Source organism: Mauremys mutica, chromosome 1, assembly GCF_020497125.1.
Source record: "Mauremys mutica isolate MM-2020 ecotype Southern chromosome 1, ASM2049712v1, whole genome shotgun sequence".
Taxonomy (NCBI): Eukaryota; Metazoa; Chordata; order Testudines; family Geoemydidae; genus Mauremys; species Mauremys mutica.
In genome coordinates this window covers 350,930,786-350,990,317 of record NC_059072.1, presented here as the reverse complement: position 1 = coordinate 350,990,317, position 59,532 = coordinate 350,930,786, and the positions used below count along the sequence as shown (strand labels likewise).

Genomic DNA, 59,532 nt, shown 5'->3' with positions numbered 1-59,532 from the left:
TCTGTTTTATTCAGAGATTTCCAAAGCATCTCCCATAGAAACTGTACCTTTAACGCCTGATACAGAGGAAATGGAGGCACAGCGAAACTAAACTTGCCCACGGTCACACAGCTGGTGAGTGGCAGAGCAGGGAACTGAACTCAGATCTTCAACTCCCAGGGTGGGGTCCTTGTTGCCGCCTTTGAAAGCAACAGTACATAAATCAGAACAAGAGTTGTCTAGTTTCTCAGTTGTCAAATCTATTTTTCCTCCTTACAGTAAAGGTAGAAGTTTGCTGTATGCTTCAAGGTTGTTAGAAAAAACTAATCCCTTCTGGTAAGTGTTGAGTTAGCTGCCTCGCCTATCTCAATCATACGCCACACGCCCCATTTATAATTCAAGCAAATATCATGGAGATCATGATCCGAGCTAGCTGTGCAGTCAGAGAGCCTCTTGCTGCCCACCCCTAACCACACCTTGCTCTTAGACCTGATGGCAGAATCCTCTCTTTTCTCTCTCTCTCTCTCAATACAAGTGTAATCATTAAAATCAATCAGCTGAAAACCCCAGGCTTTTGTTACCACAAAAGCAGACACTTCGAGGGAGCTCTGTCTTGGGGCTATTCTGAAAACTGAAGCTAATGGAGAGTGCAGCAAGTCATCTTCCGATGGGACGTGCATACCAGGAGCACGGCTGGTGCTCCACACATAGATGAACACAATTTGTTGGGGAAGAGTGTGACGCAGTAGGGAGCGGGGCGGACTGACCTGGGAATGTCGTCTAGTTTTACTGGGATTGTCTGCATGGGGGCTGGGATAGCAGGGGGTGACTTTACTTGAGGGACCATACCTGAGCCTGTAACCTGAGTCGGGAGGGGGATGGGGCCAGGTGACACCTTTGCCCAGGAAACCAGACAAAGGTTGTAGGAGGAGCCAGGGGAAGGCTGGGGGAGTTTCAGTTTGGAGCTGGCTGGGAAAATGGAGGGGAGGCCAGACAGACATCCTGGCCTTCCCTGGCCCCTCAAGATGAACCTGACAGAGGGGGTACTGTTGTCTGAACCTGCAAGACCTGTCTTGCACTGTGTTCCTGTCATCTAAATAAACCTTCTGTTCTACTGGCTGGCTGAGAGTCATGGTGAATTGCAGGAAGCCAGGGGGCTAGGGCCTTGTCTCCCCCAACTCTGTGACAAAGAGTCAACATGGCTTTTGTAATGGGAAATCATGCCTCACCAATCTGTTAGAACTCTTTGAGGGGGTCAACAAGCATGTGGACAAGGGTGATCCACTGGATATAGTGTACTTGGAATTTCAGAAAGCTTTTGACAAGGTTCGTCACCAAAGGCTCTTAAGCAGGGCCAGCTCCAGGCACCAGCTTAGCAAGCAGGTGCTCGGGGTGGCCACTCTGGAGAGGGAGTGGCACGTCCAGGTATTTGGCGGCAATTCGGCGGATGGTCCCTTGCTCCTGCTTGGAGCGAAGGACCTCCCGCTGAATTGCCGCAGATCGCAATCTTTTTTTTTTTGGCTGCTTGGGGCGGCAAAACCCCTGGAGCCAGCCCTGCACTTAAGCAAAGTAAGAAGTCATGAGATAATACGGAAGGTCCTCTCATGGATCACCGTCTGGTTAAAAGACAGGAAACAAAGGGTAGGAATAAATGGTCAGTTTTCAGAATGGAGAGGTAAATAGTGATGTTCCCCAAGGGTCTGTACTGGCACTAGTCCTATTCAACATATTCATAAATGATCTGGAAAAGGGGGTAAATAGTGACTTGGCAAAGGTTGCAGATGATACAAAATTCCTTAAGATAGTTAAGTCCAATGCAGACTACAAAGGGATCCCACAAAATTGGGAGACTGGGCACCAAAATGACAGATGAAATTTGGTGTAGATAAATGCAAAGTAATGCACACTGGAAAACATAATCCCAACTATACCTACAAAATGATGGGGTTTAAATTAGCTGTTACCACTCAGGAAACAGATCTGGAAGTCATTGTGGACAGTTCTCTGAAAACATCCACTGTATGTACAGCAGCAGTCAAAACAGCTAACAGAATGTTAGGAACCATTAGGAACGGGATGGATAAGACAAAAATATCATAATGCCTTTATATAAATCCACTGGTACGCCCACATCATGAATACTGCGTGCAGTTCTCAGACTCATAGACTTTAAGGTCAGAAGGGACCATTGTGATCGTCTAGTCCAGGGGTCTGCAACCTTTCAGACGCGGCGTCCCGAGTCTTCATTTATTCACTCTCATTTAAGGTTTTGCGTGCCAGTAATACATTTTAATATTTTTAGAAGGTCTCTTTCTATAAGGCTATAATATATAACTAAACTATTGTTGAATGTAAAGTAAATAAGGTTTTTAAAAGCAGCAAAGAATCCTGTGGCACCTTATAGACTAACAGATGTTTTGCAGCATGAGCTTTCGTGGGTGAATGCCCACTTCATCGGATGCATTCACCCACGAAAGCTCATGCTGCAAAACGTCTGTTAGTCTATAAGGTGCCACAGGATTCTTTGCTGCTTTTACAGAACCAGACTAACACGGCTACCTCTCTAAGGTTTTTAAAATGTTTAAGAAGCTTCATTTAACATTAAATTAAAATGCAGAGCCCCCCGGACTGGTGGCTAGGACCTGGGCCGTGTGACTGCCATTGAAAAACAGCTCGTGTGCCGCCTTCGGCACTCGTGCCATAGATTGCCTACCCCTGATCTAGTCTGACCTCCTGCACATTGCAGGTCACAGAACCTCACCCACTCTCTCCTGTAATAGACCCACAACTTCTGACTGAGTTACTGAAATCCACAAATGATGATTTAAAGACTTCACGTTACAGAGAATCCACCATTTACACTAGTTTAAACCTGCAAGTGGCCTGTGCCCTATGCTGCAGAGGAAGGCAAAAAAAAAAAAAAAAACAAATCAGGATCTCTGCCAATGTGACCTGGGGGAAAATTCATTCCTGACCCCAAATATGGTGATCAGTTAGACTCTGAGCAGGTGGGGAAGACCCAGGAACCAGACACCTGGGAAAGAATTCTTTGTAGTAACTCAGAGCCCTCCCCATCTAGTGTCCCACCGCCGTCCGTTTTTACTGATGTCTGTCCCTATTTACCAGGGGAGTTTCTTCGCTCCAGCTGCTTGAAGTACTCAGCTGATCAGATTCATCACCCCCAAAGCAACAGAGCTCCTCGCCTCTGCCCAGCAGACACCAACACCCTCCGCTGTTGTGTGTTCCTCATTTTGTATTATTGTCTCCCTGCATTTGCCTTGCTCTGAAAGAAGAGCTGGCTGGATTTTCATCTTCCAAAGCTGCACTGCTGGAGAAGAGTTTTGCATGGGTCCTTCAGCTATGTACAGTCTGCAAATACAAGAGCCCTTGACAGTGCAAACAATGGACCTGCCTGTGCTTGTCCCTTCTATAATACAGAAAAGAAAACCTAAAACAATCCTCATTTACAGTTGTGCATGGAGCGTTGTATGGGGAGAAAGAAAAGTCTCTCTCCGTAGCCATGTCTGAACTGTTTGTGCGTGAAAGCTCCAGAGACCAAGTCCCTTCCTAGAAGCAGATGCACAGCTGAGTACTTCAAGCAGCTGGAGCGAAGAAACTCCCCTGGTAAATAGGGGACGGACATCAGTAAAAAGTCAGATCAGGGTCCTAAAGACAGCCTATTTCAAGGATGGCAAGAGGGAGGTAAGATTGCGAAACCCTGAGTGACTGGCCGGTTTTTGTTTATTTATTTGTTGAGGGCTTTGATTTTAGAGTCTCTGTCTACTCCCAGAGAATGTTCTTCCACTCACGCTTCCTGAAATGGGCTGGCCTTGCTGGTCACAAGATTACCAACCTCTGTACGTTGCACAACTTGCTGTACTGTAAGACGATGAAATGCAGGCAAAAGACTTTGCTCTCTGCTTTTCCCACTTGAGGAAAGTCCTGTGCCGTTTGAATCACACAGTTGGTCCAAGATGAAGGTTGAATTTGCTCCTCTCTCTATTCCTTTAGAGAGAAGGCTTCAGACTGCTTCAGTAGTTCATTGGGTCTTCAGTTTCCTGGGACTAGGTAAGATTTATTTTAATGTCTCTCTAGAGAAAAGTACCTTACAGAGGAAGAAAAAGCCTGCGACCCACATTGCAGAGGGGGAAACTGAGGCCAGAAATTACCATTTCACACTCATACAATGGCAGAGCTGGGAATAGAATCCAAGTCCACCAACTCCTATCGCCTGGCCACTGCCCATGCTGCCTCCTTAGAGTGTGAGCTGCAATATATTTGTGCAGAGAGAAGCTGCGGCTGTCCCCCTGCCGCCTGCATCTATCCCTTACCGGATGCTAAACATTCTGTCGGTTAGGAACAGGGCCGGCTCCAGGCACCAGCTTATCAAGCAGGTGCTTGGGGCGGCAACTCCGGAGCGGGGCGGCACTTTCAGGTATTCGGCGGCAATTCGGCGGAGGGTCCCTCACTCCCGCTCGGAGCGAAGGACCTCCCGCTGAATTGCCGCAGATCGCGATCGAGTCTTTTTTTTTTTTTGGCTGCTTGGGGTGGCAAAACCCCTGGAGCCGGCCCTGGTTAGGAAGGCAGGATAGCATATCTCAGAACACGTTTAATAATAACCAAGAGGTGTGCAAAGTGAAGTCCTTTCTTTGGACACAAACGATGCTGCTCTTAATTTGGATACTGTGCCCAGATACGGATGTGTTAGGAAAAGTATCTTGCAGCCTGTAAATTGCATTTGCAGCTGCACTCTGCCTCGTTTCTGTTATTACTACCCAAACAGCATAGTCCCAGCATTTACTTAGAAGTACCTTTCTGTGGCTTTCCCTTATTTAGGGATTTATTTAAAGAAATCCCTGCAAGCTAAGAACAGAGACTTGGTCTAGTCTGAATCTCCGAGCCACTCCGCCCAGTCACACTCCCACTTCTTACTCAGAGGCTAGCTGGCCTCTGAATGCGTTAACCTTTCACCTCCTTAGGCTTGCCTTTTTGCTTGTCTAATTACACACATGCTCGCTGTTACTCATAAAAACGCAACCCCAATGACCACAATGTCTGGACTCGAGTTAGTCTTAGGAGCATCTACAAAAATGCATTATGGCCAAAGGATGTAGAAGGTGGTCTGCCCGCACTGAGCAGCAGAGTTCTTTGTTTAGATAAACAACAACAACAAAAAAGGCAGTTTCCGGGGAAACCCAGCTTGGGCAAGGAACTCATTAGAAAGTTCAGAAGCCCAGAAAACCTATTATCGTGCACTAGCAGATTAAATTAAATAATAATGGAAACGAGTGGGAGAGACTTGCCGTTTTATTAAGGCAATATTGTCCAACGGACAGAACAGGGCTGTGGGAGTCAGGAGATGTGGAGCTAGATTCTCAGCCGGTGTAAGGTAGTTCTGCTGCTTTATACCAGTTCAAGACCTGGCCCCTAGGTTCAGCCACAAGAACAGGAATAAACTGGACCACTCGCCCACTGGCCAAGCCATTTAGCCTCTCTGTATCTCAGTGACAACAGGAAGTGTCTAACTTATTGTGGCAGATGTAATGTAACTGTGCCCTGGACAGAGAGGCACAGCAGAGGTTCTTTGGACAGGGAACTGGGGTCTTGCATAGGGTGACCAGATGTCCCTATTTTATAGGGACAGTCCTAATATTTGGGGCATTTTCTTCTATAGGCGCTTATTACCCCCCACCCCCATCCCGATTTTTCACACTTGCTGTCTGGTCACCCTAGTCTCGCAGGGAATCCAGACCTGCAAGGAAAGCAAAGGCTGAGGTTTGGTTTTGTTGATAACCCTCTGGCGTGGCTAAGTTTGGACTCAATGCTATCTGACCCATAGCATTGGCCCCTTTATATTGTGCACCATGGGCCCCTAAAGCTGCCCTAAGTGGACAATTAATCCTTCCCCTTTCCCCTCCAGCTCTGAGGAATGCTTCGGTGGTGCAGAGCTGACATGGCCAGCCCTACACCACCCCAGGATGTGGGGGGTTTCAGTGCATGTCAGAGCGTGGCTGGGCGACTGTGCCTGCTCTAATTTGCCAAGTGCTGGTTTCATGTCTATTGTAGCCTGGGGAATCCAGGAATGCAAGGGTGGTGTGCGGTTCCCTTTCCCCACTCCGGGTTCTGCACAGAATACAGCTCCACTGGACCCAGTGGGTCTAGGTTCTGTTCAGAGAAGTTCCTCTCCCCCATTTGCAACCTTCCTCCAACTGAGCTAAATAGCTCAATGTTTGTAAAGCACTTGGAGCTCCCCCTGTAAGAAGTGGTATCTTTGAGGGTTTTAACAGCACACTGGCAGCCAAGTTGCACTTTAAGTGCAAGTGGAGTTCTCTAATCAGTGACAGGAACACGTTTTGCTCTTACTTGACGCTGGTGTAAATCAAGAGTGACTCTGCTGAAACCAATCGAGTTATGGTGGTTTACACCCAAGTGAACAGAATAAGCCCCCTTGACTTCCAAGGAGTTACTTCTGGATCACACGGTTGTAAGGACAGATCTGGTCAAAACTCAGAGTTTCAATTCTGTGAGAAACGCTGAAGTTTGTTATTGTTCCAAATTCAAATTTCCAGCGGGCAAGAGGGCAGAGAATCAAATAGTTGGGGAAAAAAAGTTGGTTTGGGGTCAAACAAAAACGTTTTCTTTAGATTTTCACTTCATAACTCTTATTATATATATAAATATGCATGCATAAATATACACACACCCACACACACATGCATCCATACAAAAACCAACGTGTTCCAAAAAAGTGTCAGAAGGGAACCTTTTTAACATGGCTGAAATGCCGACAGTTTCACACCCTCCCATTCTCCCCAAACAGAACTTTGTTGACATCAGAACTTTCCGCAGGAACATGCCAGTTTTGACAAGCCAGCATTTTCCGGTGGAAAAATATTCAGCCAGAAATTTTTTGACGAGTTCTATATAAGGACATTAACCCATAAGGTGATGTGTGCCCCCAGCCAAGAAGGCTTAGTACCACCCAAATTCACAAGATCAGGCTCTAAATGAGCAGAGTTTGGTCCTTGGCTGCTAATCTCTGCCCTAGAAAGGTTCAAGGTTCGGCCCTGAGATAAGGGCTCTCCAAGGTACAGTCAATCTGTGCCAGGCATTTGCACAGACCTTTAGCTGGAGAGGCAGAAATCAGCCATTCAGCTTTACCTCCTCTGGTAGCTGTTGCTATGGTTATGCAAATGAACCAATGCGAGGAGAATGGGGCGGCTGGGAAGTACGAGAACCATTCTTTCTCAAGCGGGGTGCTGGATAGCTCAGCACATGAATGGCACAGCCAGATCCCAGGGGCTGGGCCAGCGCTGGGGGCAGAGTCTGCTGCAGTTTCTTTTTCAACCGGCAGACATGATCTGCATCTCCACGAGGCTGAGGCTGGATCCTGGAAAAAGAGAAAGAGAGAGAGGGGTGCACATGAGAGAGAGTGAGAGTCAGAGTGATGAACACTGATGTCCTGCTTGCTCCAGAAGCAGAGAAAGCTTGGAGTGAAGCGTGTGAAATAACAGTTTGCACCTCTCCCATCAGAAGCTTACAGCCTCAAGGGTTGCCCTAGTATGTGCCTCATCTGCCTGGAGTTTTGCAGGGCTCCATAATCAGCAGAACCCAGCTCCATTCTCATCTACCCCTCTGCCCCTTTCAGCCTGCCTCTGCTCCACTCCCAGTGCCATGGCAGTGGCAGTTCTGCGTCTGGGCACAGGGGCATCTGCATCATGCGGATCCCCCAATGCGTCCTGGCACTTGCCCTTTGACGCAAAACTTGAGGAAAGTGGTAAATGATGAAGAGGAAAGGGCACTGATGCAGAGCGATCTGCGTCGCTTGGTAAACTGGCACAAGCAAATAATATTTATTTTAATACAGCTAAATGTAAGTGTATACAAAGTCTGTGGGCCATACTTACACAATGGGGGACTCCATCCTGGAATGAAAAAGATTTGGGGGCCCTGGTGGATAATCGGCTGAACATGAGCTCCCACTGTGATGCTGTAACCAAAAGAGCTAATGTGATCCTGGGATCCAGAAACAGGGGAATCTTGAGTAGGTGTAGAGAGACACTATATTTGTATTTGGCACTGGTGCGACTGCTGCTGGAACACTGTGTCAATTCTGGTGCCCACAATTCACGAAGGATGTCGACAAATTGGAGAAGGTGTAGGGAAGATGCTTAAAAAGAGTTAGAAAATGTGCCTTAGAGTGATGGATCTCCTTGAGCCTATCTGTTTTGCTTAACAAAGAGAAGGTTAGGAGGTGACTTGAGTACACCCTATAGATACCTACCAGGAGAACAAATATTTCATAATGGGCTCTTCAATCTGGCACCTTAGAAATGCTTACGATAATTAGCATGTGACGTGCCATCTGGTGTGTTGGTGCATCACCCCCTACTGGATGGGATTAGAGCTACTAAATGTTGTCTTAGGCCCTATGTTGCTGAGAGATTTTCCTTTAGTTCATGCAGTAGTGCCAGGGAGTCAGCCCCAGCAGACACCAATGTCACTTTCAGAATTTGAAGAGCCTCCAGTCACAGGCCACCGTTCTTTCAAGTTAAAGACTAAATGGACAGATACTAAAATTTCAGGAGCCGTTGGCCTCTGGGCGGCTAGTTTTTCTGGGACATGAGCCCTCCTTTGACATCGACATAAGAGTCTCTCACCTTTGTTGTTTTCACGCCTCAAAGAGGTTGTTTAAAGCCATAAAAAGCCATTGTTGATGTTTCAAGAGGTTCCAAAGAAACCAGCTGAATTCTGAGGGAATCCAAGATGGCGTCCATGGGGTTCATTGGTTCCGCAGGGCGGCATCTTCTTCCCACTGACTCCCATGGGGCCACCACACTTCTCAGCCAATGACACCATTCATCATGTAAATTCTAGTTTGTTAGGCCCAGATCCTCAAATGTATTTAGGCTCCGAACTTCCATGAGGCCTTAATAACCAGCCTGCTAGTGAAGGCAGGGGGCTGGACTCAATGACCGTTCAAGGTCCCTTCCAGTTCTAGGAGATTGGTATATCTCCAATTATTAATTTATATTAATCAAGGAGCAGAGAGGGAATGAGGGCAGAGTGGGATTGGGGGCAGAGCAGGGCAGGGGGGTGCTCCCTCCCCACCACCACAAACATTCCATCACGTCCCCCCTCAGGGGCACATCCCACAGTTGGGACACCACTGCACTATGTGTGCACACCTCAACTGCTAGGAGAGAGCCTCATCCTCCCTGATTGAACTAACCTTGTTACCGTATTGTTCCGAGTATAGGCCGCTCCTGATTATAAGCCGCACCCTTAAAGTTTGGTGCTATTTTTAAAAAAATAAATTTTTAACTTTTTTTAACAAAGAAAATATACACATTAGTAGAACAGTAAAACAGTATTTTATTTAATGAATAGGAAGACATGTACTCCCCCCCGCTTTACCGCTCTGGCCGTGCTGCTGGTTTGTTTGTTTTTTTACACCTGCTTTCCCGCTTCAGCTGCACCGTTTTTGTTCCCCGCCGCCGCCTTACTGCTCCTGCTGCACCAAGTTTTTTTGTTGTTGTTTCTCCCCCCCCTTTGCAGTTTCAGCCGCGCAGTTTTTCGTGCCCCCCCTCACCCCCCTGCTCTAGCCGCACTGTTTTTTTCCCCCTGCTTTGCCGCTCTGGGATTTAAAAGGCTCTGGGCTCCCCGCCGTGGCGGGCAGCCCAGAGCCCTCTGAGTCCCCGCCGCGGCTGGGATTTAAAAGGCTCTGGGCTCCCCACCGCGGCGGGCAGCCCAGAGCGCTCTGATTCCCGGCCGCGGCTGAGATTTAAAGCGCTCTGGGCTCCTCACCGCGGCGGGCAGCCCAGAGCCCTCTGATTCCCGGCCGCGGCTGGGATTGAAAGCGCTCTGGGCTCCCCGCCGTGGCGGGCAGCCCAGAGCGCTCTGATTCCCGGCCACGGCTGGGATTGAAAGCGCTCTGGGCTCCCCACCGTGGCGGGCAGCCCAGAGCGCTCTGATTCCCCACCGCGGCTGGGATTGAAAGCGCTCTGGGCTCCCCGCCGCGGCGGGGAGCCCAGAGCGCTCTGATTCCCGGCCGCGGCTGGGATTTGAAGTATTTTTTTTTTTTTTTCAAGTTCCTGATTATAGGCCGCACCCCTAATTTAAAGACTTAAATTAGGGGGAAAAAGTGCGGCCTATACTCGGGACAATATGGTATCTCTAATGTGATTCTTGCCTGCATATGTATACCTGCCTCTGGAAATTTCCACTACATGCATCCCACGAAGTGGGTATTCACCCACGAAAGCTCATGCTCCAATACGTCTGTTAGTCTATAAGGTGCCACAGGACTCTTTGTCGCTTTTTACAGATCCAGACTAACATGACTACCCCTCTGATACTTTAATATGAGTACCATTCATGGAATATCACAGCAAAGACAACAAGGGATTGGCTTTTTACACTTCCCAAGCCGCCCCACCCCATCCCCCCACTCTTTTGCCCAGGACTCTGCCCCACTGCTCCAAACCCACCCCCCAGCCTTCACCCTGCCTCCCCCAGTTCCAGTCTATGCATCCGATGAAGTGGGCTGTAGCCCATGAAAGCTTATGTTCAAATAAATTGGTTAGTCTCTACGTGCCACAAGTGCTCCTGTTCTTTTTGTTGGCTGAGGGTAGCTTAAATAAGCTATTTTACACTCAGCGCCACCTAGTGGGTGAAAAGTTTTATACAGCTTAGTGTTTCTTTACAACTGTCCTCCCTTCTTGTCCTCTGGAACCCCCCCATCCACTCCCCTCCCCACTCCTCCTCTGGACCCCCTTCCACTCCCCTCCCCCACTCCTCTGTCCCCCTCTTCACAAACCTCCTTCCCACTCCCCTCCCCACTCCTCCTTTGGACTCCCTTCCACTCCCCTCTCCCACTCCTCTCTCCCCCTTCTCTTGACCCCCCTTCCACTCCTCTCCCCCACTCCTCTCTCCCCCTCCTCTCAAACCTCCTTCCCACTCCTGCTCAGGAACCCCCCCCTTCCACTCCTCCTCTGGACCCCCTTCCACTCCCCTCCCCCCCTCCACTCTCCCCCTCCTCTCAAACCCCCCTTCCACTCCCCTCCCCCACTCCACTCTCCCCCTCCTCTCACACCCCCCTTCCACTCCCCTCCCCCACTCCACTCTCCCCCTCCTCTCAAACCCCCCTTCCACTCCCCTCCCCCACTCCACTCTCCCCCTCCTCTCAAACCCCCCTTCCACTCCTCTCCCCCACTCCTCTCTCCCCCTCCTCTCAAACCTCCTACCCACTACTGCTCAGGAACCCCCCATTCCACTCCTCCTCTGGACACCCTTCCACTCCCCTCCCCCACTCCACTCTCCCCCTCCTCTCAAACCCCCCTTCCACTCCCCTCCCCCACTCCACTCTCCCCCTCCTCTCAAACCCCCCTTCCACTCCCCTCCCCCACTCCACTCTCCCCCTCTTCTCAACCCCCCTCCCCACTCCTCCTCTGGACCCCCTTCCACTCCTCTCTCCCCCTCCTCTCAAACCTCCTCCCCACTTCTGCTCTGGAACCCCCCTTCCACTACCCATACCACCTCCCCTCCTATGGACCTCCCTTCTACTCTCCTCCCCTCCCCACTCCTCTCTCCCCCTCCTCTTGAACCCCCTTCCTCTCCCCTCACCACCCTCCCTCCCCCTTTCAAACCTCCCTTCCACTCCCCTTCCCACCCCTCCCTCCCCCTCCTCTCAAACCCCCTTCCACTCCCCTTGCCCCCTCCTCTTGAACTCCCTACCCACTCCCCTCCCCACTCCTGCTCACCGCCCCTCCTTCCCCCTCCTCTTCGACCCCATTTCCCACTCCCCTCACCATCCCTCCTCTCGAACTCCCCCTTCCACTCCCCTCGCCGCCCCTCCCTCCCAGTCCTCTGCAACCCAGGACTCTGCCCTGCAAAAGGTGATGGCTAGAGGCCTGAGATCTGACTGAGGTGACCTCAAGAAGGCAACAATGGGGGTCAGAGGTGCAACTGCCTTGGAAGCCACGATATTTCTGAGTAAGTTCTTTCACCTCTTGACCCCAGCCAAGCCTGGGTTGCCCATTGACTGCCCTGTTTTTATCTCAGCACAGTGCTGCATAGTTTTCTTCATCGGCCTCTTCTTCACTCGCTTTTGGCTGGTCAGTGTCCTGTATGCAACGTGGTGGCTTCTGGACTGGGACACGCCAAGCAAAGGTGGGCGACGGAGTCACTGCATCAGGAACAGCGTCATCTGGAGACACATGAGGAACTATTTCCCCGTCACCGTAAGTGCAACCAAAGGTAGGGTCTAATCCAGTTCCCACTGGAGTCTGTGGGAAGGAACTCCCGTTTTGTTCTATGAGCATTGGATCAGGCGCTTACGGCCAGAAGAGGGGCCAAGGGATCCTAGCACTGGACCTAATAAGTCAGCACTAGATTTTACTGCTTTGTCTTTCACAGCCTGGAGGGAAGGTTGGGCTAGAGATTAGAGCAGAAGGTAGAAGACCTATTGCTTGACCTTGTAACGGTTGTTTAGCCCAGCATTACGGACCTAAATAAATCTGGCTTTAGACGCCTACCTCTTCAGTTTCACTACACCTCAGGAGGTAGGGAAATAGTCTCCCCATTTTCCATCCAGGTGTGTTTAGATTCTTGTCCTGCACCCTCTGTGGTATCTGAGCACTTTTAAGGAAGCTGAAGAACCAGTGACACTAAGTGAAGTTACACAGCAAGTCAGGAACTGAGATTGGACTTGAACTCAAGAGTTCCTGGCTCCTAGGTCCCGTGCTTAGAGCAATATACAGATAAGTAGCCGGCTGGAAATTAACTGGCTTTAAGACGAGACTTTAGCCCGCAGCTTCAGGGCCGGGTGAACATTTTAAATCCTACCTGGCGTTTTGTTTTGCTGTCGGCCGTATAGCACCCTGAGTGCACGTGGCACACCGTGCATGTGCAGAACCCATTAGAGGGCCGGCGTCAGAGCGCTTGTGTCTCCAGGCATAAGCTAGGGCAGTATACAAAGCAACGTATTACGGAGAGTCAGAGATCCTGCCGTGGAGCGAGACCAAACTAGGCTGGAGTCTGAGCACCTTTGGGTCAGGCCACAAGCCCTGCCTCTCTGAGTGCTGTTAAGAGGGGGGTGGGAAGCTGACAAAACTCCCAATCAGCACGCCCAAGAAGTCCTCCCCACACCAGCCAGTTAGCCTGGGAGGCAGACAGATACTACCGCTAAGTACAATAGAGAAGATTGACACAGCGAGGGTCCTACAGGCGGAACACTTCACACAGATGGGCTGTGAGGAGCTCAGAGAGGGAGGGCCATGGGGCAAACGTTAACTGGGAGGGAGTTTTCCATAGATTCCAAGGCCAAAAGGGACCAGTGTGATCGTCGAGTCGGATCTCCTGGCCAAAGGACTTCCCTGAATTAGAATCTACCTTTTAGAAAGACGTCCAATATCGAATTTTTTAAAAAGTTGCCAGTGACGGAGAATCCGCCACAACCTTTGGCAAGTTGTTCCAGTGGTTAACAACCTTCACTGTTCAAAAACTGCCCCTTATTTCTAGTCGGAGGTTGTCTGGCATCAGCTTCCAGCCACTGGATCTTGTCACCTTTGTGTGCCAGACTGAAGAGCCCTCCACCGCCAAGTTTTTGTTCCTCCTTTAGCTACTTACAGGCTGATCAAGTCACCCCTTAACCTTCTCTTTGATAAACGAATCACTATAAAGACACAGTTTGCAATCCTTTAATCATTCTTGTGGCTCTTCTCTGAACCCTCTCCAATTATCAACATCCTTCTTGAACTGTGGACACCAGAACTGGACACAGGATTCCCAGTGCCCTTATGACCTCTCTAACTTGCGATTCCCCTGTTTATACATCCAAGGATTGCATTGGCCTGTTGGCCACAGCGTCACACTGGGAGCTGATGTTCAGCTGGTTAGCTACCTAGCATTTTGTGGTTGTAGTGAATAGGGAGGCATGAAAGGCAGCACAGAGTTGGGAGGCTGGCACAGGGAGAGATGGTCAGCAGAGAAGATGGGTGGGACAAAGGAACCAGTAGAGATGCTTTCAGGGCAGGGATACAGGGAAGGTACAGAATAGGTGTAGTGGGGCTGCCATCCTTCTAAGGCTTCATGGGGGAAGAGAAACTTGATCTCCAGTGTCTTTGAGTGAAAGATACCTTGAGTTATTAAAGGAACTGGGGCTACCCAGCCTAGGGCAACAATGATGGAAGTGTGTTCTGCAGTACATGAGCCTGTCATACATGGACCTTGGTCACTGGCATTCAGATACCGCACCCCTGTGACAGCAATGGTGGGCAGCCCTGCTTTGGGTCTACAAGGAATATTTCTCTGTAAGAGCATGTATTTAGTGCACTTCTGAAGTGCCAAGGACACGCACACCGCGGCTGCTTCTTCCTGTGAGAGAAGTGAAAGGGAAGTGCAGCACTGCAAGTAATAAGATTAAATCAGTGCAGAGATTAGGGGTGGGCAGAAGACAGCCCAGGGTCTCGGTTTGGCCAGAACTCACGGGTGGGTTTTGATTTGGAGCCGGTGGGGGGAAAAGGTGGATGCTTATGTTACCCCTGCTTCATTTGGGTCATCTGCCGTTAAATAATCCGTGCAGTCCTGGAGTTACAAGATGCAGCCTGTGGCCACCCTCATCTTTTAGGCCTCAACTCAGCAAAGCACTTTAGCACGGGTTTAGAGCACAGTACATACTTTGCCGAGTCAGCGCATCCTTAAGGAGGTGCCGCCCATGGAGACAACAGGTCCCAGCCAGTACTGTACTCAGAGCAGCCTTAGGATGAGTCTGCAGGCAGCTGATGGCAAACACGTGCAGGTGTTAGGGGGCCTTGCTCTTCCTACAGCAACAGGATACAGCTGGCTACCCTACCAAGCTGCCCCTCGTCCACACTTGCACGTGGGCACCAGAGAGGCACTTTATGGGTTTGTAGGCACGTTTGGGGTTTTTAAAATATTCCAGAATGCAGGACACCATCTGGTATTCCAGCATTTTCCAGGGGATGAAGATCCCCAGTTCACCCCTCCCCCTACTCCACCAACCCTTATTTTAATATTTGCCTCCCCTAAGATGCCCCACGGTTGCTGGGCTAGGAGCCAGTGCTCATTCATGTACATGAGTTAATTAAGCCAGCCAGCTTTGCAGAGTGTTATTTGCCCATGTGTCAGGGTTGAGTAATATTTTGTAGGCAAGTGAAATCTCATTTGTTTTTTCATTACCATCATCATGACAGCAACAAGGGAGGGGGATGGGTCGATTTTGTGCCTGGGCCGCTTGAACGTGACAATTCTACAAGGCTGCATGAAGCCTTCAGCAGATAACGCAATAGGAAATCTGCAGGTCTTGCCTATCTGTGAAATGGGAATAATGAGGTACAGCGGGACTAACCTGCAGTCACACAGCAAGCCAGCCGTAGATCCAAAAATACGTTCTTCAAGTCTCAGTTTACAGTCCCCTGCTCTAACTCCTGGACCCTGTCCTGCGAGCTTGTATCATTTTCCCCAACAATTCTTTCACAGACCGACCTCCACTCCTCATTAAGTCCTATCAACACTGCTAAAGTGGTAAGACAATTACACCTCTACCTCGATAGAACGCTGTCCTCGGGAGCCAAAAAATCCTACCGCGTTATAGGTGAAACCGCGTTCTATCGAACTTGCTTTGATCCGCTGGAGCGCGCGGCCCCGCCCCCCCGGAGCGCTGCTTTACTGCGTTATAGCCGAATTCGTGTTATATCGGGTGGCGTTATATCGAGGTAGAGGTGGACTTATTATTTGCCCTTCAGTAATAGCTAGGGGCCCTAGTCAGGGATCAGGGCCCCATTGTGCTAGGCCCGGTATAAACAAGAATAAAAAGACAATCTCTGCTTGGGAGAGCAGTGAGTCTCCTTGAGCCCCATTCCAGCACAGCCGCATCTGGCTCTAAACACTAGACCAGAGAGTTTTTAAGAGGCCCCACTGCAAAGGGCTACTGGCTCGCCCCTGCATCCTGCTGCATTACAGCAGCCATGCTCAGCTTCAAGGCATAACATTTTAAGGCTTTCTGAAATTGCTCTCCTGATGCCCATTGTACTTTACATTTCCCCTGGGTGCGGTGATCAGCATTAACGATGCCTTTGAATCCAAGCGCCAGTGGCACAGTAGACGTTAGGGATCCCTCTGTGATAAGGAAGGAGCAGGGGCTGCAAGGGAGATATTTATGCTGGGGACAAGGAACAGTCAATGCTGCAGAGCTCTGGACTGGGAAGGATTAATATTGTCAGCAATAATACTTGAGCACGGCTACATAAATGCTGTTGTTAAAACGTATCAGAGGGGTAGCCGTGTTAGACGTATTGGAGCATGAGCTTTCGTGGGTGAATACCCATTTCGTCGGATCAGCTGTATAGACATTAGCTGATTGACTCTCACAAGACCCCCGTGCAATAGGCAATTATACCACCATCAAGTGGGGAAACTGAGGCACAGAGGAGTTGAGTCACTTTATGGTTACATAAGGAGTCAGTATCAGAATGTGATTTAGAACGCAAGAATTCCCAGTAAAGGGCCGTGAAATATTTGCGTCACTTCTGGGCTTGAGGCCCGATGCCTCCCACAAACAGGGACAGAAGGGAGACACGTGTCACTGAAGTCGGAGTCATACCAAAGGTGAGGCTGGGTCAGCACATTCACACAGCTACTAGATTTGTGAGTCCCCTTTCTCCTTCCTGGCAAGCCACCCACCCTCACCAAGGGCCCACTGAAATCAACAAGCGTCTTTCCATTGATTTCAGCAGGCATTTGGTCTGGCCCCCAAGAGATTCAAGTTCTCTCCCACCATCTAAGAGCAAGTCCCTGGAACAGGGTGGCATGCCTCTTTACAGGCCAGAGGCCTGGAGCTGGCCAGCCCCTACAGTTAGCCCTTTCTACCACACCCAGGCTGGGGTGTGGTGTGTAATGAGTAGAACCCGCTGGGTATGGTGGAACTGCTTTTCCTATGAAGAGCAGCAGGGAGCTGCAGAGAGGGGGATTCTCAGGGAGGAACAAGGAGTGTCATTGGCTGCCTAAGTTTTCGGGGAAGAGGCTCCAGGCGGGGAAGGTCTGGGAGACCCCCCCAGCAGGAAGACAGGGAGCAGGGACTTGAGAACTTTTATTCTGAATGGTTTGTCAGGTTCATAAATCCACCCACAGGGAGGGGTGTTGCTGAAGCTAAGTGTGTGTGTGGCATGTTTTAAAGGGGCTATGGAGAGGGGAAACTGAGGCAGAGCTACTCCAGGCCATGAGGGAGCACTCAGCAAGTGGCCAGCCTGTGCAGTCTCCAAATCTTCCTTTCCCACCCCTACCTTTAGATGGGCCTGCGGGGTCCCTGGTCCGGTTGTGGGGGGAGGGATTGGCTGGTGATCCCTGGGGAGGAAGAGGAAAATATCCTCTGGAGTTCACCAAACAGAAGAACTTAAGTCCTATAGTATTTGTAGACTCATAAATTATAAAGCCAGAAGGGACCACAGTGATCATCTGGTCTGCCCGCCTGTCCAGCACACGTATGAGAACTTCCCTGGGGAAAGCATCCAGAACAGATCTTTCAGAACCACATCCAAGCTTGATTTTAAAATTGCCACTGCTAGAGACTCCACACCAGCCCTTGGCAGCCTGTTCCAATGGTCAGTTACATTCACTGCTAAAAACACTGCAGCTTATTTCTAATCCATGCCTGTGCAGCCATTGGACCATGTAATACCTTTCTCTGCTGATGGAAGAATCCTGTAATACAGTGAGCTCCTTAAGTCCAAAGCACATTTTCCAACCCTGTTATCGTTTTAACGGTTCTTCTCTGAGCCCTCTCCAATTTTGCAATATCCTTCATGAACTGCGGACACAGGACGGAACATGGCATCTCAGTAGCGGGTCTCATCAGCGCCAGACACAGAAGTAACATAACCTCCCTATTCCTACACGAGATTCCCTGTGTATACCGCTAAAGATCACATTAGCCCTTTTGGCCACAGCATCGCACTGGGAGCTCATGTTCCCCTCATCATCTCCCATAACCCCTTCCTCTCCCCACCCTTCCCTCCCCAAATATTTTTTTCAGAGTTATTGCGTCTAGGAAGGAGGCCACCATCCTGTAAGTACGGTTAGTGTACAGACGGCCCAGAGTTTAACAGGAATTACCAGTGGAGTTCCACAGAAATTACTCTCAAGCCTTACAGACAATAGGACATGCTAACTTGTCTATAAAGTGTTTTTAAGGCAGTGCTGTAGCAGCAACTTACCTTCTCTTCACTACAACACGGCTGCTACCTGTTTCCCCTCCAAGGCTGGGAAGGTTAGCGTTCCAGCCAAGCCCAACAATTCCTCTTCCAAAATAAGTAAGAAGAATCCAGGCCCTTTGTAGGTCAGTGCAGTGGTGCACACCTCCCATTTTAGGAGTGCTTTGACACTGGACTTGGTCCTCGGCCTTATGGTTGAGAACCACAAGCAGCTCCCATTCTCTCCAGGTCTCTCTGGTTTTCCAGAGCAAGACACCAGCCGTCTTCCAGAGCCCTTTGACTGTCCACTTTGGCCTCTTCCCAGGCCCCTGGCATAGAGAAATCCAGCAGTAGGTCCCACTCCCTTCAGGCAGGAGATCCCAAACTAAATCTTGTCTCTTCTTTGACTGATGTCTCGCCCCAATTTAAAAGCCAGCTCTGATAGACCCCTGCCCTCTTTTTCAAGGATGCATCACTGCCCAGCCTACAACTCCCGTAGTCCCTCTGAACTACAAGTCCCAGAATGCCTTGGCTCTGAGCTGACTCAGGAACAGGACCAGTGCTTAACCTTGAACCCCTCTTAAAGGGCCAGCTCACTCTCTGACACTATCCTATAAAATCCTACAGCAGAGAGAGACAGTTAAATTAAATCCTATTACATGGCTTTAAAAAACCCCTATTAAGTTCTACAGGGTTTTTCTGTAAGGCACTGTGCCACAAGTTACCCATCTCTCATAGAGGTAAATGTTTCCCACACTAAGGGTTTGTAGTGATTAAATTAACTAATCTGGAAGATGCCATATAATTCCTAAGCATCATGACTTGCTGTACAGGTCATCGGCTGAATTTGAACTCAAGACCTTCCACGCAGGCCTCTATCACTTGAGCTAAGGGACCAACTCCATTAGCTGGTAGCAGTAATAGGCTGTTTCCTCTAGTGAGCCAGCAGTGAGTAGACAGTGGGACACACATTGTGCTAAAATGGGTTAGGCTTGATGCATTTGATTTCTGTTCACACAGTCAACAACCATCAGACAGAAGTAGTTTTGAGGTGCTTTCTATTTCCTCTTGGGGGTTGGGGAGGAAGTTGTTGTATTTGCACATTCTCCCTCCAACATCTGCCTTGGGATTATAAAGCCCAATTTGCTTCTCTTAAATACATGCAGAAACAGCTGATATGGCTTAATAATACCTCTCTGCGATGCTCCAGTCAGTACGTCTGCTTATTTTTTATTCCATCCTGGGGTATGACTGACAAAAGATGGAAGGCTGAGCAGCTGCAGAGAGGTATAAATCTGCTAGCAGGAAAGAGATGCTGCTGTGTATGAGCAAAAGAAGGAGCCTGGCAGCTAAGTTTTACCGCAGAGCAGCATTTCAGCACCAATGCCAGGAATATGCAAACAAAATGCAGAGTGGTTGTATAGAGAACCACCAATATGATTAAGGGGCTGGAAGGAAAAGCCCTCAGAGGAACTATTGAAAGAAATACATATGAGTCGTTTGGCTAATGGGTGATATTGCTGCCTCAAAATATGGGAAGCCTGTAAACACCCAGGAGGGGAATGGATTGTTTAGGGGGTGCCGCAGCTGGTTAAGATAGTGAGGGGAACTGATCACTAATGTTTTGAATCACCCTATTAACACCGTTGGGCCTCGCTCCCAATTGTCCTGCACCTTGTGCTGTCATTGAGATTTAAAAAAATGACAGATGTTGAGTTGTTTTTCTTTGCCTTCTGGTACCTGGTCCAGTAGGGAGTACTTAGGTCACTTTCTCAAGCTTTTTTCCATAAACACTAGACTAGAAACGTACTTTGTTTTTAAAATTAGAGCCAAGTTGAGAGTCTCACCTAATGACAGAATCTCTGGGGCTTTAATAAAAGCACCACATATCCCAGGAGAGTTGGCAACACTGCATTTACACCAGGGAAAACTGGGTGCAAGCTTGTGTTTCCACAACCATTTGGGGGATGGTTTTCTATCTGTGCCAGCAATGAGGCCTGGATCGTCCCCCTGAGATCCCTGTCTGGAACTCCCTGCTCACATGTGGCCGAGGGACTCAGCCACTTCATGGCATCAGCCCCCACTCAACTCTCACCTTCCAGAGGCCTCTCCTGGATTCGGATTTCCTGCTGGGAGAAGGGGCTGGAGATTGGCCGAAATGGGACACACTCTGTCCCACCCCAAACAGAAGGGTCGGGTCAGAAACCAGTGGCGTGGAACGACTGGCTGTCCGGTATGTCGAGTGTACCAGGGAGATGCCAGGGAGGAATTCCAACAGCAGCAGGGCAGAGTAGGACACACCCCGAGGAAGAATCCCAACCTCCCACAAGGAGATCTCACTTGCCCTCTGCTGCAAGCCTTCCTGATCCCCCTCAATGGGGCCTTCCAGCAGATCGACCCACAGGCGCCTGAAGTCAGCCAGCTCCCACATGTCCTTGTATTGCTTCATGAGAACCTCAAATGTCAAAGTCCAGGCAGCCCCTGTACCTGCACCAAACCAGGGCGTATGCTAAAGGAACCCATCCCTCTCCTGCACACAAGCATAGACTCTGGGCTGGTGGTTACTGCATGGGCCCAATGGGGTTTCCACAGTCTCTTCATCCGAGCCACCATTTTCCACCTTAAGCCCCTGCTCACCTCTCCAGACATTGCTCCATTGCAGCAGTAACTGCAAGGCCAGAAGGCCACACACCACAGTTTCATTCACACAGGTGTAACTGTACTGGACTGGGGAGATCAGTCCCTGATTCACACCAGTGACTGAGAGATCAGAATCAGGACCCTGAGAGTTTCCTCCAAAGCAATGCTGCTGATCTCTAGATGGCCACTGGGTGGTGCTGGAAAGCAACAAAGCGCAGGCAATACAGCTTACTCTGCTGAGCAGAGGAAGAGCCAGGAAAACAGTGGACTCCCCCAAAACCTTCCTGCTCCATACAGCCATGCTTCAGGGCCATGCGCCTCTGCCACACAAACACTTAGCACTCCGCTGTCAAGAGCAGAAACAACACTGAGGGCCTGATGGAGATAACCAAGGCCTAAAGGCTAGGAGGCTTGCCCAGGTCACAGGAAGAGTCAGAACTGGAACGAGAGGCTTTTCTTATTTATACTATAGGAGCCCCTGACTGGGGCCCCATTTTGCAGGGCAATGGGCATGAAAATATTAAGCGAGAGTCGCCTGCACCAAATAGCTCACAGTCTGACAGCAGGCAGGCGAGAAAGCGAAGGGAGGGGAACGCAGACTCCAAGTGATACAGGCAGGTTTTTGCACAGACAGAGGCCATGCTTATGGGGAGTGATGAGTGATTTCTCTGCGTAAAGGTTTAGCAGAGCCTGGAGCATTTGGAAATCAGGCTCCTGTTTAAGGCATTTGAAACCGATCACTAGTCCCTGCGGAAAATGTTGGCCTGGGGCCAGAGGAGTCTCTTTGGAAACACAAGGTGTTTGCGTGTCAAAGAGTGAAGCCAACCTGATCAGCAGACAAATATCTAAAGAGAACCACTGGGCTCTGGGAGCAAAGGCAGCCGGAACCATTCCGCCGGGCAAGGCTTGGAAGGAAAGCGTTCGGGTGCTTCACGGTATTGTAGAGCAGTACAACCGGCTTCTTTACTTGCAATATCTAGTGGGGCCAAGGCAGGTCCAGAGAGAGGGTCTGGGCCTTGACTTCAGGAGAGCTGGGTGCTATTTCCACTCCTGCCATTGACTTGCTGCCTAGGCTTCGCAGGTCTCTCTGTCCCTCCATTGATACGGTAGGGGGGGGATTGAACCTTCCTTTGCTTTGCGAAGAGCTATGCAATCTCTGGAGAGCGAGCGCCATACAGCACAAGTGCTGAGTATTATCGCTGTGCGGTTGGCTGGGTGATGGATACCCAAATAGCTAGCCAGCTGAGCATTACCAATCTAATTTACTGAGACAAATGGATCTGGCCTTTGCTCGTCAATCGAGCCCCAGAAAAGCAGCACAGGCTGGCGTCTCCACCCCACTGCAGTGTTTGTGTACAATCCGTTCATTTAACACGAAAGGATTAGTCGCTCCTGGAGGATTAAACATGGCTTCTAATCCTCCCCTCTCCCAGCAGCAAACCTGACATGGAAACCTTCCGTTCCTGTGGGTCAGAAGGTGAAACAAAGCTGCCGATTTGCTTCGCCCTCTGTTATTTTAGGAAGCTATATTGAATGTCCCCTCAAGCTGAGCTATGCTCTCGGAGCACGTTTGTTGCTGCAGGAGAAAGGAGGGGAGGGCTGGTGCATGCATCCATTTTCTTGGAGTCTGAGTGAAATTAACTCATCATATGCAGCTACTTGCCTGCAGGTAATTAACTGGCTGTGCAGTTTTGCCATTGCAAGCTTCCGGCTTGTGAACATGGGCTTGTTACAGATCCACCATGTAAGAGCTCCCCCTGCTGGTAACATGCTAGCAGAGGTACCAAGGTGTGACTAAAAAAACAAAAAAACAGGGACAATTCTGTAAGCGAGGGCTCTGGGAGCTCCCAGGCCCCTGCGAACAGGCCAGCAGGCAGTGTGCATATCCTGGTGAGTTTAGGAGAACTTCTTAGAGAGGGGAGAGAAGGAAGCAGAGAAAAATAAACCTGAAATTCAGCAGGGTGCACAGAAAACTCTTGCATGGCAACCCAGACCCCTTATGTGCAGTTGCTGCCATCTGTAGGGCGTGGGGCTGGCAGGTTTTGAATGAGGGAGGTAGCAGCAATGGGCCACTGAGGAGCTGGGTGAGGCCCTGATGAGCGTATCGTGATCAGGGTCAGGGGAACTGGAGTCAGAGGGCCCATGTTCCGCAGAAGGGCTGTTAGGACCAGGGGAACAGGGAGTGGCTCTGGAAGCACCTTGGCCAGGTGGACAGATGAGAGCAGGGCACAGGGTTTAATAAAGTTCCACTTGTTCAGCTTAACTTGCTGTTGGCTTCACTCTTTGCTAATGAACCAGAGGGTTCAAAAGGCACTTGCTAACTACCGCTGGCCATCCCCCACTCAGCGTTCCTCTCCTGTCCCTTCACACAGCCCCTTCCCTTCCACATCTGTCCACTCTCACCCCCACACACCCGCCCCATGAACACTGCGGCCCATCTATTAGGAAGCGCTATTGTCTGGGGGTCACAGTGAAAGACTAGATGTCAGGATCCCTGGGTTCTATATCAAGCTCTGGCACTCGCTTGCTGGGAAGCCATGTCACTTCATCTCTTGTTCTGCAGCTCCTCTGTAAATGCAGGGGTGATAATGCTTACCTGCCTTGCAAAATTAATGCTTTGAGATCTTATGGGGAAAGGCCCTGTCAAAGCGCAGAAGCCAGAACGTCCCAGGGCTCAGTCAAGCCCGGTGAGATTTAACTTTAGGCCGACCAACCTGAACCTTGCCCCATTACAACAATTTCTTGTAAACAAACAAACAAACCCCACCTTCAAATTGGTTGTTACCTGGTTTCATCCCGACACAATTAGACACGAACAAGCCGTTAAGCCCAGAAAGCAGGGGGAGAAAATGGAAACCCTGTCAGAACCAGAGCAGAACTGATGCAAACCACAGGGCTCTTTTGTAATCAGCTACCGTATGAGGAGCAAATCCACCTGTTAAATTCTTGTCTTCAGGTTCTGGTATCAGGTACTACAGAGTAACCCCACTGAAGTACTCAGGACAGATAGAAAAGTTTACCTCAGTATATATAGCATCCCTTTCTATTTCCCGCTACTTACTAGAGGAAATATCTCAAGTACTGAGGTTATCTAACTGCCAGCACCTACTTATCTAAGGCGACTGGCAAACTCTGAAAGGCCACCACTGTAAGTGGCATCACTCTGGATTGTCACTGGGGTAACTGTGAGCAAAATCTAGCCCACGTGTCTTCAGATAGCACAGTGAAACGTTGTAAAGCTGCGATTCAGGACTTTCCAGCCTGCATCCTGCTCATTCCATTGGTTATGCAGAAACCATGACTAGGGTTACTTAACAAAACCATGGCCCTGAGGCACTGCTGGATTTTTCGGGTTCTGACCGATGCACAAACTACTTTGATTGAAAACGAACGCACGCACCCAGGAATTCTTTACGTAAGCCAGGACCCTTCGTCATGAGCTGGATAAAAGGGCGGCATTATTTGCAATTTATACAGTTGCCTGTAAAGTTAACCATGAACTTTTAAAATTTCTAACAGCCTTGGCCATTCATTTCGTTTTTCATTTATTGGTAGGAGAAGAAAGAAGGGAGCATGGGATTACACAGAGTCAAGGGGCGCAAAGTCATCTCTCTCTCTCAGCTCTTTCTGTTTCACTGGCCTAGGCCCCAATCTCTCTAGGCCATATGGTAACTTTGAAATCTGCCCTCATTTAGGGACAGTGCGTCGCTGCATCACTCCAGGAGGAGCCCAGAGAACTAAGGGCGGCTCAGAGTCACCATTCCTCTCCTGCGCAGGGAGGAGGGTGCAGGAAGCCCGATCCTGACTGAATACTCATGTAAACTCATATTTACTGGTAGGAGTTATGTGGCCAGCTTGAAGCCTCTTTGGGAGCCATCCAATCTGGGAGACTAAACAATGTCATGTGACATAGGTGACCAGCCACAGAGTAAATTACAAAGAGCAAATATTTGAAGCAGTAGTCTTGGGGGATGGCTCTTGAACAACCCACAGACAGAGATGTGGTCAGGCAAACCATTCCTTCCTGCCTACGCTGGCTCAGATCAGTGGCTCATCCAGGCCAGGATCCTAGCTCCAACAGAAGCCAGTACAAGCTGCCTCAGAGGAATGCACAACTGTGGAATAAATAGCCCAGAGAGGAAATTCCCTCCTGGCCCCCTATATGCATGAATAATGAGCAGAATGTATCGACACTGAAGCCTGTTTGCAGATAAGTCACTGACATCAGCCTATAAACTGCCTATTGTTAATAAATGCTAGTACCAAGGTGGCTCCTGCTCTTTTAATATATTTATCCTCAGAACATCCCTTTGAGGTAGGGCACAGCTATTATCCCCATTGTACAAGGAAGGAAACTAAGGCAGAGTAAGACTAAGTGACTTGCACAAGATCACACAGGTAGTCTGTGGTAGAGCAGGGTCTTGAACCCAGGTCTTCTCTCAGTTACAGTCTAGCACTCTGCCCAGCCTTTCTAATTCAGCTAGCTCCCCCCTTGTTAGCATGTCACTGACATGCCTTGCCATTAAAACATCAAACAAAGCTCACATTGACACACAGATGATCAAGCATTGTTAATGGAACATTTTCCAATCACAAATCCAATTAAAAAACCCTAAATGTTCCATAGGAACATGTCGATTTCAATAACATTTCTTTTTGAAAAAAATGGAACATTTCAATATGGTTGAGACAGTCCATTTCAACCTTATCAGAGCATTTCAATTTTTCATTTTGAAATTGACTTCTCATTTAGAAATCTTTTATTTTATATTTTTTTATTTTATTTTTATATTATTTTATTATACCATTTTATGTTATGCAAATTACAATATCAGTTACCAAACTAATTACCAGTTGGATTAGCAAACACAAATTATTATTTTATGTTCATATTATAATTTTAAAATAATTAAACCCTCATTTCAAATTATAAAAAAAATAGAAAAATAAAGTAAAAATGAATATAAAATAAAATAAAAATATAATGGACAAAAAGAATCAAAATCAATATTCAATTCTATTGAAATGAAATGTTACAGCTGACCTGAAATAAATTTTTTATTCTGAAATTTCACTTTTGGGGACAATTTGAAATGTCAACTTTTTGTTCCAATCTCGAACAAAAAAAAATTTTTTTTTGGTGTCGGCATCTGGCATGGAACAGAAATCCAGTATTTCAACCAGCTCTGCTTTTTCACTGCAAAGTGCAGATTTTGCTTCCCTGCACAAGTTGGATCAGCCTGGTTTCTCATGTTGTGATCATTTAGCTGTAATCATCAGTTCAGGACCGAAGCATCTTTCTAGGTACTACCATAATAGAACAGAGAAGTGAAACATCAAGATTAACCGCATTGTGCTGCAACTTCAATCCTGTGCCCGGATTCGAAGGCTTGTGACTTGATGTGTATTGATTTCTATGCCCGTTTATCATATCGTTCTGTACATGGCACACGGTTCGTGCATTTATCCGTTGGTTACTGACTTAAGCCTTATGCACCTGATGGTGCGGCAAGAACGCTGATGCTGATACTGCTAAGTGATTCCTGCTTGTTTTGAAACCACCTTTTATGTAACTCTTCATGCTGTACATAGGTCATATGTTCTCCCCTGCCCACCCCAAATTTCCTTGAATAACCTAGGAGATAACTCAGTGAGACTGAAATGAGACCAACCAGTCTGGAATTCAATCTTGCTTCATTATTGTCTGACACTGCAGCTGCCCCTGCTAGTTCACCCGAATGCTGGGAAATCCCAATGGCAGTGAAACCTCCAAACCACGATCTTGAAAAGCCCAGCACTGTTCTGACTGGATGGAAGCACAACAGCTTTATCAGCTTTATCTCACCCTGGTCAGCAACTCTGTCCTTCTTTGAGCTTCCTGTGCATACAGATACACCATACGAGCATAAGTGTAGGATGCAGCAACATGGGAGCAGGCTTGGCAAGTCAATGGCACATCTATGAGATCTAAGTGAAGGGCTAGCTTGAGCCTGTAAGCTCAGCCCTTATTAACAGGCAGTGTGTAATGGCTCAGCCCCAGGAAGCCGTTGTGACAAGTCACAATTCCTCCCATCTCCCCTCTTGCTCAGGTGGCTTGGAAGTAAGTTACCACAGCCTTTGAAAGGGTGCTGCTTAGGATCTTTGAGGCAGGGGCTCTTTGTTCTGTGTTTGTACCATGCCGAGCACAGGGGGGTCCAGGTCCACGACTCAGGCTCTGAGGTACTACCACAATATAAATAATAACACTTCTCCATTGTTTAATATTGGAGATGTACCAATCTCCTAGAACTAGAAGGGACCTTGAAAGGTCACTGAGTCCAGCCCCCTGCCTTCACTAGCAGACCAAGTACTGATTTTTGCTCCAGATCCCTAAGTAGCCCCCTCAAGGATTGAACTCCCAACCCTAGGTTTAGCAGGCCAATGCTCAAACCACTGAGCTATCCCTCCCCATTGAAGACCAGAAGACACCCCTCCTTGGTTGGCCATTCGTACCTGGCCAGTGCATGGGGGGGAGAGAGCTATGACTCCTCTCCTTGCCCACCCCTCGCACATAGGGGTTAATATCCCAAGAGCAAGGCCTGCATTACACACCAGGCCGGCCAACCAAAGAGGGGTGTCTTCTCCTAGGAAGTTGCTGGGAGCTGCGTATGCCCAGCACCTCAGGCCAGCTCTGCTTAGGAGTCTTAATGTGGATTTAGGGGACCAGCTCGAGACACCCAAGTAGGATCACTTTGGCCTAAGAGATTTATCCAGGATCAATCAGCCTCCGACTGGGGAACAGAACCAAGAGCTCCTCACTCCTGGTGCCTTGCTCTGATCACAAGACAGGCTGCCCTGGCCTGAGGGGAAGGGGCACTTTTCAGCACCAGTAGTGTTCAGGAGCTGCCCTGGGATGCGGGGTGTGTGGGCCTGAGGGGACTCCACACGGGATCACAAAGCAGCAGAGAGCAGTGGCTGAGGGAGGAAGGAAGGGGATGGGGAAGAAAGAAGGTTTCCTGTTGTCTAGTTGTTTACTGGAGCTGAGCAGGAAGAAGGACTGTGGCCCACAGCCAGGTCCCCATTTGAATAATGGAAACATAACACAAACGCAGCATGGACGAGTGTGCTGCGTGAAATATTAACAGTCCTCCTTCTCCATATGGGCTCGCCACCCAGAGAGAAAACGTTGTTTTCCCTGCTTTACCGGAGGCTCCAGGGCCTTTCTGCCTAGGACTGAAGGTTAAAGGTGTAAAGGGCAATGATTGGCTGGCAAACACCAGCTCCTCCAGCTCAGGCTCAGAACAAAACAAAGAGCTAATGAGCCTGCATTTGAGAACCACAAAGGGTGAGGAGTGGCCACTCCTAAGAGCACTGTAGCCAAGGCCAACGTAATGTTTCTGGGCGTGTGGGCAGGCACTCAGGAAACCCTTGCTGTGCCTTTGTGTGTACCCCACTGCACTCTGCCGGCTGGTGCAGACAATACCAGGGCCAGTGCTCTTACCTGGCTGGCCTGTGCTATGTTCCCCTGGTCCTTGTGCATGGAGGGGAGGGGGATTCTAGCTCCATACTTACGTATTGGCCAAGGAGAAGAGAGCAGAGTGAAAATGGACAAGCCGACGTGATTTGGGTGAGCCGTATCCTGTCCCTTCCCAGCTCGCATAAGTGACCAGGCCTCTATTACCCAGTCTTGTGTGTCATGTAAAGGATTTTGCATCTTCTGTTTATTAAGAAAACAAGCCCTGAAGAAAGGGACATGGACTTGAACTGGAGGGTGTCACATGGGCCATGATTGTGTGCGGAGGGCCGCAAGCAGCCCGCAGGCCATGGGTTGAGAACCACTGCTCTACCCACTGGCTTATAGTAGTATTTGGGGAAAGAGCAAAAGGGGGTGGGTCCAAAATGTAATAGGATGAAATTTAGCCCAGGAAAGTGTAAGATGATCTCATAATCTCCTAACAGCAAGGTCCACTGGGCTGTGGAAAAAATCTTCCAAGGAAAGAGGATAAAGCCCAGTAAATAGAGTAATTTAAAACTACACTGAAAAAAAGCACCAGGGAATACTTTCGTAGGGAACAATCTCTCATCGCCAGGAGATGAACTAGCATGTCCTTTGACCTTGAATTCCTCTGCTTCTGCAAATACAGCTGGCGGCAATGTTAACCTGAGACCCAGCACTGCTCAGCTTGGAAAATCTAACACGATCACAGCCGAGGTGGGTTCTTAGGCATCTGGATCTCCTGCCATTGGCTTGGAGTCCCTTAGATCTGTTGGATGCAAGAGGCAGGCACATTCAGACGGGATTGTTTCCCATTTACAATTTTCTCTTGCGGGTTGTTGTTTTTCTGGAATGGGAAATGGACTTGGGATGGACTGCAGGGCAGGAGCTCACTTTATTTAGGTTTAGCTACATGGACTTGCCTGCCCTAGACGCTGGGTGCTCTGACAATTATTAAAGGCACAACTCATCCGAAAAGAACAGATCGAGAGCAAATCCCACCCCCCTTTAAAAGCAAACAAACAAGCCAGCCAGTCAGCAAGAGAAGAGGTCCCCACCTTTCTCCCACCCCAAAGGGCCTATAAGAGAAGACTGTATTGCATAACCATTGGGCCATGCAAGGTAAGAGATTAACTCCCTTCCCAGTAAGTGCATATTGTGACCATGACCCAGGCTTGACCACTAGTCCGGTAAGAGATTGAACTTCGACAGAGATGGAAAATGGGAATGTCTAAACATTAAAAAGAAAACATTCAGGCACTAAGGCACTAGTTATTGTGTCTAAGAGATCCCTTAACAAAAGGAAGCCTAGAGTAGAAGAATTGGCCAGTGGTTAGGGTGCTGGCACAGCACCTGGGAGACCTCAGTTTAAGTCCATGTTCTGCCACAAACATCCTGTGTTACCTCAGGCAAGTCTCTCTGCCTCAGCTCCCCATCTGTACAATGGGGATAATGCATTGCCCTACCTCACATGGTGTTGTGAAGCCACATCTATTAAACAGAGTGAGATGCTCAGATACTGTGGTAATAGGGGTCAAATAAGTGCCTAAGAAAGCAGGGCTACCCTCACCTAAGCTTGCAGTACCCACATCACTAATCAAACCAGCCTGAAAAGGAGCAGCCTCAGTATGAATGTAAGCAGCTGGCTTATTCAGTGATCTAGATGCAATCTCTGGCTGTGGATGCTTGAGGTGTGCATGTGAAAAAGTTGCTCACACATCCACTATGTGCAGAATTGCTTATTGTTATTACAGCAACACCCAGACTCCGAACCAACGTCAGCGCCCCAGTGTGCTAGCTGCTGTACGCACACACAGTAAGAAACATCCCTGCCCACAGTGCTTATAATCTAAATAGGCAAGACATGAATTTCCTTTTCACTCACAATATCCCAACAAAAGCTTGGGAATGGAGGCACTGATGTGACCAAAGTCGCACAATTTATCTGTGACAGAGTGAGGAATTGAACACTGGTCTCCAGCCAGTGCCCTAACACCAAAGCCCCCTTCCTCCCCAAGCTCTGTGCCAGTAGTTCTCAATTCATTACATGTTGTGGGCCACATATTCAGCCACAATGTGTTGCTGGGGCCGGGTGGCAGGGCAGCCGGCTGCCCCAACCCTGGACCCCCGCCACGTGGCTGCCCCAGATCCGGGGCCCCGACCCCGCCGCACTGGACGGCAGGGCAGCCTGGACCCCTCCATGCTGGGCAGCCAGGAACCTGGCAGACCCCGGCACATGGGCCGGCCTTTAGCACACAGCAGAGCTGGGCCACAGCTGTGTGCTAATTGGGCCGCATGCAGCCCGTGGGTTGAGAACCGCTGCTCTACATGAACAAGGGAACAGCTGGTGAAACGATACACATGGGACTGCAGAACTGACCCATGGAGAATGTGGGGTCCTCTTGGTTTCCCTGGTCAGCTGACTCCACTTTACCATCTCTCTGGTGTGTCAGCCGGTTGCCAACATTTATGTCCCAGCAGCCTTTGCACTCATACCCATTAGCCACTTCTGAGGCTGCTGGGACATACATGTCTATGTGCAACCATAACAGGGAGGCTGATCTGGAATTCTCTAGGCTGGCAGAGTAGTAGAGGGGGCAGAGGGGAAGTAGGTTTACCCATGCGTTAGTGAATGTGCAGCTGTGGATCAGCTTAGGGTGATACAATATCAGCTCTGAGGAAGCACGGTCCACAAAGGCCTGAAGTTGACACTGGGTACAGGTCAGGGTGTGCCGCTCACCCAGAGCCTTGGACATGCTGAGGCAGCCTAGCCAGGCCTGCCATGGCAGAACCAAGATCTGCAAGTTTCCGTTCCCCAGTGGGTCTGCAGAATTATGGAATCAGATCGGGAGAGGCTAACGCACTGGAGAGTGGATGCGGATGGGGCTCATTACGCTGGGGCGAGCTGTTGGGCAGAGAGAGAGGACAGGAAAAGCCAAGAGTATGGCGGGAAAAAGTGGCCTCAACTTGAGCAGGGATTTTGGCCTACAGTTTCTAACGTGTCCACTGCTTTTGGGTCACCCACTAGAGATGCCTGATTTTCAAAGGTGCTGAGCACCTGCAGCTGCTGCTGGCCTCAGCTGGAGTCAGGGGTGGCTCTATGTATTTTGCCACCCCAAGCATGGCAGTCAGGCGGCTTTCGGCGGCTCTCCTGCGGGAGGTCTGCCGGTAACGAGGATTCGACGTCATGCCTGGGGGAGGTCCGCCGGTCCCGCGCCTTCGACGTACCCGCTGCCGAATTGCCGCCGAAGCCGCAGGACCGGCCAACCTCCCCCAGGCATGCCGCCGAAGGCAGCCTGACTACTGCCCTCACGGCGACCCGCAGGCCGCCCCCCGCGACTTGCCGCCCCAGGCACGCGCTTGGTGTGCTGTTGCCTGGAGCCGCCCCTGGCTGGAGTTGTAGGTGCTCAGTGCTTCTGAGTAACATGACCCCGTGTCCCTCAAATTGGACATACAGCACTGGAGGCACCCACAATGAGTGGCTGCTGGGTTGACAATGTGGCTCTTATTGCTCTGCTTAAACCCCAAGAAGAGGGGAACTTTGACTGGGCCCTGTGCATAACCCTGAATGACGGGAGGGTCGCTTTACTCTTGCTGCCACTCACGGGACAGCTGAACAGGTGAGGATGCATATTTCTCTTAGGGAAACATCATCTGTATGGGCCCAATCCACAGCCCACTGAGGTTAATGGGAGCCTTTCCACTGACTTCATTGGCCTTTGGATCTGGCCCTCCGTGAGGAAACCTACATTGGGAACAGATGTTCCAGCTGACAGGATTATAAACCACCAGGATTTTCATTCTGGTTCCGCTCCTGCCAGAAGGAACCTGCAAAGAAAACAAATGATACGGCAACAGATAGCGCAATTCTAAATGCACTGGCTAAACACAGATGTGCTACAAAAGTATAATAAATCATGGGGAAACCTAAAAGAAAAGCATTGCAGGAGCGCGATAAGCCACCAGCCATAATGAGAACGCTGTGCAACCAGTGATAAATTAACTGCACGGGAATCAGGATTTATGGGAATCAGGGATGGAAAAGGACTGTTCGGTTTTATCTAGTCCATGCCTCTGGCTGCTGCGGGTTTGTTCCCTCTAGTGTCTATTTGTGTTGTGTCCAGTCTTAGGGGGCACAAATGGACTATTCTTGGGGTTCTGATTGCTCGTATTGCAAAGAGGAGCCAGGGGAGGGTATCCCAGAATGGAAAAGGTTGAGAACCGTTCAACTGTTCCACAGTATAATGCAGCGTTTCTCAAATGCAGCTACCAGGGGCTTTTCTTGTGGACACAGCCTTCTGGGTGGTGATCCCCTGGAGCCACAAATGCCAGAGGAGCAGACAGCTGGTGTGAGTTCCCCAGGGCGGTGGGGCTCTGGCTTCCAGCTTTAGCCCCACTGGGTGGCAGGCTCCAGCCATGCGGCGGTGGGCTCTGGCCATGGGCTCTGTCCCCCGGCCCCTCATGCATCACCCCCAGTCCTCACTGCCTTCTCCAGCCCCTCACCCATCACCCCCAACCCTACTGCCTCCCTACCCATCTCCCCATCCAAGGCTTAATTTGCCTCACGGCTTGCCAGGGCTGAGTAAGTCTGCTGTGAAAAGTGATATTTGTATGTTTCTTAATATCACTTTTCACTGCCTCTCAGCTAGCTTACAAGTCTGCTGCTGTGAAAAGTAAAAGCAGACTTACTAGCTAGCAAGTCTAAAAAAAAAAAAGTGTGAGAACCCCTGACATCTCATTGCAATGAAATTCCTGCCACTATTCAGCCTACATAATGCATGTCCTTGGCCCACCATCAGCCCTACTCCTTTCACTGGGGTGAAATCCTGAGCCTATTGAAGCAATGACAAAATTCCGCAGAAGGGCAGGATTCCACCCTTTGTGTTTGCACCCATGAAATGTTTCTACATAACAACATCCTCCTCTGGTCCTTCAGCCAAATATCAAGCTGTTAATCTTTCCTTATTAATCCCTCCAGCCCCCTAATTATATCTGATTTTGCCAGTATCCTTTTGCTGTGGTGGCACCTAGTACTGAATGTACTGTCCAAGGGATGGTGTCCCCAAGGATGATGGGAGCAGGACTTTCCTTCAGCTGTTGTGTCTCTATTTATATTATGATTTGTATATCAATAGCACCTCAAGGCCATAAACAGGTCAGGGCCTCATTGCACACACAAACACGCACACACACAGCCCTTGCTCTGAAGTGTTTGCTCTCTAAATAGACAAGAGAGACAAAGTGTGTGTGTGTGGGGGGGGGTTGTCTGCCCATTTTACAGATGGGGAACTGAGGCACAGAGAGGTTAAATGACTTGCCCAAGGACACAGAGGGAGCCTGTGGCAGAACTGGGCATCAAACTCGGTCTCCTAAAGCCCAACAGCATCCAAAATGATGCTTTCCACTATCACATCTAGGTTTGTTTTTCAGCATTCCTGCTTCCCAGGTGTCTCCTTCCTATTGAATAGTTCTCTTTGAGATTTGCATTCCCCATCACCGGCTTGTCTAAACTGGATCTCCTTCCAGGAACTGTGCCCTGTGTCTCACTGTTCTTCCTTCCCTTATGGTCTGTGATAAAAAGCAGTTCTCCTTGCATGACATTTTCAAAAATGTTCATTTTGTAGTATATGGGTTAATGAGGCGCCCATGCAAACAGAGGCAATAGTGCTTGTAAGAACATAGTCTTAGTTAAGGGACTGGACTCACCTCAGGAGTGCTGGGTTCAAATCCTAGCTAGGCTATGGATGCTCTGTATTGCCATGGACAAATTGCTTCCAGCCAACTTTTCAGAAATGCTCACTAACTTTGTGTGCCTCCGTTTTCAGGTGTGCAATTTGAGACATTTGTTCCTGGTTGTCAAGAAGTTCTGGTCCCCCGTCTCACTCCTGTGAGCTCAGCCAGTGTTATTAGCGATGGATATAGGTTGCAATATTCAGACTGTGAGCGGCTAAAGTCCAGGAGTGTGTGGAGTTGAGATTTTGATTTGGAGTCATCTCTCATTATTAGAGGGGCAGACCAAGGTCACACAGGACCAGATTTGCAAGTGCTCAGCACCCACGAAGGGTCAGGTTTTTAAGAGCTCAGCATCTGCCTAAGCACCTAGGTAAAAGGGCAGATTTTCAAAAAAAAAACCCTCAACTCTTATTGTGATGCCTATGGCCATCCAAATGGTGAAGTCTTCTGAAAGTCTGTGGTACAATCAGGATTACAAACCAGATCTCCCAGTCCTCTGTTCTAACTACTAGACCACAATACCTCCCTTGGCTACAACTTACCCACCTCCAACATTCCCCTTCAGAGTCCGAGGAAATAGTCTTCATTTCCTCTCCTAAGCTGTTCTTGAGTGTTGCTGTGGCCCATTAAACAGCTACTGAGTATCCCTCCGCCCCAGAGGTGATTACATTTCAGTGATGCCCCAAACCCTTAGATCTAGTTTGCCTTTCCATCTAGGAACTAGTTGGGGAGGAGGAAAGGCCTTATATAAATCTACATTACTTATAGAAAACAAAACTAGGCTGCCTGAAACTGAGTGAATCATGGACATATCATGGCTACTGAGTGAAATCAGCAACCGGATCCCTTTGCTTGCTCAGCGCCTGTGCTCGGCAGCAAAGGGACTTTTTGTTCACAACCTCACCTCGTTAGGAGATGGCGCGTGACTGGGTACATGTGCACTGTCAATAATGCTCCGGGACTGATGGAAAATTAGCCACAGCATTAAAAAACCCTCTTATGACCTACCTGCTGCCGCTGCTGCTTCTGGCTTTCTCCAGGAGCATTAATTAGCTGCCCTGCCACTAAAATAGCACCATGGAGTGGATTGATGTACTCAGAGGCAGCAGAGTGGCTAATGTTTGTGGGCCTTGATTCTCTCTTAGGCAAAAGGCCCTTTAAGCTGCTCTGGGGGTGAAAAGGGCTTTATGCTGAGTGGAAATGGACCCCTGAGAATAACCCCTGTGGAGTGAGCTTTCCCAGCTCTGCCCCGACCCTGCTCCCAGCCTCCCTGAGCTCATTGACAAGGCCTCTACCCTGCCCTGAGTGCCTATTACAGACTCACTCCTCCTGCTGTGCCGCCTGCAGTGGTGTGTAAGTTCCTGAGGCGTTTCTTTCCCTGGGGGCTTTTCCTGGTAGATTTAGTTCCGCTCCTATCTTAGTGCAGCAGCCAGACACACACAGAGTCCTCTACAAGACGCTTCTTCACTCCCGAAGCAGGGCAGTAAGTAAAGCTAACTGTGGGAGTGGGACTGGGATGACTCAGGGAACTGGGAGCAGGCACTTTTGTCTCCAGGTCACTGAGGGTTTGTCTACACTGCAATTAAAACCCCACGTGCCAGCTGCCCCGGGACTGCAGGGCTCGGACATAGGCCATGGCTACACTTGCAAATTTGCAGCGTTGCAGCAGGGTGTGAAAACACACCCTCTCCAGCGCTGCAAATTGCGGCGCTGCAAAGCGCCAGTGTGGTCAAAGCCCCAGCGCTGGGAGCGCGGCTCCCAGCGCTGTACGTTATTCCCCATAGGGAGGTGGAGTACAGACAGCGCTGGGAGAGCTCTCTCCCAGCGCTGGCGCTTTGACTACACTTAGCGCTTCAAAGCGCTGCCGTGGCAGCGCTTTGAAGTGCAAGTGTAGCCATAGCCTAAGGGGCTGCTTAATTGTGGTGTAGACATTTGGGCTCGCGCTAGAGCCCAGGTTCTAGGATCCTGTACATCTACACTGCAGTTAAACTACCCCTTAACTCCACAAGCCCGAATCCGTTGGCACGGGCCAGCCGTGGGTGTCTAACTGCAGTGTAGACAGACCCTTGGTCAAGTCTAACTCGGGCTGGAAGTGTCCACATTCTCAAATGGGTCAGACCAGTTAGCCGAGTGCCCAAGGCACAGTCCAGGCATCCTGAACTGCACTATCGTGTCTCATATCCTATGAAATAAATCTGCTCCCCCAATTCTCCAGATAAACACATCCTCCTCCTGTAAAGCCTAGGAGAAAAGCCAGCCCTTGCAGCGCATCCAGATGGCTATCAAATCCAGGCCAGCTCCAGATAGTTGGGGGCTCTAGCAATGATAGGGAGGGTGGGGGAGAATGTCCTTAAAGGGGCAGACCCGCTGTCCCCAAAAGCTGTCCCAGCTGGAAGGGACTGAATAGCTGAGCTGGGCTGTAACTTTGCAAGAGGTCTTCAGCACCTCATGGAATGCAGCCCAAGAACCTACTGCCAACACTTGCTCACCTCCCATCTCCTGATGGCCTGGCTGTTGTGCATCATGTCCACCTCTGCTGAATTTTATGCCTGACATTCATACCTGCTGGCCTCGATTATTGCACATCCTTTCCTTACAGCGTCCCCAACAAGGGGTGCCCATCTTTTAAAAAAGGGAAGAAGGAGGATCCGGGGAACTACAGGCCAGTCAGCCTCACCTCAGCCTCTGGAAAAATCATGGAGCAGGTCCTCAAGGAATCAATTCTGAAGCACTTAGAGGAGAGGAAAGTGATCAGGAACAGTCAGCATAGATTCACCAAGGGCAAGTCCTGTCTGACTAACCTAATTGCCTTCTATGATGAGATAACTGGCTCTGTGGATGATGGGAAAGCAGTGGACGTGTTATTTCTTGACTTTAGCAAAGCTTTCGATACGGTCTCCCACAGTATTCATGCTGGCAAGTTAAAGAAGTCTGGGCTGGATGAATGGACTATAAGGTGGATAGGAAGCTGGCTAGATCGTCAGGCTCAATGGGTAGTGATCAATAGCTCCATGTCTAGCTGGAAGCCGGCATCAAGCGGAGTGCCCCAAAGGTCAATTCTGCGGCCGGTTTTGTTCAATATCTTCATTAATGATCTGCAGGATGGCATGGATTGCACCCTCAGCAACTTTGCAGATGACACTAAACTGGGAGGAGTGGTAGATACGCTGGAGGGCAGGGATAGGATACAGAGGGACCTAGACAAATTAGAGGACTGGGCCAAAAGAAACCTGATGAGGTTCAACAAGGACAAGTGCAGAGTTCTGCACTTAGGACAGAAGAATCCCATGCACTGCTACAGCCTAGGGATCGAATAGCTGGGCAGCAGTTCTGCAGAAAAGGACCTAGGTGTTACAGTGGACAAGAAGCTGGATATGAGTCAACAGTGTGCCCTTGTTGCCAACAGGGCTAATGGCATTTTGGGCTGTATAAGTAGGGGCACTGCCAGCAGATCGAGGGATGTGATCATTCCCCTCTATTCGACATTGGTGAGGCCTCATCTGGAGTACTGTGTCCAGTTTTGGGCCCCACACTACAAGGATGTGGACAAATTGGAAAGAGTCCAGTGGAGGGCAACAAAAATGATTAGGGGTCTGGAGCACATGACTTATGAGGAGAGGCTGAGGGAACTGGGATTGTTTAGTCTGGAGAAGAGAAGAATGAGGGGGGATTTGATAGCTGCTTTCAACTACCTGAAAGGGGGTTCCAAAGAGGATGGATCTAGACTGTTCTCAGTGGTAGCAGATGACAGAACAAGGAGTAACGGTCTCAAGTTGCAGTGGGGGAGGTTTAGGTTGGATATTAGGAAAAACTTTTTCACTAGGAGGGTAGTGAAGCACTGGAATGGGTTAACCTAGGGAGGTGGTGGCATCTCCTTCCTTAGAGGTTTTTAAGGTCAGGCTTGATGAAGTCCTAGCTGGGATGATTCAGTTGGGGATTGGTCCTGCTTTGAGCAGGGAGTTGGACTCGATGACCTCCTGACATCCCTTCCAACCCTGATATTCTATGGTTCTAGTCCAGTGGCTCATGTCACCTGCTGATGATCACATCAATGAAGTGGGACAGGGATGCCCTTAAAGGGGCAGATGCCGCTGTCCCTGAAACAGTCCCAGCAGGTGCCATCTGCCCCCTAAAGGTTAAACATTCAAGGCAGCTGTGTGACATTTACCCCTAAGCCAGCCCAACAAAGGGAGAAGCACTTCCCAGAACCCACAAAGAACACTATGGTAAGCTATGCCTGTGTAACACTGACAGACCCTGGTTGTTGTCAGCTGGGATCAAACCTGAGACCTCTGGAGCTTAATGCAAGAGCTAAAAGACACGAGCCTCTTAGCCAAGCCTGTAGCAGGCTCTCCAGTTGCTGATGGTGTAGCCGCTACTAGAGGAGGCCAGAGCACCACACCACCCAGGCATGGGTTACCCTTGCACCTGGTCTGCACTGCCTCTCCCACGGTCAGGGGCGGCTCTAGGATTTCCGCCGCCCCAAGCACGGCGGCACGCCGCGGGGGGCGCTCTAGCGGTCACCGGTTCCGCGGCTCCGGTGGACTTCCTGCAGACGTGCCTGTGGAGGGTCCGCTGGCCCCGCGGCTCCGGTGGACCTCCTGCAGACGTGCCTGTGGAGGGTCCGCTGGCCCCGCGGCTCTGGTGGACCTCCCGCAGGCCTGCCTGCGGATGCTCCACCGGAGCCGCGGGACCAGCGGCCCCTCCGCAGGCACGTCTGCGGGAGGTCTACCGGAGCCGCGGTCCCAGCGGACTTTCCGCAGGCATGCCTGCGGGAGGTCCGCCGGAGCCGCCTGCCGCCCTCCCGCTGGGACGCCGCCCCAAGCGCGCGCTTGGCGCGCTGAGGTCTGGAGCCGGCCCTGCCCACGGTCACTCTCCCTAGAAAAGCTGCTTGCGCTGGTGCTCTAGCACCAGCGGGAGAATTACTTCCAATTCTCAATGCAGACGAGGCTGCAGAGAATGTGCTTTTAGCCCAGATGCAGCTGAGCACCACCTGCTGGTGTCAGTGGCTCTTTTTCAGCCTTCTTCCAGCATATTAAACCATTTTCCTCCTTCTCAAATTTGAGAGCTCCCCAAGCCTGCAGGAGAAAGTCAGGCAGGCTGAAGTGTTGCTAGGAATTCAAATTGTACCCACAATCCTTTGTCCTCTCATAGCCTTACCCCAGAGGGCCTTTGCCTTAAAGCAGAGCAGGAGCGCCACACCGCTGGGGGTAGGACACGAGGACCCAGATCCTCAAAGGTATTTAGGTGCCCACTGATTTCAATAGGCGTGAGTGCTGACATACTTCTGAGGCTATAGGCCTATTGTGCACAAATTCCTTTGAGGATCTGGGCCCAGGAGCCTTCCCTGCACGCTTTGTTTGCGCCACAGGAGCCAGGCACCGCTGCGGTCCCTGCAGTGCTGGTTGAAAAACTGGGGGGCACGGGAGAGGGAAAAACAGTCTCTCAATTTTTAAACTTTCCCACTAGAAAAGGAAGGGGATCTTTAAAAAGAGAGAGCGAGAGGGAGAGTAGAGAGCCTCCCCCCCCCCCCAATGAAATGTTTCCAAAAACTTCAAAAGGTTCTGGCTGGAAATTTTTGTCAGAAATTGAAAGAGAGTGACCAAAATGAAAACAGTGGGTGGAAATCTCCCATTTTGGTTAAAAGGGCATTTGCCATGAAAAATTTAAAAAAAAAAAATTGGGGGGGAGGAAAATTTTTGAGCATCTCTAGCCTCTGTGAGCGTCGGAGGGTAAGGGCCACTCACTGTTAGCGCCCCCTAGAGGGGGGGAGATAGCCACACACAAAGGAAAATCATGACTGTTCTCTAAGGCGAATGCCCAGCCAGGCTTCGGCGGCAGCTCTAGGATTTGTTACAAACTCCCAACTCTCTGTCTGTGTTATATCTCCTCATCGGTTATTGTGTCTCCAGCTGGTGAAAACGGCGGAGCTGGATCCAAGTAAGAACTACGTGGTCGGCTTCCATCCCCACGGGGTCCTGGTGGCCGGTGCCTTCCTCAATTTCTGCACCGAGGCAACGGGGTTTTCGCAGCTGTTCCCGGGGTTGACCCCTCACATGATGATGCTGACACTCTGGTTCAGAGTCCCCTTCTTCAGAGACTACCTGCTAAGCGGAGGTAAGCAGGGCCGTAGCATGGGGGCAGAGGATGAGGGGCAGTGGTAATGGCAGGTAGGCAGGGGTGAAAGTAACTCACAGGACTTACCGGTAAGGCCAGAGTCCTGGGGGTGTGTGGCCTCAACCAGAAGAGGCGTGGCCTCAAGATTTAAAGGCCCTGGGGCACCAGCTGTGGCTGGGAGTCCCAGGGCCTTTAAATCACCCAGGGGGCTCCCAGCTGCAGAGGTGGCTGGTAGCTCCTGGGGCGAACTAAAGGGCCTGAGGCTCCAGCCGCCGTGGAGCTCCAGGCCCTTTAAATCCCGGCCCCAGCCTGGCTGCCAGAGCTGTGGGCCGGGGCCAGGATTTAAAGGGCTCCTCTGAGTTCTCCGCTGCCCGGCCCGGCCGCCACGGCAGGCTGGGGCCGGAATTTAAAGGGCTCCTCCGAGTGCCTCGCTGCCCAGCCCAGCTGCTGCGACGGGCCAGGGCCGGAATTTAAAGCTTCCTGCAGCGGGGAGCTTGGAGGAGCCCTTTAAATGCCAGCCCCAACCCAGCTGCCAGAGCTGCGGGCCGGGATTTAAAGGGCTTGGGTTGGGGAGACCCAAGCCCTTTAAATCCCCGCTGCAGAAGCCGATGCGGTCCGGCACGGCGTACTGACTCTTGCCGGTACGCCGTACTGGACCGGACCGGCTCATTTTCACCTCTGCAGATAGGACCTCGGCCCTCTGGGACCGCGTGAAAAGATGGAGATTTTGGAAGAGTCACACTGGGGAGCCTATTAGTGGTTTGGGTTCCTGTGTTCTTTGCCATAAGCATCTACGCAGCCAAGGAGTGGAGGGAACGCAGGAAAAAACCTTTGATCAGGTACAATCAGCCCTTTAAATGCCCTGTCCTTCCTTCTCTCCTCCCCCAGTTTAACTTTTCATTGTTACTTATTATCTTGGTAACAGCAGCACTTAGAGGCCTCTATCAAGATCAGGGCCCTGTTGTGCTGGGTGCTGTGCAGCCACATCATGCGAGACGGTCCCTGCTCTGAGGAGCTTACCGTCTAAACAGGCAAGACCCTCAATTTGCAGATGGGGAGGAGAAAAACAGCCAGGCTAAGTGACTTGCCCATGGTCACACAGGGAATCTGTGGCAGAACAAGGATTTGAACCCCCCCATCTGTTGAGTCCCAGCCTCATGTCTCAGCTACAAGACCACCCTGCCTCTGTTAATTCATTGCTTGTTACAGGAAACAGTTAAAGAAAAGCCAACACACCCTGACGCAACCCCAAACACTCTCAAAGCTGAAGATATAGCTTCACCGCTGCCGCTGATTTCAAAGGGCGAGCACGGCTCACAAGCAGAGCTCAATCCCCCACATGCTGGGTGGAGAATTCAGTTCTTTCATGTTCCATTCGCTTACAGGCGAGAACTTGCTCTTACTACGAAAGAGGGAGAAAAAACGTCCTCTAGACTTGGATGCTGCTGCTGTTGCAGGGAAACATCTGCTAGGGAGACACGATGCAAATAACAAACCATCATGCTAGAGATGTAGCTGCCAAGCCACAGGTCACGCAGGGTACATCTACATTGCAAAAAAAAAACCCTACAGCAGCAAGCCTCATCTGACTCAGGTGCTCACTACAGGGCAAAATACAGCAGTGTAGATGTTCCCACTCGGGCTGGAGCCCAGGCTCTGAAACCTGGGGAGGGGGGAGGGTCTGTTTTTAGCCCTGCAGCATGAGCCTTGCAAGCCCGTCAGTTAAACTGGGCTCAGACTCACTGCCTTGATTTGCAGTATAGACGTACCCAGAGGCAGAGACAGAATCCTGGAGACTGGGGAAGGACCAGGCAGTGAGAAAAAATAATACGATGAAAATAATACATAGCACTTTCCATCTGAGCACTCCCAGCACTTTCCGAAGGAGGTTAAGTGTAATTGAAGAGATGGGGAAACTGAGTCAGGGAGCTAATAGGTGCGATTTCCACTGGAGCCAGCAAGAGTTAGACACTCAAATCCCAGTAACATTCAGTGGATCTTTCTTAGGTTCTTTTGAAAATCCCAGCCTAAGTGTCTTGCCCAAAGCCTCTCGGTGAGTCAGTGGCAGAGGCGGAATGGAATGCAGCTCACCTGGCTCTCAGCCTGCTGCTGAGTCACAGCTGCATCTCCACTGTTTAGAGAGACATAAGAGGGAGGCAGAAACCCCGTGGGCTCACCAGGGCTGGCACCGTTTGCATTGCCTCCACAGGTGACGATGGGGTTTGTTATCCCACCAGGTCACCAATGGGAGCCCAATCCTGCCCCCATTGAAGCCAGTGGCCAAACACCCATTGATGTCAATAGGAACTGCACGCCAACCCACCTCTGTCCTTTCCTCCTCCAAAATGCTGCCCCTGTTTCGGTGTATTCATGGCCAGCAGCAAGGTCCCGGCCCAGTAAAGCTCTAGGCACACGAATAGTCTCACTGAAGTCAGTGGCACTATTCGCGCACGAAGTTCACTCACCTGTGTAAGTGCTTTGTGGGATCAGATCCTGGGTGCTTGCCCAAACCCTTTACACCAGCTGCAGCAGCGCTTTCGAAGTGCTGGAGCAACAGATTCGGCCGTGCCCCTGGCACCCGGAAGTGCCCATTGCACATGAGCTGGCAGAAAGAGCTTTGGGGTGGGAACTGAGTGAGCAGCCGCGCCATAGCGTGATACACAGCACTTTCCAGCTGAGCATGCACGGCACTTTACCAAGGAAGCAAAGGGGAAACTGAGTCAGGGGAGACTAGGTACGATTTCCATAGGGGCCAGTGAGAGTTAGACCCTCAAATCCCAGTAATGTTCCATCCAGTTGGGCACCTAACTCCGAAAATCCCAGCCCAAGTGAGTTGCCCAAAGTCTCTTTGTGAGTCAGCGGCAGAGACAGAATGGAAAGGTGCAGGACTGGCCTGTTGACAAAAGGCCACAACAGTTCCCATGCTATCCCAATAGCATCTTTTTAGCAGAGCCGTAACTAGGCATTTTAGCACCTGGGGTGAGCAAACATATTTGCACCCCCTACCGGGGTTTTTTCCTCATTTTTCCACCCCCACGGCTTTGCACCCTGGGCAGCTGCCCCACTCGTCCCACCCTAGTTTCGGTTCTGCTTTTTAGCCTTTGTCTGTCGCTGCCTGGTCTCCGGATGCTAATAATCACATACATACCATTGTTTTCCACCATGTACCAGGAACAGTCTCTTTGGCCACATCTGCCAAACACCTTCTCTCACCTCCAAATCCCTCCTTAAAACCCATCTCCCCCAGGCAGCGTCTTCCCCTTCCCCTTACTTCTTCCTGTTAGTAACCCCAGACCCGCCCTCTGCAGAAATGGGGCCACAGGTCATGCCTTGTCTTATTTAGACTGGAGACTTTTCAAGGCAGGGAACAGGCCTTACCTACCGGATATCTCCCCCAAGGGAGCTCATTTTGAGGGACACCAACTCATTTCAGCCCCAAAGTCATCCACATTCCACACAAATGTGGTGCCTACGCATCTGTTGTTGAGAAATTATTGACATTGGTGATACAGAGCCCTGACCCCGACCTTACAGAGAGAGGGATAGATCTCACGCTTGTTCAATCTCCTGCCTGGGCCCCACACGTTGGGTCACTGTCACGGCGTGAGGCTGAGCCCAGATTCCCTAAAAGGGACCAGCGCACCCTGTGACTGTCCCCTAGTTGGGGTTTGGAGGGCTGGAAAGGGCTGGATCAACTTCTGGCGCTATAGAAGAGAGGAGGAGGAGAAGGAGGAGGATGCACCTTCAAGCACCGTAGTGGAGCTGTACAAGTAGTGATGTATGAATGACTGGCCCATGGTAATTGAGGCTCTTAGTGTCAAGTGTCTCTTCTTGTCTCTGCCCTCCCAGGCCTCGTCCCGTCCGACAAAGACAGTGCTTCGTACGTGCTGAGGAGGTGGGGAGGCGGGAACGTGCTGGCCATAGCCGTGGGAGGGGCCCAGGAGGCCCTGGACGCACGGCCCGGAGCCTTCACCCTACTGCTGAAAAAGCGCAAGGGGTTCGTTCGACTGGCCATGGAGCACGGGTAATGCTGGGAGCCCTGCCACTGCCCTCACGCCAACACTGCAGCGACGGGAGGGGAGGCAGGGAAAGAAGGCCACCCGGCCAGAGGAGGGGAGGACGGCCTGCTGGCTGGGCCGTTCCCCGGCCAGTCCCACAGCCGGAAGGAGAGCTGGGGCTGGCCTGAGAGCACCAGGACTGACGCTGGTTGGGGTGCCTCTAACGTCCGGCTCCAAACCCTGTTGACGCCAGTGGGAGTCTCTCCGTTTACTTCAGTGGGCTTTGGCGCAAGTGGCCATTGGCTTTGCTTATGCTTAAGGCCAGCACTGGGTTCGTAAAACCACGCCCTAGACAGCCCTGCCCATCCGTGGCAAGGGGGAGCCTGCCTGCTCGGAGCAAGACAGAGACTCCTTTGACGTACAGGGGTTAGGCTAGCAGAGCCACGCCACTCCCCCGGCACTATTAGCCCTAATGGGCTCTGCACACACTGCTCTCCCCGAGGGGCAGGCGGCGGTGCCTCCGCCTTACCTCCTGCCCAATGGCAGAGCGAGAGTTCGTACTGAGTGCAGAGCTCCGCTGGCTTCTGGCCATGCACAGAAAGAGCCTCCTCTGACGTGCCCTGTCTGCTGGCCTGTGCTGCCTGCCCTGTCCCCGTTCTCCCTCCGCAGGGCTCCACTTGTCCCCGTGTTTTCCTTTGGAGAGAACGAGCTCTTTGACCAGGTCAACAACCCAAAGGGCTCCTGGCTGAGGCGGACGCAGCACCGTCTTCAGCAACTCATGGGCATCTCCCTCCCCCTGTTCCACGCCCGGGGCATGTTCCAGTACAGCTTCGGGCTGCTCCCGTATCGACGGCCCATCTTCACCGTGGGTAAGTTGGTCCTGGTCACTGGGTGCTGTGATTGCGCTTGGAGATTGGTACAGGGCACATCACCATCTAGGGCAGGATGGTGCCTTTGGCCACAGCCCTGCGCCTGGGGAAGTGCTTACGCTACGTTAAACCCAGAGCGGCCCCAAGGGGTGTTGTTACTCAGAGACATACAGTTCCTTCCTCTGCTTTCTCCTGGCTCCAGGGTGGAGTTAAGGATTTGCTGCCAGCTCGCACAAACTAAGCCATGGCTCGTTTCAGACCTATGTCTAAGGCACCGGCTCCCGAATACAAAGAAAAGCTTGAAAATGTGACCCAAGTATAACTGATGTCTGCTTGAGTCTGCAGACAGCCTGAAACAATAGCTCCAAGAGGTGTGAACTTCCCCGTTCATCTGAACTCAGAAACCTGCTGCCTCCCACAAGGCTGGGCAGGGCTACAGCATAGGGATGGGGGCTACAGGGAGCCCCATTTATCGTGTGCATAGGGACCAGGTTGCTTTGGTTCAGCTCTGACCTGAGACTTTGCCTCACACTAAGCAGATCTGATTGTTTCTGCATCCTCCGGCCAGTTCCACAAGCAGATCAGAGACTGAACAAATCTCCAGCCCTACAGAGTTTACAGGAGTGTTTAAAAGGAGCAGCACTAGGTTTAGAGAAGCAGCAGCTGAAAGAGCTGGTTAAGTACCCCAACAAAGACCCAGTAGAAGTTAGGGTCTGGGTCTCGGTGAACAAACTGCAGAGAATGGCGGTACCTAGCACGCCAGTCTGCATGTGGCTAGGTTTCCGTGGAGCTCAGTGGTTTCAGTAGAATCGCACCTGCTTTCACCGACAGTGGATTTGACCCACTTGAACAGAGCCAGCACTTGTTAGTCTAATTAAAGAGGCTGTTTGAAAAGGCCAAGGCTGACAGTGCTGATTGGGTTTGACAGCCTGCAATTACTCCTAATTGTTTTACAGCTTGTTTGGATCTTCTCAATGGCTTTACTTGCCCTCACACCCGCATCTTCAGGACCTGTAATTAGACAGATGGACAGCAACCCAAAACAATAGGAACCCATTGCAGCCTGACAAACACAATTAGAGTGAAGTTCAGAAGGAGACAGATAACCCCGAGGCCTTCTTGCCTGATAAAGAGGCAGCCTGTCCCACTGTCAATTGCTTGTTCTCATTGCTAGAGTCACTTAGGCCCTGTCCGCATCTTTCATTGCTTGTAATGGAAGTTAGGAGCCAAAATACCTTGGAAGCGTTTCAAAATCAGTTCCAAACCCTGGGAAGGTTTTCAGAGGGTGGGCAGATAGCACTTTCTGAAAATCAGAACCCTTGAAGGTGTGTCTCCAGTCGGGCGCCCAGAAATGGAAGCAACGAAAATTACAAGTGTATTTTGAAAATCTTGACCTCTGTGGATATGCCCACACTGCCGCTGGCCCGTGTCTGCTGGTGGGGCTGGGGGCTATAAAATTGCAGGGTAGATGTTCAAACTCAGGCTGGAACTGGGGCTCTGGGAACCTCCCCGTTGCAAGGCCTCAAGTCCTGCTGCGGCCTCATCCCATACACCTATACTGCAATTTTTTAGCCCTGCAACCCGAGCCCCACTAGCATGAGTCAGTGGCCTTTGGCCAGTGGCAGGTGTTTCACTGCAGTGTAGACATGCTTCCCGGGCCCCACGCCTTCCTCCTGGGACTCTGTGAATGGCCTTGTAGATAAATCCAGCTTATGATTAAGGGGGGAGGCTTTTTTGGTGATAGCCACAGTGCTCCCATGGCTCTTCCCTGGGCGAGAGCCAAGATTCCAGGGGCCGCTTGTGGCTTCACTGAGATCTTTTCTCCGTGTTTTAAAACAAGAGGTTACAAATCCTAGTGACAGTGAAGACTGTGTGGGTGGCCTGCCAGGAGCTCCAATAACACATCTCATTTATCTCAAATGGCGACAGCCTGCCTTTGCGTCTCATGGTACCCACAGATAACGTTACCTAGCTCTTAGCTAGCACTCTTCATCCACAGATCTCAAAGCACTTTACAAAGGAAGGTCAGTATCATTATCCCCATTTTACAGATGGGGAAAACTGAGGCACAGAGAGGTGAGCAGACATGTCCAAGGTTACCCAGCAGAGCTAGAACAAGAACCCAGGTCTAGTTCCTGAGTTGTAGTTCAATGCCCTATCAGCTAAGCCCACCACCTCCCAACTACAAGTCCCCAGCATACAATATTCCATCTTGATCCCTAACTACAATTCTTTCAACTGGAGCATTGCATACTTGCACCTGGGGCCTCCAGGAGCCAGAGCTTGGCATTAAAAACGAGGGTGGCATCTGGATACCCCGGCTCATAGGATGCAGTCTTTCCTAATGTTGGTGCGTTTGTTTTCCAGTTGGGAAGCCAATTAAGGTGGAGAAGAAGCACAACCCATCCCAAGAAGAAGTCGATCGATTACATCAGACGTACATTGAGGAACTGTGCAAACTCTTTGAGGAGCATAAAACTAAATACAATGTCCCAGAGGACAGGCATCTTGAATTTATATAAACCAGGCCGTCCCATTTGTTGATACTGGGGATGGGCCCGAAAATTCAGCTCCACATTTCTCCCCCATCTGGAGCGTTCAGAACCTAAGTTTTGGATTCAGCCCTCTATAAAGCTAGGGGCCAGCTACAGATTTGGGGTCTGTTTCCTCAACGTCTGTGTGTGTTTTGATCCGGAGTTTGAATTTAGGCCTCTAAATACACTAGTGCTGTATGGTACTTTCTGCAGTTTCCCACGCTTTCTAATGTCATGATCACTTGGTAAGAGACTGTCAAATAAAAATCCCAGCAATATTAAAATTCCCCTTTTGTAAAACTCCTATTTCCAATTCAGCCTTAAGAATGACATCACCTTTATTAAATCACCCTGCTATTTCCAGACAGTGACGAACTAGTAAGACCCTCCCTGGCACGTAACTCTAGATGGGTGTTGTTTTCACAGGTTACCCATGAAAACATTCAGGCTCAAAGAAGCAGAGGTCATTGCCCTCAGCCTCCATATGGGCTATTGAGCCTTTCACCACTAGGTCGCCTTTTTGGCTTCAAGAGAGGTTATGTCTGCACTGCAATCAGAAAGGGCAATTGCAACACCCGTGCACATACCCAACTTGGCTTTGATCTAGCTAGCAGGATAACTGCTACGGAGGAAGAATAGCAGTTACGCTGCAGGAGCAGCGGTAGCTCCAAAGGCCCGGACCCTGAGTGGCCTTTGCCCAGACATGTCTACATGTGCTGCAGTCACACCTCCTGACTGCCATGTAGACATACCCAGAGTTATTCAACATTCAGACCAAGGCAACCGATAGGAACATCTGTCCCAAGGGATAGCTCAAATCAGTCACCAATGAGCTGAGAACAGGCACTGAAAAAAGAATGTTTATTCATAATCTCATCTGTGTAAATTGCTATAATTTTTTAAACATAATTTTGACAGATAAATGTATGCTGGCTAATCTCTTCATCTGGTGCTGGTTCCTGTACTCACACTGGGTTATTTCCCCCTTCCCTGAACTAAATATAATTTACTAGGAGGTTCAGATTCTCAGTGTCACAGCATGGCCCTGTGTAACAAAGAGACCGGTTGCCATCACTGAGTGCTGTATCCCACTGGCATGAAAGAGAGGAGGCCCTTTATAAAGGGCAGGGTGAATTTCAAAGGGTTTGAGATCCCAGCTGAGGCAGCTCCTGCTGTGTGTTAGCTCTGGATAGTTTAGAAATGCTCACAGTTTGTTACGTTACCCACATTTCATCACACCGTGTTGTAACTGCATAGGGAACCAAGGATTCCCAAGTGCTTTGTTAACATTCATTAACCAGGCCTCGCAACATCCTGATGAAATGGATCGTTACAGACACTGAGACTGTTTCCCTCATATTAGGTAAACTGAGGCACAGAGTGATACATGGCCTAATTGTTCTCAGGCATTGGGCACCTACCAACTCTACTGAAACCAATGGGAGCTACTGGTGTTTAGCACCTTTGAAGAAAAAAAATCAAGTTGTAAGTGACCCCAGCCCTCAGGTCACCCCGCTATTTAGTGGCAAAGTGAGGGCTAGATCCCTGGAGTCCTGATTCCAGTTCTACCACCCTAACCACTAGATGAACCCTCCCATCTTTTAGAATGTGCTGGGCCTACTGAAATAGTGATGAATGCAAGAAAAAAAATGAAGCCGAAATTCCCAAATCCCTTTAAAAACAAACTCTGTGAGACTACAAGACCATGCCCCCTTCTCTCTTCCTCCAGTGCAACCCTACTGATTTCAACAAGGCTGCATCAACATACCAGACAAGAGAATCTGGCCCAGAGAGTCAAAAGTGAATGGTGCTATGTACACAAAGCGTTTAATCCTTTCTTAAAGGGAGAGTGTGATGGGTTCAGTCACAGAGACCCCCTTGGGACTGTCACCTGATGTGCTGGAATTACCTCTGAGCCTGTTTTCCCTGCCAGCTCGGGACTCCAGAACCCTGCCTTGTTGAGACAGACAGGCTAGCCTGCTGCAACACAGACCCAGGTCTGGTCCATGCCCCCAGAGCTGCAGACTTTAACCAAAAACTGCTCAGCAGGTCACCTATCTCTAGGACCAAGAAACCCGGTTCCCAATGGGATCCAAACCCCAAGTAAATCTTATACAGGGTAAACTCATAAACTGTCCATCCTCTATAACACTGATAGAGAGATATGCACAGCTGTTTGTTCTCCCAGGTATTAATCACTTACTTTGGGTTAATTAATAAACAAAGGTGATTTTATTAAGTATAAAAAGTAGGATTTAAGTGGTTCCAAGTAATAACAGACAGAACAAAGTAAGACACCAAGCAAAATAAAGCAAAAACACACATGTCTAAGCCTAATACATTAAGAAACTGATTACAAATAAAATCTCACCCTCAGAGATGTTCCAATACGTTTCTTTCACAGACTAGACTCCTTCCTAATCTGGGCCCCATCCTTTCCCCTCGTACAGTCCTTGTTAGTTCCAGCTCAGGTGTTAACTAGGGGTTTTCTCATGACTGGCAGACCCCTTTGTTCTGTTCCACCCCCTTTTATAGCTTTGGCACTAGGCGGGAATCTTTTGTCTCTCTGCATCCCCACCCCTCCTTCTAAATGGAAAAACACCAGGTTTAAGATGTATTCCAATATCAGGTGACATGTTCACATGTCCTGTGACACCCCAGCCTCCATTCTTCCAGGACTGGCCCGCACGCACCCAGGAAGGTTTGCAAATAAACAGACCATTCACAACCAATTGTCCTAGTCAATGGGAGCCATCAAGCTTCCAAACCACCATTAATGGCCCACACTTTGCATAATTACAGTAGGACCTCAGAGTTATACTTCATCTTCCTAGTTTCAGATACAAGAATGATACATTCATACAAATAGGATGAACGGAATTCAGTAGATTATTATAAGCTTTATAATGATACCTTACAAAAGACCTTTTGAATAAAGCATATCCCAGTTACATTATATTCACACTCATAAGCATATTTCCATAAAACATTATGGAGTGCAACATCACAGAGAGTATGGACAGAAGATGAGGAGGGAGAGGCTAATTGAGACAGGAAGTATGTTACTAAAGGGCACGTTTGGCAGGTAATCAGAACTTTAATTAGCTGCTTCTTGATACTGAGAACTTTATTAAACACTAACTTAATGGGATTTAGCACCATGGAAGTTATGCTGGGGAATGAGGAGTAATCTTTAGGAGGCCATGAACCATCTGTTTAGATTATTTTACACTGCCCGTAGCTCCCCAGGGGCTTCTACAACCATCACTTCTCTCTCCCCTTCTCCTCCTCAGCCATATGGAATGCAGTCAGAATTCTCTCAAAGATTTTTATTGTAACAATTATTTGTATTTATGCAGCAACAAGCACCTCTTTTAGCACCAGGGTAAAAACGGGCTGATCAGTTTCTAAATGGGGAATACTAGGACCTGTTGATTTCTAGTGTGCTTGTTCCAAATTCTGCACTGATCACATTGCAGCTGGTATTATTCTGAGGCTGAATAATCCTGCACAAAACTCTCCTCTTTGGAAGGAACAACAGACAACCACATGAAAAAGCAGCAGAGCCTCGTAAACATTTCTAAACACTCCTCCAGTAATCCCATGCTTAATCCAGCTGAATAAAGCAGGTCATCTGCCATCATTTCTTGCACTGTTCCTATTAATAACTCTCTCGCTCGGGCCTTAAATAAGGTTGCAGGTGCCCATATGCAGCAGGAAGATGTATCAAGAAAAAGAAATTACTCTCTAGCTCCCCTTCCCCCTCCATTCTCATCCAAGATCTTGCTAAATCCTGTTGTTTATTCTTGTATAATAGCACCACAGTCTGTCCTGTGTTTTCTGGCTTCACAGCCATTGTCTATGCCTCAGTGGCTTCTCACCTTGATTGCCGGGACCGTCTCCTGCTTGACCTCTATAGCTACAGAGCATCAGGGCCAGTGTCGTTGGTGGAGTGAAGTATCAGAGGGGTAGCCGTGTTAGTCTGGTTCTGTAGAAGCAGCAAAGAATCCTGTGGCACCTTATAGACTAACAGACGTTTTGCAGCATGAGCTTTCGTGGGTGAATACCCACTTCTTCGGATGCAAGACTTGTTGGTGGAGTGGACTCTGAGGGACATATAAAGAGACAAGGTCCAGGATGCAGGCCAAAGCAGTGTTGTGCAGGCCTGAGAAGACAAGGGGGGAGACGTTTAGCTTTGAAGTAGCATGCCAGGGGGCTAATAGGTGGGGAGCTGACATGACCAGATCCATGCATGAGGAAGATCATTTTGGCAGCTGCATTTTGGATGGCCTGGAGGGGGCGATGTTGTTGCCAGGGTGGCCAGATGGGAGGAGGCTGCAGTGGAAGATAATCGGAGCCTGGGTAAGCATTCCAGACATCGGGACGGAGAAAAAGCCCTAGAGTCTAGATATGTTGTGGAGAAAGAAGTGGCCTGATTTAAATATGGCCCGATAACCCCCCTCCCCCTCCAGGCTGCAAGCCCGGGTGGCACATAGGATGGTGGTATCAGCAGACATGGAAACTGGAGGAATAGGAGTAGACCTCAGGAGCTCAGTTTTAGCCTTGTTAAACTGGGCTAGGAGGGAACATGGGTGAGACAGGCTGAGCTGCAGGACGAGAGGGAGGGAGACAGGTCAGCGGGGGAGAGGTAGGTTTGTGAGTCCTCAACACAGCCAGAATTGCTGAATTCATGTGAATGGAGCAGGTCACCCAGGGAGAGGGCATGGGAGGAGAAACGGAGCTGGCCAAGGACAAACCTCACAGGGACGCCAGCCGAGGGGGGAGGAGGAAGAGGAGGCCAAAGGTGGCTGTGAGTGAGCAGAGACAGGGCAGTACGAAGGGTGCACAGGGCCGCAGAAGTCAAGGGAAGACAGTCTGGGGGTGGCAGTGAGCAACAGTATCAAAGTGTCGTCCGGTGGGCCTGGCCACCAGCCTGGGGAGAAAACAGGGAGCCTGGCCCAGCTCTGGCCGAGCCTTTGACGCAGGCTGTTTGACTTGTCTGCCACACAAACACAGGAAATAATGGGAAAGGAACCAGTGTGATAGTCCTGACCTGGACTGAGATTGCAACTCTCCTCCGGTTGTTCAAGGATCCTGGCCCTTCCTTAGCCTCAGGGGGACGACAGGCCAGCTGCTGCTGCTACTAATCTGGAAAGTGTTTCCTTCTCCCTTACACAGCTAGGTCCCTCTGGAAACCGGGGTCAATCCTTAGCTGCTGCTTAGCTACAACAGCTGGTTTCCAGCACCTGCTTGCTGGGCTTCTCTTTAGGGCAGGGCTTGCTACACCCGGGCTCTGCAGACCCTTAAAAGGGGAAGGCTGCCCTGCTACAAAGGAAACAGCATGGCAGAAGGAGGATGGAGTATAGGCCCTGAGGCCTGGTCAGGAAGATGTAGAGACCTTGAGGAGGGCAGTTTTAATACAGTGGACAGGGCAGAAGCTCTAGATTTGAGCTGGAAGAAAGGAAGTGAATTAAGGCCTTGGTTATAAATGGTTCATTGACAGGCCAGTTTTGTCCTAAAGCCAGGACCATGCACTTGAGCACCACAGGAACCTAAATAAACCCACCTAGTTCAGCATTTGCCCTTTTGGCTAACACTTGCATTGTATTTTTCATGGACATGCTTGCAGCAGGGAGCCATTAATGGATCAAAACAATGCCAGGCCTTATCTCCTCATGGAGCCACCGGTCAGCAACTGAATTATTGTCAGGAGACCAGCTCCTGTGTTAGTTTGGTCCCACAACTGGCTCCTTGATGCATTAAAAAACCCTGGGAAAAAATAAAAATACAAATAATCAACACTACTTGGAACCAGATCTTGAACCAAAATCTCACACTCAAACCCCAACCCCCTCCTGAATGACAGCAACATTGGGATCTGAACTTCATAGCCTGGGGCCCTCTCTGGTTGAACCTCAAGTACTAGAATGTGTGGGCCCCCACCCATATTGTAGCCAATGCCAAACCAACATGAGTTCATTACATTAAGTGCAGAGGTCATCTAAAAAAATAAATTACTTTTTGAAGCTAGAATTACAGAGCCCCCTTTCTATCCCCACTCCATACACCAGCACCGGGGACTGGCTTTGTTTAATGTGAGGCACAACCATCAACAAGAAATGATCAGTTCAGAGATTGCTTTCCGGTGTAGCTAAGGTAGCTCTAACTGCATGTGCTGTACACAGAGACAGACATTCCATGTTTCCTTGGTTTGGAAATATCAGAAGAAACTTGAGATTCCTGGTTTAATAGCTTGCTCGGCCGCCTGTCCATCTGTCAGATGCTCTTTCTAGCAATTCTCTTAGGAGAAACCCTAATCTGGATTTGTCTTACTTAGCGGATTCAAATGATAAGACTCAGAAAATCACCTCAGACAACTGAAGAATACAGAACACTGACTGATTCCAAAGTGAAAGGAAAGCCAAATATAATAGCAATTTTCTCTTCTGCAGCTGCTTCCCTCCAGAGATTGCAAATTGCTTTACAGATGCCCTTGAATCAAGTTTAAGGTTTGTTGTTTTCATGGCAAGAAACTGGAGAAATTATGCTTTGTCATGGCAAAAAGCCTTCACAGTTTGAGCTGAAATCAACCCCACATCTCACAGTATTAATGTTTTTGCCAAGTATATTGTACTTTGAAAAAAACCCTACAAATGTGTTTGTGCAGCGCCTAGTGTAATGGGATGCTGGTCCATGACTGGGGCTCCTTCCTAGGTGCTCCAGTAATATAAATAACAATTAATAATAAAATCACTAAACTCTTTCAAACAGAAAAAATCCAGAATCCACCTGGTATATTTATACATGTTTAAAAAATGATCCTAGACTTCTATTCTATCAAGTACAATGACCTAAAGGTTCCAAAATACCTAGTGATTTTTGGGTACCTCAGTTCTTGGGCTGCCCAACTTGAGACACCTTTGTGGGGTTGGACCTTCAGAGAGGGCTGAGTGCCTGTCCTCTGAAAGGGGCTAAATTACATGGTTTTCTAGATCTCCTGTCACCTCTAAACACAGCTTGACATAAAGATGCTCCAGAAACAAATAGTTTGTCGGACTTCAGCAGGCAGCACTGCCTTGGTTACACTTGGAGGATTATCTCCATTATCATAAGCACAAGGAATGGCCACACATTCAGAAGTGACCAATGATGTTGCATGTGTCAGGCTGAAACGCCAAGGACTTGATTTTAAAAAGTATTCACCCCCCTAACTCCAGCTGCATGAGATGCAGGCGAACATCACAAAGTCCATTTTGACTTTAGAATCTTTAGTATTGCTACCCGAATCTTGAGTCTAAGAGCTCATGCAATCAGGGGACAGAAACATGGTGCATGGTACATGTAGCCAATCAAACCAGCTTGATTCACAATAAACTACCCATGAGCAAGCTACAGACCAAGAAAAATGTCTAGAAAATATTGGCAAATTATTTCAAACCACATGACATTTGAGAAAACCATGATTTACTTGCAGATGCCTCATGAACAGAAAAAGATGCGTAACTTGACGAATTAATTTGTTCTGAATTATTCAACCAGCCCCAGGAACTGATATTCAGGAAAATAACCCATTATTTTGGGACAAACGTGTAACTGTCTCTAATGCTATCATGGGTTCAGTAAGTACAGTAGTTTTGTGATTGCAAACAACTGAGTCATGGGAAAGTGTACACGTGGAGTAATAATAAAAAGAAATTCTACTCCACATCAGACCGCACTTTGAACTCAATGAATAACCCTGCAGTACCAAAGCAAGGAAACAAAGCTATAGAATTCTCCTCCTATATAACACCAGAATAATGTAACACCAAGATTTTCAGAAGGGACCACCTGGGACTAAGTACCTGCTCTCTGAAAATTAAGCCCTGTTAAAGTGTCTCAAATTTGGCCACCAAAAAATAGAAACCAGTCACTTTTGAAAAATCAGCAGTCACTTTTGAAAAGCTACCTCTAAATGACCTGCTTTTATCATCCCATCACTGGTGGGACTAAACATTAATCCCCTGTGCCAAAGGAGTTACTTGGGTTGCATAATCCCTTACTGTGTTATATATCAAACCATGTTAATATCTTAATAAACATACTTTGCAGCATCAAAGACCAGTGACCTCAAAGCACTTTTACAGATATTTATTAAATAAGCCTCACAATCTCCCTGTGTGAGGGGTATTATGAGCTCCTGTTAACAGATGGGGAAACTGAGGCACAGCCCAGTCATGTGACTTTTCCGTAGTTACTGAACATGCCAGTGGCAGAGAGAGGAATGGAATACAGCGCTCTTGGCTCCCCATCTTGTGCTTTAACCATGAGATAAACGTCCTCCCTTTTGCTGAAGGATTGTCATAATCTAACTCTTTAAACAATGCAAGAAGTGATGTACTGAGGAAAAGGTTATTTAATTTAGCTCCTCCTCCCAAAGAATCCCAGCCCCTCCCCTTAATATTAATTGGTCCCTCACCCACTGCCCAGATTTATACGGATGAGATGAGATATGGACGCATCCCACCCACCGCCATCCACACACCCTTAACAAGTAGAGGACAAGATTGTGATAACTGTTGGCAATGGGTAATTTATTAAGGATGACCATTGTAGGTAAACTGAGGCAGGGTCCAGACTAATAATGAGGCTATCAAAATGCTACAGATTTTAGTAATGCTTAATAATATGTCGTTCTGCATTTGTACAGCACCTAGCACAGTGGGGTCCTGGTCCATAACTAGGATTCCTAGGCGCTACCACAGGACAATTGATCAAATAATAAAAATAACAAAAAATGCTCCTCAAGCAGGTCCTGGCACTCAGAGCGTGCCACAGTCACTTAAACACCAATAGAGTCTAACACATCTTGGACCAGATCCTCAGCTGGTTGATAGCTGAAGCCCCTCAGCTGGTAGCGCCAGTGATGTCAGTGGCGTGGACTAGCACTGATGTCACGAGCTACACCAGCAGAAAATCTAGCACCATCAAATAGATACTATAAAAAACCAGAAGTGGCATCATTAAACAGCATGTGCACTTTACACGAGCATCTCCTATACCACTGACAGGATGCCCAGCCATGCTGGATAACCCTGAACCACCTGGGCACCTCCTAGGGATTCAAGACACGAGGAGGACCAAACTAGGGGTTCGCTGTGGTTGTCTATTATTATCTGATTATTGTCGTGGCTAGAGGCTCCAACCTGTGGTGCCAGGGGCTGTACAAACACACAGTGAGAAACAGTTCCTGCCCCAACAAGCTCGCAATCGAAATAGGCAGGATAGACAGAGGAAGGGTGGGTGAAAGGGAGGATTTCGCAGGTGGGTACTGAAGCACAGCGAGATGAGGGGACTTGCCCTGGGTCAGAGGAAGTCTGTGGCAGAGCTAAGAATTGAGCCTGGGTCCCAGGGCCTTAACTATAGGACTATCCTTCCTCTTTTCTCTGAACCCCACAGCTCAGAATAGGGGTGCGGGGGTGGAGGGATGAGTGTTGGATAAATGGGTCTGACCTATCTGTGCTACCAAGCATGTCCCTTGAAAAATCTCCTGCTCTGGGCCTGATCCACCCGGATACAGGGAGGCACTGAGGCCCAGACCCTCAAAGACATTTAAGCACCTAACTCCCACAGATTTCAGTGGGAGTTAGGCACCTATAGATCTTTGAGGATCAGCGCCTAAGCGCTCCTTTAACGCCTGATCCTGAGAGGTGTGGAGCAGCCACACCACCTATCAACTCCAATGGGAGCTTTGCGGCTTGCAGGATTGGGACCCCTGAGAGGGGCACAGAGGATAATTTACTGGTACCTGCAGGGCCTCAGGGCCTTATCTTCTCCCAGAACAGGGCCCTAACCACCCCGCAGGGCTTTCCTGTGCCACACACCCTGCTGCCCAGAGGTTGGGGCAGGGGAGGTGTACACATGGCTCTGGGATTAGAACTGAGCCCTCCTGGCTATTAATTAACAGAAGTGTTTCAATCTAATGGCTCTCTGGAGACAAGTCTGTGGCTAATGCTGCAATAAAGAACTTGCTAAGGCAGCATAGCCTCCAGGAGGAGGTCCTGCCGCTAATGCATCCATCATGTGGTGTCAGGTGTTGGAACAGGCTGGGGGAGGTGACCCCTTGCAGGGGATGGGAGCTTTGCTCCTTCTGCCTCTGTGGGTGGTACCAGGCGGTGCAGGTACTTAGCTTCTGGCCCAGGGATCTACTTAACAACCCAGTAGTGACGAGAGGCGGTAAAATTAGAGTGGAAGCAATTTTCACTCTCATAAGGATGGGTGGGGGGTTATCGGCCCGGTGGGTGACAGCCACCAATCCCAGCCCTTCACGAGTCCCCCACAAAGGGAGGAACGTGGATGAAACCACGAGCTTTGGCCATGTCAATGGGCCTAGTCTCATTTGCACCCTGTTACACTGGGGGCTCAAAGTGGACACACATTACACTTAGCGTCCCCTTTCCATCGCCAGAGCGGCGCAAAGGCGCCTGGGTGTGAAGGAGGGGCAAGCCCAAGTTGTTTTGTATCTAAAACCGGCAAATCTGGGGCCCAGGCCCCAGCCACTAGATAAGGCTCCAGCGCCCAAGCCTCAAGGCGAGTTCCGAGTACAGTGTGTGCGGGAAGTTAGACCTGGGCTACACACAGTGTTGGGTTTGTATCATTATTTTGATGAGGGGGGCCTCATCTACTAGCCTGGATGCAGTTATACTAGTCTGAAGGTGTTTATACCAGTACAGCTTATTCCCTTCCCTTCTGGGAACAGCTATATACCCGTCTAGCTGCGTCCACACTATAGGGCTGTATCACTTGAACTATACCAGAATAGTTAAACTCATGTGTGTAGATATACCCTCATAGCCCCTTACACTAACTTAGGCCTGGTCTACACTAGGGGGGAGGGATCCATCTAAAATACGCAACTTCAGATACAAGAGTAGCATAGCTGAAGTCGACATATCTTAGGTCGACTTAGATTGACTTACTTCGCGTCCTCGTGGCATGGGATCGACGGCCGCCGCTCCCCTGTCCACTCTGCTTCCGCCTCTCACCCTGGTGGAGTTCCGGAGTCGCTGGGGAGCTCGTTCGGGGCAGGGCCGGCTCCAGACCCCAGCGTGCCAAGCACGCACTTGGGGTGGCATGCCGCGGGAGGGCGGCAGGTGGCTCCGGTGGACCTCCCGCAGACATGCCTGTGGACGGTCCTCTGGTCCCGTGGCTTCGGTGGAGCATCCACAGGCACGTCTGCGGGAGGTCCACCGGAGCCGCGGGACCAGTGGACCCTCCACAGGCATGTCTGCAGGAGGTCCACCGGAGCCGTGGGACCGGCGACCGCCAGAGCGCCCCCCGCGGCGTGCCGCCCTGCTTGGGGCGGCGCAATTCCTAGAGCCGCCCCTGGTTCGGGGATCGATGTATCGCGTCTAGATGAGATGTGATACATCGACCCCTGATAGATCGATCACGTAGACATACCCTTAGTTTGGTCCACACTCCAAAGTTTTGGCAGCTGAGCTATGCTGATTGAGGTGGGGTTGTTTTCTGTGACATTTCTTTGCTGGCAAAAGCCTTAGTGCAGATGCAGTTATACCAGCATCGATCAACATCCATTCGCTGGTACAACTTTTCTCTCTCAGTGAAGTTATACCAGCAAAAGCACTTTCAGAGCGGAATATGCTGCATCTAAATTAGGAGGTTTTTGCCCCTATAGCTATACCGATATGGCTAGTGTAGACAAGGCCTTAGACCAGGGGTCGGCAACCTTTCAGAAGTGGTGTGCCGAGGCTTCATTTATTCACTCTAATTTAAGGTTTTGTGTGCCGGTAATACACGTTAACGTTTTCAGAAGGTCTCCTTCTATAAGTCTATAATATATAACTAAACTATTGTTAAGTATCAGAGGGGTAGCCGTGTTAGTCTGGTTCTGTAAAAGCAGCAAAGAATCCTGTGGCACCTTATAGACTAACAGACGTTTTGCAGCATGAGCTTTCGTGGGTGAATACCCACTTCTTC

General features: G+C 49.7%; 1 protein-coding gene across 2 annotated transcripts; it reads left to right on the top strand.

Annotated features, from left to right (window-relative positions):
• Positions 1–3,837: 3,837 nt before the first annotated feature.
• On the top strand, positions 3,838–48,421 carry MOGAT2 (monoacylglycerol O-acyltransferase 2). 2 transcript variants are annotated; one of them, XM_045021549.1, is made up of 6 exons: positions 3,838–4,047; positions 12,043–12,221; positions 39,948–40,152; positions 44,002–44,176; positions 44,820–45,019; positions 47,387–48,420. In XM_045021549.1, the coding sequence occupies exons 1-6, from the start codon at positions 3,954–3,956 to the stop codon at positions 47,539–47,541; spliced, it is 1,008 nt and encodes a 335-aa protein (XP_044877484.1). In that variant the 5' UTR covers positions 3,838–3,953; the 3' UTR covers positions 47,542–48,420. The 2 variants fall into 2 exon arrangements, with proteins under 2 accessions (XP_044877484.1, XP_044877495.1); XM_045021560.1 differs by having other exon boundaries at positions 3,912–4,047; positions 12,048–12,221; positions 47,387–48,421.
• Positions 48,422–59,532: the final 11,111 nt, after the last annotated feature.

Bases quoted from the DNA above. Each gene is read 5' to 3' on its own strand.
- MOGAT2 (XM_045021549.1), top strand. From the start codon at position 3,954: ATGAAGGTTGAATTTGCTCCTCTCTCTATTCCTTTAGAGAGAAGGCTT. The intron at 4,048-12,042 runs GTAAGATTTATT...TTTTTATCTCAG, and splicing joins CTTCAGTTTCCTGGGACTAG to CACAGTGCTGCATAGTTTTC. The intron at 44,177-44,819 runs GTAATGCTGGGA...CTCCCTCCGCAG, and splicing joins CGACTGGCCATGGAGCACGG to GGCTCCACTTGTCCCCGTGT.